Source organism: Neovison vison, chromosome 7, assembly GCF_020171115.1.
Source record: "Neovison vison isolate M4711 chromosome 7, ASM_NN_V1, whole genome shotgun sequence".
NCBI classification, from domain to species: domain Eukaryota; kingdom Metazoa; phylum Chordata; class Mammalia; order Carnivora; family Mustelidae; genus Neogale; species Neogale vison.
This window is the reverse complement of record NC_058097.1, coordinates 46,777,090-46,836,202: the sequence shown is the minus strand read 5'-3', so window position 1 is coordinate 46,836,202 and position 59,113 is coordinate 46,777,090. Positions and strand designations below refer to the sequence as shown.

Here is a 59,113-nt window from a genome sequence, read left to right as displayed (position 1 = left end):
ACAAAACTCATGCTCATCACAGTAGTACTCCTTAATGCCTGTACATAATTTAATACATCTGCTTACCCACCCAGACTCTGGCTTCCATCAGCTTGCTCTCTACAAGAGTCAGCTTCTTTTATTGCCTCTCCTTTTCTTTTTTTCTTTCTCACTGAACACTTTTTTGTTGGTTGAAATCTACCAATGAGTGATGTCATACAGCATTTGTGTTTCTTTGGCTTATTTCACATAGCAATATACTCTCTAGTTCCATTCACGTTGTTGCAAGTGGCAGGATTTCATTCATTTCCATGCTAATATACCATTGTACATACATACCAAATGTTATTTATTCATTCAGTAGTCAGTGACCAAATGGGTTGGATTGTTTGAAGCAGAAATGCTCATTGTGTCTCACTGCTGAACTACTTCTCTAGCAAAACACCACCATGGACAGAGCCAGAACCTGAGCCCATACTTATCATGGTACTGACTAGAAAGGAAGGCCCCACACAGCAGTGCAGCTGCTTCCCTGAAAGGTCACTGATGTATAATAGATCAAATCTTGACTGGGGTTTTATTCCTGAGAGAGTAGTGTTTGTGTTCATCCACAGGACGTGCCTTGCTGATGCTGCCTATCCCACTGTCCAGAAGGAAACTCCACCTCCAACAGCTACTCTACCATCTGACATTGTAAAGCTATGCCCAATTGACTGCACCATCCAATATGCCTCCCTTTCCATTCATTGCCACTGAGGCAAACCTGGGTGATCACAGTCATCATTGTCATCTAAGGCCATCTGGTCTCAGTTACACATAGGAATGTAATGAAATCATGAGAATAAAGCAGGACTTCCCTACTCCTCAGAAACCCATGTATTTGGCAATTCCTTTTTCTATAACATGTACTCATCACATGAGAAAAGCAACAGCTGCCTGTGCCTTTGCAGTGACTAAAGGGAGCCGACTCCAGTTCCCTCCTCACACGGGAAGGAGTTCTTCATGTTTAATAGGTCTTACCTCTCTCTCACCAAATTTTACTTAGATTCACATCCCATCTCCTAGGGCTAAATATCTGAATTAATATCCAGTGGCCATCCATCTCTCTAATCTCAATTAACTCTTTGGAGGACACTCTAACCACAACTCAGGAAAAAAAGAATGGTTCTGATGCCTATGCAGCTGGAAAGTAAAGTGAAGAAAAATACAAATGCAAATCAGGAGGTAACTAGGAAATAAAGCAAGCAGAAATTATTTTTCTAAATCCACAGCCAGGACTGTCATATGAGCATGTGAACTTCACAGACACATCAAAGGAACACCCCCACAAAGGAAGCGGGGAACATAGCTTTTTAGAGCCCACTATTCAGTACTTTAGAGTCCAAGGATTAACTTCAGATTAGGCCACTGAAGCTAAAACAGGTCCAGGTCAGCTCTGTGGGAGTCTTCTCTAAGGGACACAGGAAGGGAAAGCATTGGGAAAAAAGGAGAGAGCGTTGCTCACAAGGGTAGATTGGGGTTGTTGTATCAGAAGTTACATTACCGGGATTCTGTAGAGCGTTGTCTGGGAAACATGCTGGTGGAAGGACAGGTGTCTGTTCATGGACCCTACCATACTACTGGCTACACAAAGTGAATGCTAAGTAGCAGTATCATGGAGTGCATGATCTAAAATATCAAAAATACCTCTACAAAATCTGTAATATACCCATAATAATATCACAGTCAGCACAAAGAGGAGAAAAGGGGACAATAGATAAAATAGGGGGGAAATCACTCATTTTAAAAAAATATTTTCTTTATTTGACAGACAGAAATCACAGGTAGGCAGAGAGGCACAAGAGGGAGCCTGATGTGGGGCTTTATCCCAGGACTCTGGGATCACGACCTGGGCGAAAGGCAGAGGCTTTAACCCACTAAGTCACCCAGGCACCCGTAGAAGACAGTTTTCGCACTTAAATTGAAACCTTGCCTTGGCCTCTTGGGCCAACTTAATAGTCCTTAAATTTCTGCGTGCACCTTTCCATGAATGATGGACTAAATCCTTCTTTGTACATCACGCATTGTTTCCAAGGACTGGTAATCCCCCCTTCTGGCACAAACACCACTGGGGACCCATACGCAACCTCCAATTACCTCTGTAATGTCCGTAGGAGGCACAGTAAGTCCACAGGCGATCATGAACTGTGTCAGACTGCCCTGCTTCCCTCCTATTGATTCACTGTCCTCAAGCTCCTTTAAAACTCTGAAGGCCCCAGCAACCCACCAGGGTTATGGACATTGGGGAGGGTATGTGCTTTTGGGTAAATTGGAAGGGGAGATGAACCATGAGAGACTATGGACTCTGAAAAACAATCTGAGGGGTTTGAAGTGGCGGGGGGGTGGGAGGTTGGGGTACCAGGTGGTGGGTATTATAGAGGGCACAGCTTGCATGGAGCACTGGGTGTGGTGAAAAAATAACGAATACTGTTTTTCTGAAAATAAATAAATTGGAAAAAAAAATAAAATTTATTCCAAAAAAAAAATAAATAAATAAAACCTTTAAAAAAAAAAAAAAAAAAAACTCTGAAGGCCTGGCAAAATCTTTAAAGCTGATTTTTGAACATGAGACTTTCTTCTTTCCAAATGGCTCATCTCCTGAATAATGCAGATATTCCATTTTCAAAGGAATGGCAAACAGCGTGGGTTTCTGTATAACAAAATTGCTGGATCCTACAGCACAGTGATCAGGAAGAACTTCTATGATGATTTATGGTGCAATATAGTAAGTTTACTCATGTAGCACATGGTTGGGACTTTTGCTCAGAAAGAGCTACACTTTTTTTTTTCCTTTTTTATTTTATTTTTTTAAAGATTTTATTTATTTGACAGAGAGAGATCACAAGTAGGCAGAGAGACAGGCAGAGAGAGAGGAGGAAGCAGGCTCCCTGCTGAGCAGAGAGCCCAATGCGGGACTCGATCCCAGGACCCTGAGATCATGACCTGAGCTGAAGGCAGTGGCTTAACCCACTGAGCCACCCAGGCGCCCTTTTTCCCTTTTTTAAATATTTGATTTGAGAGAGAGAGAGAGGCACTCGTGGTGGGGTGTACTGATGGGCAGAGGAAGAGAGAGAAACTAAGTCACCACTGGGTAGGGAGCCCACTGCAGGGCTGTGCTGGGAACCTGATATTATGACCCGATCCAAAGTGAGACCCTTAACTGACTGATCTCCCAGACCCCCTAAAAGCTACACTGTTCATGTTTGAAGGAGGTTGTTGTATGCTTAGCACTCCTATTGGGATAGATTTCTCTCTCTCCTATGGGGTATCTATGACACACACAGCATGGTCATATATGTATGTGTACTTTATAGACACATCAAAACAATATTCAGTGTAGGATGCAGGGCATGTGCTTTCATTTGGGGCCATGGTGCAGTGCTATAGAGCCCCAAGTCTAAATCCAGAATATGCCATTCTGGCTAAAACAGATTTAGGGATGGCCTGGTTGAGGCAGAATCTTCTCTAGGAGACATGGGAGGGAAAGCATTGGAAGAAAGGAGAGATGGTGGCTCACAAGGTTGGACTGCAGATGTCATATCACACATCCAACCTAATCCAGGAGGACCTGCAGCATGCCGAATGGGGAATACACTAGTGAGAAAGGCTCCTGTCAGTGCAAGACCCATGCAAAACTACTGGCTACACAAAATCAATGCCCAATAGCAGCATCATGGAGTACGTGAGCTAAAACATCAGCAACATCTCTATGTTACATACCTCGGTAATATACCCACAGTAATATCATTGTATTCACAATGAGGAGAAAATCACAGCACAGACTAGGGGAAAATATAATCACATACCCCTTAAACCTTCAAACCACTGGGAAAATGGATTCCTAGGTATATAGTTCTACTCCAGTATCAAACAAGTGATTGACTCGATCATCTCCCTACAATCCTCAATAAGATAGATGAACACTAGATGTAAAATAACACATAATTAATGACAAACCCATATCCATAGGTTTAAAAAGTGTCTTATTAATGAAAATATAGTATGTTCTACACTCATACTCTCTAGCGATTGCACTTAGGAAGATACATTGGTAGTTTACTGGACAGTAACCTCTTTTTCCTTAAAAAACAATCAGGAAAACCTTGTATTTCTAATATTGAGGAAGTTCTTTAGTTTCAATACATGCAGAAGTGTGTGCTCTGAACACCTCTTCCATGGAATCTTACATCAGTGTTATAACCATAAGCACCATCTCCACTGAGATATACTTCATATATTGTATATCATATGGTCCTCTTCCATGGAAAATTAGGTATGCATGCATTCCACTTAATGGAGCAGGACATCTAATATCTTTGGTGTAGCAACAATCAACCACATGGCCTTTCACACCCACGAGGAACAGCGGAATTTTCGGGAGTGATTTCAGAGGAAAACAGATTAATATTGTTAGTCACAAATCTCAAATGTGGTCAATATAAGAATGAAAAAATACTGAAATCCCTTATATGTATGTAAATGTCCACCCTCTAAATCTGTTCAACAGAATACCACATACATTTTCTAAGTGTTTAAGTTTCATTTTTCCTTATAATCACTATGTTCATACAGAGTAATGTCTGAGTAGAGTGAATAATATATTCCACTGGCTTGATTTCTCTTACATATATTGGCATTTCATGTTCAAATAATTAGTTTTCTAAACGATGCTAACTTTCAATTAACTTTCCTAAATGCTCTCTCTGGTGTTTGCTCCAATGTATACTGAAATGAAGGTCTTCCCACATTCACTATGTTGTAAGGTTTTGAATTTAGTATGCATTTTGAAATACTGAGGAAGGACTGAATTCCAGTTAAGTGCTTGGCCACATCCTTTACATTTTGCACTTTACTCCTATATGATCAGTATGATTTTAATAAGTTCGGAGTTCCAGTGAGATGTCAGACACATTTTTTTTAATTTTATTTATTCATTGGAGAGAGAGACAGTGAGAAAGAGCAAGAGGGGGAGAAAGTCAGCGGGAGAAGCAGACTCCCCGTGGAGCTGGGGGCCCAATGCAGGACTCAATCCCAGAATTCCAAGATCATGACCTGAGCCAAAGGTAGCTGCTCAACCATCTGAGCCACGCAGGTGCCCCACAGACACATTCTTAGTATTTGTACACTAACTCTCCTATATATAATCCCAATATGGAGTGAGGAGGGAACAGTCCTTAGGCATTTTCTCACATACATCCTAATTTTCTCCCCAGTATGAATTCTGTGATGCCCAGTAACAGTCATTTGCAGCTAGAGGGTGTGCCACATTATTCATCGGCTGTCATTCCAGTATGAATTCTCTATTTAGTAAACGTGTTCATGCTGGACAAAGGCCTTGTCACATTTGTCATATCTGTAAGGTTATTGTCCAAAATGAATTCTCTGATGTGCATGGATGGGTAAGCACTCCTTAACTGATTTTTCTCACATTCTTTTTTCTTTTTTAAAGATTGTATTTATTTATTTGACAGAGATGGAGGGAGAGCACAAATATGGAGGAGGGGCAGGCAGAGGTAAAGGGAGAAGCAGGCTTCCTGCGGTGCTCAAACCTGGGAACCTGGGATCAAGAACAAAGTCTAAAGCAGCCACCTATCCAACTGAGCTACCCAGATGCCCCCTTTCTCACATTCTGTACACTGGTAAGCTATCTATCTGGTATGAATTTTCTAATGTTTAGTGAGTATTGAGTGCCTGTGAAGGCCTTGCCACATTCTTAGTATTTGTACAGTTTCTCTCCAGCATGAATTCTGTGATAGCAAGGAAGATCTGAGGGCCACATTCTTGACTTTGGTAAGGTTTCTCTCCAGTATGAATTCTGCGATGTTGAGTAAGGGTTGAGCTATGGTTAAAGGCCTTGCCACATTTTTGACATTGATAAGGTTTCTCCCAGGTATGAATTCTTTGATGTTCAGTAAGGCTTGACCTCTGATTAAAGGCCTTCCCACATTCTGTACATTGGTAAGGTTTCTCTCCAGTATGAATTCTGTAATGTTGACTAAGGTCTGAGCTGTTGTTAAAGCCCTCACCACATTCTTGACATTGGTAAGGTTTCTCTCCAGTATGAATCCTGTGATGTTGAGTAAGTACTGAGCTCACTTTAAACCTCTTGCCACATTCTTGACACTGGAAAGGTTTCTCTCCAGTATGAATTCTGTGATGTTCACTAAGACTTGAGCTCTGGGAAAAGGCCTTGCCATATTCTTGACATTGGTAGGGTTTCTCTCCAGTATGAATTCTGTGATGTTGAGAAAGGCTTGAGATGTGGTTAAAGGCCTTGCCACATTCATAACATTGGTAAGGTTTCTCTCCAGTATGAATTCTTTAATGTTGACTAAGGTCTGAGCTGTTGTTAAAGCCCTCACCACATTCTTGACATTGGTAAGGTTTCTCTCCAGTATGAATCCTGTGATGTTTGTTAAGATGTGAGCTCTGGTAAAAGGCCTTGCCACAGTCTTGATATTGGTATGTTTTCTTTCCAGTATGAATTCTGTTATGTTGCATAAGCCTTGAGCTGTAAATAAAGGCCTTGCCACATTCTTGACATTGGTAAGGCTTCTCTCCAGTATGAATTTTGTGATGTTGAATAAGCTGTGAAGTGCAGTTAAAGGTCTTGCCACATTCCTGACATTGATAACATTCCTCTCCGGTATAGGTTTATGTCCATTTATTGATGGACAGTCCTTAAAGGTTTTACCACCTTCTTCACATTTGTGTATTTTTTCTCCAGTATGCATTCACTGATGTTGAGATAGTGTTGAGTGGCAGTCTAAGGATTTCCACATTCCTTCAAAGTGTAAGCTTCCTTTCCCCTAGGAATTATCTTACTTATATTTAGGCTTGATGACTGGCAAAAATGGTCCCTGCTTTATTAGATCTGAATAGGTTTTTTCCCTCATGAATTCTCTGATGACCACCAACACTGGTGGACTGGTTACAAGCCTTCTCACATTCATTATATTTATGAGGGCTGTCTCCCAAATGGTGACCATTATGTATACTGAGGTTAGAGCTTGGATTAAAGCCTTCCCACATTTACCACATTCATAATGGTTCTCTGCAAACCTAGCCCTGACACATCTGTGAACACTGGAGCCCTGGTTCAATGTTTTCTCAGATTCAGTGCATTGAGCAATTTTGTCTCCAATGAAAAGCCTCTGGTCATTCTGGAGGGTTGACTCCTGAGTGAAGCCCTTCTCGTATGGATCCCACTGAGCACTTTGTTCTTCAGGCAAATCCTATCTTTCAAATGGCTCAAATAATTAATCTCAGCATGGATTAGGTTACTTTCCTGACATTCCAAATGGTCTGTCCACAAATAGCTATGTTTGAATAGTTGATTGGAGCTTGTGCTGACAGAAACACACTGCTCTGCAGAAGCAGTTGACTTAAAGGGAGGTTTTCCACAGCGTTTTATATCCTTCACCATTTGGGGCACAGAGATTCTCATTAAGGACCATGGCTTTAGTTTGGGTGTATCGTCCAGGATTTCTTTGATGCTCATCACTATCCCCATCACTGTCCCAGTCTGTATGTAAGTGTAAAATCTCAACAGCACTATGTTTGTATCTGTACACTGGTATTTTCTGGAAAGAATCTTCTGTGCTCTGCTTTAGCAGGAAACTCTGGGTGTCATGTGAAGATACAGCTGAAAAATACCAAATAAAGTAAAATCACTGTACTTACTGCATTCAGAAGAATATAATGAAGACTTCTTAAATAGAAGCATCAAGTGAATCAGACAATGTCAGAAAGATGGCTGAGAAGGAATCATCACGACTTCATTTCTCTATGGTCACACAACATTGACACAATGTACTGAGCACAGAGTCTAATAGGGAATTCTGCAGTATGGTCATGGTGTAGCAAAAATCACTTCCCTGTATTTCTAACAATCAGGAAAAGGGTCACATGAGCTCAAAATTAGCAGAATGACCAATATTGAAACAGAAAACTGAAATGAATCAACTAGAGTACAGTAAAAACAGGAACATATCAAGCACAGGAAGAGTTGTGTGTCAGAAAAGATCAACAATATTGACAGCCCATGAACTAAATTAAGAGTAATAGGGAAATGGCACCTAGGTGGCTCAGTGGGTTAAAGCCTTTGCCTTCCACTCAGGTCATAAGCCCATGGTCCTGGGATCGAGCCCCACATGGGGCTCTCAACCCAGCAGGGAGACTGCTTCCATTCCTCTCTCTCTGCCTGCCTCTCTGCCTACTTGTGATCTCTGTCAAATAAATAAATAAAATCTTTTAAAAAAAAGAATAATAGGGAAAAGTGAGAGGCGAACAAGTGAAAGCAGATACAGTATAACTGACCATAGAAATAAAAGTAATTATCAGAGGCAACAATGGATAATCAGTGCCCACAAATTGATAATAAAAAACAAGTATAAATTTTAAAAAGGGTATAACCAATTTAGACTCCATCACTCAGAAAAGTAGAAAAAAATCTCAACCAATCTACCAATATGAAGCTGAATGAAAGAGGAATAAAAGAAAAAAAAAAAAAAAACCAACAACAACAAAAAAAAATTGTGTGCCAGATGAGTTCACTGAATATTCAAACAGACACTGAAAGAGAAAGGACTGCAAATCTCCTCAAAAATTTCCAAGGAGTGACGATCAGAGAAACTAGCAGAACACTCTCTCTGTGGCACCAGTGTTATCAGCTCATCCAAGAGACAAAGACACTACAAATGACAAAGTTTACAAACCACTGCCTGTGAGGCATATTCACTCAAAGTCCACAATAAAATAGTGGAAACTGAATCAAAAGCACATTTTCCCTTTTTACAAGATGATCAAGTGGGAAACAGACCAGGAAATAAGGGCACCCCAACATACAGAAAACCATAAATTCAAGACTCCACATTAACAGAATGAAGGTCAAAAATGACATGGTCATATTAAGGGATACAGAATACAAATATGGGGGAATTGGACAACATGTCATGTTAAAACTCAAGGTAGAGAGAGAAAGAAAACTCCAACTAATGAATGCCAAGATGTATTAATACCTGAAAACTATTCAATAGGGATGGTCTGCATGCATCTCCTCTATGATCAGCAGGTAATGAAGTGACCCCATCACTGCCTTGAATATACTTCTGGATACTCTAGTCAGAAGAATTATGCAACCAAAAATAGAGTAAAGGAATCTAAACTGAGAAAGAAACACTGAAACTATCTCTGTTCACACATTACACGATTTTCTTAGAAATCCCTAAATATCATCATTTTAATTTTTTTACTGTTTTTGGTCCTTGTTTGTATTGTTCATTTCTACCAGTTTTTCCCTACTAGGCTTTCTATTTCCCAATTTTTTCATCTTATATAATACAGAGTTAAGAAAATGTTGGAATAAACAACTGAATTTCCACCAGGAGAATTAAAAAAAGGAAGAGATTTTGATGAAACTTAGTAGAGGAACAAAATAAAGAAAAATCCAAAATAAAATAGGAAGCAGATTAACACTAATGGAACACTGAGTGTAATGTCTATGTCAATCAATAAAATAAAACTGGCAATGCTTTAACTCCATAAACCATTACATAATAACAAAAGGGAAATTTAGGAAAACAACAACAAAAACAGTATGTCTAAAAATAGACAAGTTATTAAGAATGAATTACTAGGGGTGCCTGGGTGGGTCAGTGGGTTAAAGCCTCTGCCTTTGGCTCAGGTCATGATTCTAGGGTCCTGGGATTGAGCCCGCATCAGGTTCTCTGCTCAGTGGGGAGTCTGCTTCCCTCCACTCTCTGCCTGCCTCTCTGCCTGCTTCTGACCTCTCCCTCTTTCAAATAAATAAATAAATCTTTAAAATATGTGACTTTTACTAACCTTGAACCAGAAAAATGGGAAACCTTAGATCATTAAGAAACATGAGGGTTGAATTTGGAAGCAATACTCTCCCAGCACAGAAAAGCCCAAGACCTAGGAATCTTACTAGTTTTGATGGAGGCTATGAGTTCACTAAATAAATCCCATGTTGCATGATTCTTCTCCCTCCCTTTGTTCAGATTCAGTATTTTCCTTTATTTTTCCTTCTACATGACAAAGTCATTCTTCTGCTTCTTCCAGCCTCCTCTTAATTAACTTCAAACCTGTTTCTAATCTCGCTTATTGCATTGTTCACGTATGTTTGATTTTTAGAAAGGCATATATTTGAGGGGGGAGTCATAAAAGTTCAGGTGGGAACTTCAGGGAGAGGGAATCACATGCAGGCATCACACTACCTGAGCCTGAATCCCAGAACCCTGAGATCAAGGTCTGATCAGAAATCAGGAGTCAGTGGCTTCCCTGAGTGATCCACCAAACACCCAAATATTTTTTAATTTAATTTTTTAAAATTTAATTTTTTAATTTTACAGTGATTGCAAGTAGGCAGAGAGGCAGACAGAGGGAGAGGGAGAAACAGCCCCCCTACTGAGCAGAGAGCCCAATGCTGTACTCAATCCCAGGACCCTGAGATCATAATCTGAGCTGAAGGGAGAGGCTTAACCCATGAGCCACAGAGGTGCCCCGCACACAATTATTTTTTAACTCTTATCTCTGTGGTAAAGTTCACACTATTTTTTTCTCAACACTTTCTGTATCCTTTGTGATTTATAGGTACAGTTGTCCATCAAGCTCCTTACTACGATCTGTTTCCATTGCATCTCTGGCCCTTGTCTCATCCGCTGGTTTTGTTTGGATAAATTCTTTCATCTTGGCATTTTGTCTAAGTCTTTACCTTACTCTGTGTGATAGAAAAGCCAATGATGTTTCCTGCTGTATCCTTCAGGCCAGGGGTCTGCAGGGTTCTCCTTGCCTGTTTGGTCCCTGGCCTGAATGTGGCCAGTTTGAACTAGGTGAGCACTAGTCTGCTCATGAAAGGAGACCTGACATCAACTCCCCCAGGACTGCAGGCCTGCAAAATCTCTGCTCAGGAGACAAGATGTAGGCAGAGGCTCACCTTGCTAAGCCTGAGACAAGCCTCACTGAGAAGGGCAGTCCCCTCAGGTCACAGGGCGTGGGGCCTGGTGCAAGCAAGGCAGACAGCCAGTGTCCTCACTGAGTGGGGCCCTGTCTTTGTGCTACAGGATGGGAGAGGGAAATGGAAACATCCAACTCCCGTGTTCTTGGAGCCACATGTCACTGAATATTTCCTCTCAGGAATGTGCTCCTAGACTACTGAATACTGTCCTGACTGCATGCCCCAGGTGTTCTTCAGATGGCTGTTTCCATGCTGTGAGCCCCCAGGTTCTTTGTCAGCATTCTCTCCAAGAGCACCCCAGTGTACTCCTGGTTCTATCCCATCCAAACCTGTTGACCATTAAAACTCCAGGCTTTAGGATGTGCTGGTTCCAAGAACTCAGAAAATTCAGCCCTTCTCCCTTTCCAAGCCAATGGCACTGGGGAAACCTCTCTAGGCATCCCCTGAGTGCTCCTCTGTCATGACACCTACTGCACATCCGGGTCTCCCTGCCCTCCACAATGCTATACTCCCCTTTTCCCTAAACCATGTCTCCACACTATCTGCCATCTTCCATGTGGCTTCTTCTCTCCTTTTATTTATTTTTTTAAAAGATTTTTATTTATTTATTTGACAGAGACAGATCACAAGTAGGCAGAGAGGCAGGCAGAGAGAGAGAGGAGGAAGCAGGCTCCCTGCTGAGCAGAGAGCCCAATGCGGGACTCGATCCCAGGACCCTGAGATCATGACCTGAGCCAAAGGCAGCGGCTTAACCCATTGAGCCATCCAGGCACCCTTCTCTCCTTTTACTTAGGAAATTTGTCTAGTCACTCTTCAGTGACTAGACAGTCATTTAGGATGACCTGACAGTTGCCTAGTAGTGCTCATGACAGGACACATGAGTCTAGGATCCTCCTACTCCACTGCCCTTGCTTCTACTGGGAATCCTTACTGTTTTTTGTTTGTTTGTTTTTTAAAGATTTTATTTATTTGACAGACAGCGATCACAAGTAGGCAGAGAGACAGGCAGAGAGAGAGGAAGAAGCAGGCTCCCCACTGAGCAGAGAGCCTGATGCAGGGCTCGATCCCAGGACCCTGAGATCATGACCTGAGCTGAAGGCAGAGGCCTTAAACAACTGAGCCACTCAGGTGCCCCAAGCCTTATTGTTTCAATCCTATTAAAACTCATATGGATTTTATAAAGCTGGTATACAAATCAACATATAAAAATTCGTTTTGTTTCTACACAACAAAGAACAATTCCCCAAACTGAAACATCACACTTTTAGAACAAACACCACCCCCAATAAAAATGCTTCCAATTAAACATAATGGTAGAGGTCAAACCAGAAATTATAGAAAATGTAATGTACTGTGTAGGAATCAAGAAATAAATAAACTGGAAACACATCTATGTTCCTTCACTGGAATACTTGAAACAGAATAAATCTTGAAGTGATCTACAGAAAATGCAATCTCTACGAAAATTCCAATGCCATTTTTGTATAAAGATCAAAATCCACCCTAACTTTATATGGATGTCATGGGATAACCCATACCCAAAATAATCTGTGAAATGAAGAGCACATATATTGATTTAAGGCATACAAGACACAGTTATCAAATAGAGTAGAACAGCAGAATAATGGAAGAATGTAGGTGAACTACATGTGTACTTCTCCAGTGTTAATGGATATGACAATGAACTGAAGATCTTAAAAGTCATATTCTGATTTAGATGTTTGGATGGGGTCTGAGAGTGTACTTTTCATAAATGTACCACTGATGTCCTACATCGACAATGTATGCTTTGCTCACAATTCCAGGACTAAATTATGATGAAGCGTTTCAAAGGGGGAGCACCTGGGTGGCTCAGTGGGTTAAAGCTTCTGCCTTCAGCTCAGGTCATGATCCCAGGGTCCTGGGATTGAGCCCCCACATAGGGCTTTCTTCTCAGCAGGGAGCCTGCTTTCCCCTCTCAATGCCTGCCTCTCTGTGGTCTTGTGATTCCTCTCTGTGTCAAATAAATAATAAATTCTGTCTCTCTCTCTCTTTTTTTAAAGGAGTTTCAAAGAATCCTAAAAAGGGGGAAGAGCATAGAGGTGAGCATGGAGTCCTTCCCTTCCCATCACTCTTCCTTCAAGCCAACTGTATCCCTGTATAACCATATTGACCAGTTACTCTTCTCTGTACCTCTTTTTATTTTTCCTTCTTCAATTCACTGCACCACCATATTCATGGAAATGTCTCCCTCTTTCACAAGAAATGCATGTTCAATCTGCTTCTGGCTGTAAGGCTGGACTTTGTACCAGAAACCACTGATTCCGTGGTGTTCATAAATTTCAAGTTTTCCCTGCATTTTTGCTAATACCTGTGGCTTCAGGTTATGGAATTACTTGTTTCAACTTAGGCTTCCTCCTGGAAACTGACTTTGCCTAAAATCAGCACAGTTATAAAACTTGAAAAATCCTCTGTTCACTCAGATCAGGAGGAGTGTAGGGACAGCATGGGCTCTGATACAACATAGGGATAGCTTTCTCAACTATTGGGAAGGGTTTTTGAAGCAGAAATGATCATTGCTGGTTAATTAGTGATTTACTTCTCAAAGAATCAGTGCCTGAAACATAGATCATAGCACAGGAGTAGATTCATCATGGGGCTGAGTGAAAGTGAGGGAGGGCCCTGCCAATCACAGGTTATTATGCTTACAAGGTCACCCATCTATCCTGGATCAGACCTATGTTGGGTTATATTCCTGGGATATCAAAGATTCGTGCAACCACAGCACACACCTGGCTGGTTCTCACTAGCAGTATCCAGCAGCCTTCCTCTTCTTCAACATCTATTGTCATGTGACATCTTTAAGCTATGCCCACCATGTTTAAATCAACCAGTACCCCCTCTCCATGCACTCCACGCATCTGGGCCGCAGAGAGTACAATTATATCTGTCATCTGATAGCAACTGGTCCTCAGGACCAGCAGGGAATACATTACATCATGAGAAAAGCACTAGACATCCCAGACAACCACATTTCCCAGGAACGCATTTCTCATCATAAGTAGCTCCCTAAGACTTTGCAGTGACCAAAGGGACCTCTCTAACAGATCTCTGTTTGCATTTCAAGAGTTCACCATATTTCATTTCCATAGCACTTACCCTCCTCTCAAACTGTTGCAACATCATGCTTTATCTGTCCTCACAACTTCCAGTGCCAAAGATCTAAACTAATCCTGTGACCCGGTGATGGCTTTTTGCTTTTCTTCCAGTGCAGTGGTGACAACATTGTATTTTAAAATGTACATATGGTCTCACATGATCCTGTTATCAACCATTTACAGTGGAATTAGAAAACTCCAAGCTACTCCTAAGGCTAGGCAAGGCCCTGCCTGGCTTAGGTGGGAGGGGGAGTACAGTGTCAATGAGGTTTCCAGAATACCGGATGGAAAGTCAGCTGTGAAGCCTCCATCACTGGAATGGAGATGAGATAGAAGAACTGGACAGGATTTGGGAAGAAAGGAAGTACAATTTTTCCTTCTAGATTCAGAGTCAGTAGTATAGGCTTGGACAGGGGTCCTCTCCCCAGATGAAGAATCCAGGCCAATGTTTCACCCTGGACTGGTTTCATCTCTTCGCTGGGCTGCTCCATCACTCCTAACCAAAGACTGTGTTCTTTTTAAGTTAGAACATCTACTCAGCTCCCAGCCCTGTCCCATCTTTCTTTTCTTCAAATAAACGCCAAAACAAAACATCTGTGACTCAAGAAATCTCCACACTTTTACCTAATAAAATGTTTACGTTAAAGTGACCAACTTGGATGATGTCACTTCCCAGAAGGGAAAAGAAGAATAACTTAAAGAACTCTTACTTCTCCAATCACAAAGGAAGGAGTGATATATTTCTATTTAACTACTGGAATTTATAATGCCCCCTGAAGAATTACTCTCCCATTTAAATTAAACTTAGAATACCATGTCATTCCATGGAAACTCTTGTTAAAATCTCTATCAAGGTAGCTAAGCAACAGGTCGACACAGGAATAAGGAAAACAGAGTAGATCCTACAGGAGTAAAACCCAGTTATGTAAGAGACGATTCACATGGGGAGAGTCTCAAACTAAGATACACGAGATATAGGAAGCATAAATTCAATACAATACAGAGAAAACTATTTTTATTATGAATCTAAAATCTCTTTGCTTGCTAGGAAATCATCAGTTCTCAAACTTGGAAATGACCTGGTTTGAACCAAGACTCCCTTTCCTTCTGAAGATATAGGTACACACACATATGTATGTACACGTGCTTCTTCCTACTTAGTTTTGGGACTTCAAAATCTCTCTTTAGCTTAATATGACACATTGCATTCTGTGCAGATCAAAACCCTAAAACTCTGCTTGTACAAGTTTACCTTGTACATACAGGGTAAAATTTTATCAATAGTCCTTGAGAACTGTGTAGCTATGGCTTATCATTATATTTGTAGTGATTTTGTTCAATTAACAATTGTCAGGTAGAACCCCTATGCATTAGATGGTGAGCCATGGTTCAGGACAAGAAATAGAATCTAAAATTTAGGGGCGCCTGGGTGGCTCAGTGGGTTAAAGCCTCTGCCTTTGGCTCAGGTCATGATCCCAGGGTCCTGGGATGGAGAACACATTGGGCTCTCTGCTCAGCAGGGAGCCTGCTTCCTCCTCTCCCTCTGCTGACCTCTCTGCCTACTTGTGATCCTGGTCTCTCTGTCAAATAAGTAAATAAAATCTTTAAAAAAAGAAAAAAGAAACTAACATTTACAAAAATCATTCAAGACAATATCAAAATCTTAGCAATAAAAAATCTTATACTTTTAAAATAGAGAAATACACTCAAAACCATTCTGTGAGGTCAGCAGTACCCTGATATCAAAGCAGTATAAACAAAAGATAAAAGGCTAGTTTATCTGATGAAACTTCTGCTACTTGGGCTTTCTTTGGACACCCATCTACATGTACAAAATAGAGTCAAAAGAAAAAAAAGAAGCACACTGAAAATAATGATCCCTCTCTAGAGATCCATCTGCCCCTTAATCCTTTCAGGTCTACTAACAAACAGAGTCAACCACTGAATAACAAGCTTTTCATCAGAAATGGTCCACTTACACAGACAAGTTTATTTATTTTTAAGATTTTTTTTAAAGGTTTTATTTATTTATTTGACAGGCAGAGATCACAAGTAGTCAGAGAGGCAAGCAGAGAGAGAGGAGGAAGCAGGCTCCCTGCTGAGAGCCCGATGTGGGGCTTAATCCCAGAACCCTGGGATCATGACCTGAGCCAAAGGCAGAAGCTTTAACCCTTGAGCCACCCAGGCGCCCCTTTTTAAAGATTTTATTTATTTATTTGAGAGAGAGAGAGAGAGAGAGTAAGCATGAGAGGAGAGAGGTCAGCAGGAGAAGCAGACTCCCTGCCAAGCATGGAGCTCGATGTGGGACTTGATCCCTGGACTCTAGGATTATAACCTGAGCCAAAGACAGTCCAGTCCCTCAACCAACTGAGCCACATAGGTGCCCCCAGACAAGTTTATCTTGATAAACCCAGTGCACTACAGTGAATGTCTTTTCCCTATGATTGCCTTAATGTTTTATTTCCTCAAATCACTTCCTTATAAAACTATGGTATATACAGCAGACCACATACAAAGAATGGGAGGATGGATGACATGTTGTAATTAACACATCAAACACCACAAATGAAAATGGACTTCTGAAACAGCATGGCAAATGCACTTCACCTTGTGCAAGAGCTCCTAGAAGAGCAGTAGTGGGATCTCAGTAGTCCCAACAAGAATGCGGCCAGCATAATGTACTCAGCTACTGAAAGATCAAAAAATACCACCAAGAATACTTTAAAGGACAAAATTCTTTTCCACAGATGTAGAAATGAAGACATTCCCAAGTAAAGACCCCTCTATATTTACCAGTAGATCTGTCCTAAAAGAACCATTAAAGGAGCCCTCTCTAGATGAAATAAAAGGATTCTACCCAGGAATTGCAACCACATGAGGACACAAAGCTCTCTGCTGAACATAAATATGTAGACAACTACACCAACCTGCGGTGTTGTAATGACATACCAGTCACGTTTATTTCTGCTACAGAACTTTGTTTTCAAAAAAGTATAAAAATCAGGGGCACATGTGTGGCTCAGATAAGCCTCTGCCTTGGGCTCAGGTCATGATCTCAGGGTCCTGGGATTGAGTGCCATATCAGGCTCTCTGCTCAGCAGGGAGCCTGATTTCCTCCCCTCTCTCTGCCTACTTGTGATGTCTGTCTCTCAAATAAATAAATAAAGTCTTAAAAAAAGTATAAAAATCATTAATGTAGGTCATAAAATATGCAACATAAAAAAAGAATGTGTGATACTGGTAACAAAGTGGGTGCTGGGGTAGAGACAGGACAAAGAATCTTCTATGTACCTGACACAGAGGTTGAAATTGTTTTACAACAATGCTGTTTTAAGGAATCTCTAAGGTAACAGCCAGGAAAATACTACCAGAAGAAACAAAAGGCAATAAGAAAGGTACCAAGGCATATCATGGGTATTCATCTTACAATTACAGATAAAATACATCTTTCATATTTCATACCAAAACATGATACAGAAGTATAAAATGCTTGAAAATTACTTTGAATTCAAAACAGACTTTCTCTCATGCAGAGAGAATAAAAATTCACCCACAAATACATGGGGAAATAAATTCTATGTTGACGACAACTCACCTAGACATGGTACAACATTCACTGACTACTCACCAAGAAGACAAAAAGTAGGGTTAACACAGTATTTATGTGTGATACAGAAACACAAGACAAAGACACACAAAATTTACCAGCAAAAAGAATAAAGGTCATGGGGCACCTGGGTGGCTCAGTGGGTTAAGCCTCTGCCTTCGGCTCAGGTCATGATCTCAGGGTCCTGGGATAGAGCCCCACATGGGGCTCTCTGCTCAGTGGGAGGCCTGCTTCTCCCTCTCTCTCTGCCTGCCTTTCTGCCTACTTGTGATCTGTCAAAGAAATAAATAAATCTTCAGAAAAAAAAAAAAAGAATGAAGGTCATTCTTTTTTGAGGCATAGTTTGATGGTCTTAAAATATACTGAGCTGAAAATTCTCTTCCTATTATAACAACATACACAGATAAAACCGAATCTATACCTAGCTAATATTGTGTAATGAGGCAGACACAAGCAGCACATTATTAGGATATTACCAAACCAGAATAAGACAAAACTCAATCCACAAAATTCTAAATAAAATATTGATGTATGACAGAAAAGGAAAACTTCCATATAACCATAATTTAAAACTGTGTCCATGTACCCATAAAAAACAAGCATTTGATTGGCATGTCTTCATGGACTATAACATTGTAAAAAATTCTCATTAAAATCAATCATAAAGGGGCGCCTGGGTGGCTCAGTGGGTCAAGCTGCTGCCTTCGGCTCGGGTCATGATCTCAGGGTCCTGGGATCGAGCCCCACATGGGGCTCTCTGCTCAGCAGGGAGCCTGCTTCCCTCTCTCTCTCTGCCTGCCTCTCCATCTACTTGTGATTTCTCTGTCAAATAAATAAATAAAATCTTAAAAAAAAAATCAATCATAAAAAGCTACAAATAAAAAATTTTTGAAAACTTAAGCTTGAAAGAAATGTATTATGTTATAAATATATTCTTCCTTCTGCACTGAATGTAAACTTGTAATTCAATGCTGTGAGACAGAAGAAACAAATATCTTCATTTCTCAGTAAATAAACACTGTGGAAGTTGAAAAATATGCTGAGAGACATTGTATATGAAATTAATATTTGGGGTTAAATTCTGATACGTTCTGAGGAAAGTAGAAGAAAAAGCACATGATTAATTTCCCAGAAATGACATCGCATTACTGAAAAGAAAATTTTCCAATTATGGGCATTCGGGGTACCTGTGGGGCTCAATTAGTTAAGCAGCTTGGTTCAGTTCAGGTCATGAACTCAGGGTCCTGGATCCAGGGCTCCCTGCTCAGCAGAGACTTTGTTTATCCCTCTTCTTTTGCCCTTTCCCCACTCATTTTTTTCTCTCTCTGTCTCTAAAACAAATAAAATTTTTCTTGTCTAACTCACTACGTAAAAAGCACATGCACGGGGTGCCTGGGTGGCTCAGTGGGTTGAGCCGCTGCCTTTGGCTCAGGTCATGATCTCAGGGTCCTGGGATGGAGTCCCGCATTGGGCTCTCTGCTTGGCAGGGAGCCTGCTTCCTCCTCTCTCTCTGCCTGCCTCTCTGCCTACTTGTGACCTCTCTCTGTCAAATAAATAAAATCTTAAAAAAAAAAAAAAAAAGCACATGCACATGTTATAACAGGACATTTGACGTACAAAATATAGAACTAAATCACATAATCAGAAAGTGAAAACAGGGACGCCTGGGTGGCTCAGTTGGTTAAGCAGCTGCCTTCAGCTCATGTCATGATCCCAGTGTCCTGGGATCGAGTCCCACATCAGGCTCCTTGCTTGGCAGGGAGCCTGCTTCTCCCTCTGCCTCTGCCTGCCATTCTGTCTGCCTGTGCTCGCTCTTTCTCCCTCTCTGACAAATAAATAAATAAAATCTTTAAAAAAAAGAAAAAAGAAAAAAAAGAAAGTGAAAACACACATGACAAAGTCACAAGAAGTTCACAGAAGACAGAATCATGATGCAATTATTAAATGAGGCAATAAATGAGACCTTATTAAAGGCTACAAGTTCAAATTCTAAATGTGCTAGCTCCCCAACAGCATTTGTTATGTAGAAATTTTAGGAAACAAAGAGAGACATTACACTATTTCACCGCTGAGGAACCAAACTCAAAGAGTGGAAATATCTATATGTTAAAAAAAAAAAAAAAGAAAGAAGAAAGAAAGAAAGAAAAAGAAAAGAAAAGAAAGAAAGAGTTAAGAAAAAATAACATCTGAAGGGAAATAAAGCTGTACATTTTCCCAATAGGGCAGTGCTTTGTTAACTGATGAAGTTACTGAATCTCAGTTTTGTAGTCCTACGATTAAAGCCTCTGTAGAGTCTTAGAAAGTATTAAGTATATTAAATATTAAGTATTAGAAAGTATAAGCCAGAGAACATGAGAAATCTGTCTCCAGTGTTCTGGAATTTCTGCACCAAATCTTCTGACTACTTGTCTCATGATGAAAACCAGAATTTACAAAGAATTTAGCGCAGAGGTCCTCAGAAATACGATGACTTCCCCAGGGTCCCCATAGCAATGGAGGGAGATTAAGGAGGCCTCCGCCTCCAATTATATGATGATTATATGCTGGATCATCACTGGAGCTGAAGGAGAATCCCTAGAGAATGCAAGAGCTTGATAATGTTGGAGAGCAGATGTCCCTCTGGGAGAGAAAGAGACAATAACCTGGGCATGTTTCCAACTGACATTCATTCAAGGAGAGCTACTCGAACCACAACTTAAGGTCGATGTTCCTCCTTCAGACTTGGACCTCCCCTCTGTCATCTGCCTCATTCATTCCCACCTACCTGGATGGAAGCCTCCAGTCTCCTTTCTCTTCACATTCCAGAGCTGTTTCTCTTGCTCCAAAACCATGATCAGGTGTGGCATTGACAGAAGGAGACCTGTTTATGAGGAAGAAGGAAAATGACTATTGTTGCTGATTCTAACTTCCCATGAGTCTTGGGTTCAGTAGAGAAGATATTGGACAATTCTAGAAAGTGGTTTTCCAAAAGCTGTTGCCCAACAGTCCCCTTAACACACTGTAGGTATTTCCAATGTTCACATCCTGACCTCCACTTTTAAGTAGCAGACATGAAAATCAGAAGGGGAAGTTTCAGTCTCAGGTGTAAGCAGCACCATTCTATGTCACTTAATGTTGAGAACTGCCACTCATCTTCACAAGCCATGATGTTACCTTGAGGAAGGAGAAACTGACGCTGAAAAGGAAACATCATGAAGATTTGTCTCTCCATCCACAAACCCCTACTATTTTCCCTTTCTGCCTGTATCTGAAATCCAGTCATTCCAAGAGAAATCTCCCAAGAGGCAGTCTTCACAGGAAGCAACAAAACTCTGTGTGGCATTTTGAAAACCTGGAAGGAGTCTTCCTCACCCAAGAAATGGAGGAGTTTATGTTCTCTAACATCACGTCCCTGTACAGTTGCCGCTGAGTGTGGGTCAGGTGTCGCCACTCCTCCTCAGAGAATTCTATGGCCACATAACTGAAGGTCAGCAGTCCCTGTGATAAATGCCACAGTTACCAAGTGGCCACTGACAAAGTGTGCCCCTAAAATGGTCCCTAAGATGAAGAGGAAGTTAGTGTCACCACCTAGAACCAGATTGGACCTTTTCATCTCTGTGATAAGAGTGTGGGAAAAAAGAAAAACCTATGGGGCAGGGGGCTGCCTGGTTGAGAACTTTCACTCCTTTCACTCCCAGAAGTCAACTCTATCAACTACACAGAGGTGACAGCCCTCCTTGTGCAGTATAAAATGTTGGGATGTGGGAGAGGAGCCAATGGTCAAGCAATTCTAGACATGTTTTGATGTGAAATATTGGGGTTCTGGAGTGAATGATGAAAAAAGGATTGTTGAGATACCCGTGGTACAAACACTGTGGTCCTAACACAAGGAGAGAGGAATGTGAGCGGTGACGGGTTCTATGCTTTCAGGTTGGGGGGGGGTGAGGGACAGCAGGAGGCTCTAAGGAATTTGGAAGCAAGTTTCCAGGACCCTCAGGGCCTCCCAGCTGGTGTTTTGATGAGACCACTCACTGTTTAGTTAACACTTTAGTCAGGAGACCCTCCAGGTGTCTATCAGTGGGCCACAAGCTTGAAGGATGGTTCCCAAGCTACATTTGCGGAATAAAGTTCAAGAAAGTTTCCAAAGTGATTTTCATATGTTAAAGAGGAATTATAAGGTCCTGGAGGTGTGGCTAGTTTCAAGCTAAGGCTGCTTTTTGCATCCAACACAATATTAACCTTGAGGCAGTTGTGAGTTTCCTGAGGAATGCCTTTCAGGTATTTATGCCTCAGGTATTTATCAACAGACTGGAAGTTGAAGGAAATTTAATTTTATCCACACCACTTTTAACTTTCCTCTCCTCCTCAGAAAGTACAAGCAAGGAGGACCCAGACCGTTCAGTTGGTTAAGGGTCTGCCTTCAGCTTAGGTCATGATGCCAGACTCCTGGGATGGAGCCCTGAGTTGGGCTCCCCACTCAGTGGGGAATCTGCTTCTCCCTCTTTCCCTTTCCTCACTCATGTGCTCCCTCTGTCTCTTAGCTGAGATAATGTGTAAAGGAAAGAAAAAAAAAGAAGGAAGGAAGGAAACTAAGAAAGAAAGAAACGACAAGCAAGAGAAAGGCAGAAGAAAGAAGTGGACACCTGAAATGCGGTAGTTCCTGCATATTCCTCAGTATGCTGTGTTCCTTACAAGTGATAGGAGGGAAAATAGGAACATGACGGGGGAGGATCTGGCAGACAGCACCAAGCCAATAAAAGAAGTTCACATCAGCTGAATGGAAACAAATGTTATAAATGCCTAATGCAAATCAAGGTGTGGAGGTTGAGAAAATTAAGGCCATCCCACCTCAAATTTAGCTGATGTGGGAAACAGGGGCAGAAGAAAATCATTAAAATTCCTTACTTACTGACAAGTCCTTGAAACAGACCAAGTGGTTCTCTCCTAGTGACTTAACTGCCCTCACCTTGAGATTTTGCTAAGGACAATCCTAGCCTGACCAACCTCCTACCCCAATAGGTCCCACCAGGATTCTGTAAGTCTACTTTAACAATTCCTTTATCTCTAAACCTCCAAGATAGGGTCAAGAATCATTCCCAAGTATATGGCCCACGGATACACATCTAAAGGCTCTCACGAGAATATTTTTATTATTGGTAATAAATAACCTTTCTCCCAACAATAGCTAGCCCCTCAAGGTCCTGGAGACCTTACTTCCAAAAATCCTTGGAGACTTACATCATCCATAATCCCCTTTGTCCTCACCCACCGCTGAGTCCACCCCTACTCTGCCTTTAAAAACGCTGACTGTAATCTGGTTCAGGGTCCAAGTTCCCACTCCGTTGTGCCGGGTATACTTGGGCCCAAGCTTAAGCTAGTCAAATAAACCCTTGTGTGATTGCATCCATGCTTGGCTCCTTGGCGGGCTCTCAGATGCAAAAACTAGGGCATAACAAAAGGACACATCATCACTGGTATTTCCAATGGACTGAAAACAGGATTTCAGAATATAACTCTAATTTTGGAAATACAGTAGATACACATAAACAATTCAATCACTATATGATCTGTAGAGGCTGCTTTTAGGCAAGGAAGCTTGAGCAAAGGAGTGGAGGAAGAGCCCCAGTGTCCCCTTGGCTGAGTCCAGACAGGCCCAGCAGGGGACCCACCACAAAATTTCCAAGACAACCAGGTACAGTGAGCAGAAAGGAGCAAGTTTCAGGTTCCCCAGAACTCCTCACCTTCCTTCCCCCAATAAGAAACCCCCACACACTGCACATTGCAGACAAGCTCTCCTGTGTCCTCCTGCCTGCTGATCTCTTAGATATTCAGGAAACTTGTCCTGCCTCAGGGAATTCCATCAGTGCTGCTGGACTGGCTTCCAGCTAATTATGGACCCATGTCTGGGACCCCAAGTAACTGACAGAGACACTGCATTGAGATGGCAGAGCATCCCTGTGCTAGTAATAGCTAGTTTACACCTTTCTTTTCTTTGAATTTTTAAGATTTACTTTTATTTTCATCTTCTTTTAAGATTCTATTTATAGGGGCACCTGGGTGGCTCAGTCAGTGGGCATCAGCCTTCTGCTTAGGCCAAGATACAAGGTCCTGGGACCACCTCCTACATGGGGGGGAGGGGATGGAGGAGTATGATGTGGGGGTGAGGTGGGTGGGGGTGTGTCTTTGCTCAGCGGGTAGCCTTCTCTCTCTGACCATAGCACACCCTACTTGTGCTCTCACTCTTCTTCTTATAAATAAAGAAAATCCTTTTTTTTTTTTTAAAGATTTCATTCATTTATTCGACAGACATCACAAGTAGGCAGAGAGGTAGGCAGAGAGAGAGGAGGAAGCAGGCTCCTCACCAAGGGGAGAGCCCGATATGGGGCTCGATCCCAGGACCCCGGGATCCTGACCTGAGCTGAAGGCAGAGGCTTTAACCCTCTGAGCCACCCAGGCACCCCAATAAAGAAAATTTTTTACAAAGATTGTATTTATTTCAACAAGAGCCAAGTGAGAGAGCACAAGTAGGCAGAACAGGAGAGGAAGAGGGAGAAGCAGGATCCCTGCCCACCTGGGAGCCCGATGTGAGGCTGGACCCCAGGACCCTGAGATCATGGCCTAAGCTGGAGGCAGAGACTTAACCCACTGAGCCACCCAGGTGCCACAATAAAGAAAATTTTGAAAAAATTATTGTATTTATTTCAGAGAGAGCGAGAGAGAGAGATCACAAACAGGCAGAAAAGCAGAGGAGAGGAAGCAGCAGGATCCCTGCCCACCTGGAAGCAGGATGCGGGGCTGGATCTCAGGTCCCCGGAATCGCGACCTGAGTTGGAGGCAGAAAGCAGACTCTTAACCAATGGAACCACCCTCAGTCCCCAAGCTTGATTTATATTTTAGAGAAGATGGAGACCGGTAGGAGAGAAAGAAAGAGAATGTCAAGCGGACTCCCCTCTGGGCACAGGGCCAGCAGCGGAGATACTAGTCCAGGACATTGAGAACCTGACCTGAGCTCAACCAACAGTCCAAGCTTAGTCAACAAAGACCCCCAGGCACCCTCCTCTAGTGGATTTAAAGTAGAATATCTCCTTCACGTGCTAAAGATGAAGACACACACACACACCCTTTCTTAGAATGAGAAGTTTCCAAGTTTTCCAGGACTCATACCCACCGAGCTTATATCTGCATTTCCTTACTCCCCAGCTGCACACAGCTGATCGAGAATCTAGACGAACCTGAATCAGAAATGATTTCCCTCCCAGATATCCCAGGACCACACCTCATCAGCCACAGGAATCTTGGACTCGACACCTTTCCCTCCAGATCCGCCACCAACGGAATTTGTCACTCCACGCGGGACTTTATTTTTTATTTTTTAAAAGATATTGTTTACTGATTTGACAGACAGAGATACAAGCAGGCAAAGAGGCAGGCAGAGGGAGAGGAGGAAGCAGGCTCCCTGCTGAGCAGAGAGCCTGATGTGGGGCTCAATCCCAAAACAATGAGATCAGGAACTGAGCTGAAGGCAGAGGCTTTAACTCACTGAGCAATCCAGGCGCCCCCTCGAGGGACTTTAAGTCAAAGTGACAACGAATGATGCCCTATCGAAGCCAAGTTGGGGACACAGGACAGAAGGCTCTAAGACATAGAGAAGCATTCTCTATGCTAAGACTTAACCGTGATTATCACTTCTGAACAGATTAAAAAAAAAAAAAAAAGAACAGGTGAATGCAGAAGCGAGAAGCACCCAGATTCAAGGCATCCACATCTGCAGCTTCTAAACACGACGGTCTGCGGAGAAACAGAGGACACGGCTCTTGGGGGACACCAGACTCACCTGAGAACAGGCCATTTCTGTCTTAACCTCCACCTCCAGATTTCGTCCTCATGAGGGATCTGTGGAAAATCACAGCTGCATCAGGAAAAATGCCCTGAAATCCAACAACAGAGTTCCTTCTCCTCACACTGCTCGCCCACACGCAGGCAGGACTCGGAGATGCAGAAAAGGCCCAAATTCCCAGTCCTTTGTGTCCAGAGCAGCCCAGAAACCATGAGCTCCTGTGAGAACACCCATCCCTGCATTTTCCTTACCTGCTCTGTGGGGAAGGAGGGGTCCCTTCCCACCACCACTCACAACTTCAGCATCAGCATCGGAACTGTGCGCTGCATGGACCCGACCTTCCCAGACTCATGGAGCAGAGACCCTGTCACCTCTCCTGGACCAAAGCCTCAAATCCATTTTCAGAAAACCACGGAAAGCCCTCGGGCTCCCCCACCCCTCCTCACTGAGAATCTCTGGAGCCCTTAATTAAACAACAGTGTTGTTTTCGCCCAAACCAACTGACAGAATCTGAGGAGGAGGCCCGCAGAGGATATCCTTCTTGAAACTCCACAGGTGACCCTGTTGGGAAGGAACTGGGGAGGTGATCGGGACAAGCAGGGGAACCAAGGCTGGGGCTGGGAACAGAGTTTGAGCCCTGCCTTCTCCACCATCAGAGTTTCGGGAGACTGCCTCCTCCCCACTCTTTCTGCTACACAAAGGAAGACCCCTGACAGACAACTTTCCCATATAAAAGCAAATGTCTCTTGCAAAATAAAGGCTTTCAGAGCTTTTCCTTTATCTACCTTTGATTCAAAATAAGCCTTCAAAAATAATGCTCAGGCCAAGAGACATTTTACCTTCAGTAAGAAGGGAGACATATATTCCCCTTCAGTAGGTAAGTGTTTCTGTTCTGTTCATAAGGACCTGCCACACCGTTTTCCACACTGCATACCCTTTTTACCCTCCCATCGGGGATATATGAGAATTCTAATTCTCAGCATTCTTAAGAAAATTAGATGTTGGGGCGCCCGGGTGGCTCAGTAGGTTAAGCCGCTGCCTTCGGCTCAGGTCATGATCTCGGCGTCCTAGAATCACATTCTGCATTGGGCTCTCTGCTCAGCGGGGAGCCTGCCTCTCCATCTACTTGTGATTTCTCTCTGTCACATAAATAAATAAAATCTTAAAAAAAAAAATTGGATGTTATCCTTTTTTATTTTTTTATTTTAGCCATTCCAGAAAACCCTGAGTGGTTTCTCAGTATCAAGTATGAAGTCCTCTTACAATAGCTGTCGTGGTGACTGAAATGAAAACCACTTGAAACGCATCAAGTTGAACAAAGAAAAAAGTAATAATGCTTCAGTGAGACTCCCATTTCCAACAAGTAACCTTTCTCTTCTCCACAGACCTTCTCAACTCACTTCTCAGCCCTTTCTTTCAGGAACCTGGTTCCCCCCTGAGAACATGATGAACAGGCAGCACAGACACAACTCCTCTGGAAATCGGCCATTATCCAGCATTTTCCAACAAACCCTTGGCTCCTTCTCCCATTGGGCTGCAGGTTTCACGGCCCCGACCTTCTGAAGCCTCCTTGGCTGGCAAAGCAATGAAGCTACCGCTGCCCTTGATCCCAGCTCTGTCTGAACGTTCTATTCTGGGGCTGAAGTGTGGAGGTTCAGTTCACACAACAGAATGAATGTGAGGAGAGGAAAATTTGTTTATCCTGCACTGTTCTCAATGACGTCAGGCAGTTTCACAACAATTAAGTTATTAAGTATGGGAACAAAAAGTATGGGAACAAGACAGACATGAGGCTCTAAGAGAAGGTGAGGCTTCTGTGTCACAGTGATTTAAGGAGGAGGAGGTAGGATTTAGAATTTCCAAAGAGGAGATTATATTCACAGGAGAAAGGAAAGATGAAATATTTTTTTTAAAGATTTTATTTATTTGACAGAAAGATCACAAGTAGGCAGAGATGCAGGCAGAGAGAGAGAGAGGAGGAAGCAGGCTTTCTGATCTGAGCTGAAGGCAGAGGCTTCAACCCACTGAGCCACCCAGGTACCCCAGAAAGATGAAATATTTATCAAAGAATGGTCTGTCCCTCCAGGTAGTCAACTTTTTTTTTCTTTTTATAATTTATTTTTGCAGTGTTCCATGATTCATTGTTAATGCATCACACCCAGTGCTCCATGCAATCCATGCCCTCCTTAATACCCTCCACCAGGCTCACCCAACCCTCCACCCCCTCCCCTCCAAAACCCTCAGTTTCTCAGAGTCCACAGTCTCTCATGTTTCATCTCCCCATCCGATTTCCCCCAACTCACTTCTCCTCTACATCAACCAATGCCCTCCGTGTTATTCCTTATGCTCCACAAATAAGTGAAATCATATAATTTACTCTCTCTGATTGAATCAGTTCACTCAGCATAATCTCCTCCAGTCCTGACCATGCTGAGACAAAACTTGGGTATTCATCCTTTCTGATGGAGGCATACTAATCCATTGTATAAATGGACCACATCTTTTTTAAACATTCGTGTGTTGGCTCTTTGCGCACTTTGGGGACTGTAGCCATGGCGGCTATGAACATGGGTGTACAGATGGCCCATATTTTCACTACATCTGTATCTTTGATGTAAATACCCAAGAGTGCAATTGCAGGCAGGGGCATAGGGAAGCTCTATTTTTAATTTCTCAAGGAATTACCACACTGTTTTCCAACGTGGCTGCACCAACTTGCATTCCCTCCAACAGTGTAAAAGGAATCTCCTTTCTCCACATCCTCTCCAACACTTGGTGTTTCCTGTCTTGCAAATTTTGGCCATTCTAACTGGTGTAAGGTGGTAACCCAATGTGGTTTTGATTTGAATCTCCCTGATGGTTAATGATGATGAACATTTTTTCATGTGTCTGTTCCAGGTAGGAAAGTCTTTTTTTTTTTTTTTTTTGTACGATTTTGTTTATTTATTTGACAGAAAGAGAAAGATCACAAGTATGCAGAGCTGCAGGCACAGCAGGCAGTGAGAGAGGGGGAAGCAGACTCCCTGCTGAGCAGAGAGCCTGATGCTGGGCTTGATCTCAGGACCCTGGGATCATGACCTAAGCAGAAGCCAGAGGCTGTAACCCACTGAGCCATCCAGGCACCCCTAGGCAATCTTTCTGATACCAACAGCTGTGGTGCCTGGGAGGCTCAGAGGGTTGGGCTTCTGCCTTTGGTTCATGATCCAGGGTCCTGGGATCAAGCCCCATGTCAGGCTCTCTGCTCAACAGGGAGCTTGCCTTCCCTTCTAACTCTGCCTACTAGTGATCTCTCTCTTTGTCAAATATATAGACAAATATATGTCAAATATATAGACAAAATCTCTAAGAAATATATATATCTGCATATATATATATATATATATATATATATATATGATTTTATTTACATGACAGACAGAGATCACAAGTAGGCAGAGAGGCAGGCAGAGAGAGAGGGGAAAGCAAGCTCCATGCTGAGCAGAGAGCCCAATGTGTGCTCAATCCCAGGACCCTGGGATCATGACCTGAGCCGAAGGCAGAGGCTTTAACCCACTGAGCCACCCAGATACCCCATCTAAGAAATATATTTCATTTGAGAGAATGAGAGAGACACTTGTGGTGCTGGGTGGTGATGGGAAGTGGAGAGAGAAAAATCACCACTGAGCAGGGAGCCCAATGTAGGGCTCATGACCTGAGCCTAAAGCAGACAATGACTGAGCCAACCAGACATCCAAACTACATTCGGATTCTACTATTACATTCATGATGGCACTGAAGAAAGGGAGCAAGGTGCGGCACAGCAGTGAAGCAGTTTCCCTGAAGGATCTCCCAACCACACTGGATCTGACCTTGACTGGGGTTACCTACCTGGGAAATGAGGGAGCAACCACAGCACATGCCCAGCTAATCCAGCCTATTCCACTGTCCAGAAGGCTTCTTCATGTCAAACATTTATTCTACCACATGGCTTTTATTTTTTTTTTTAAAGATTTATTTATTTATTTATCAGGGATAGAGGGAGAGAGGGCAAGCGAGCACAGGCAGACAGAGAGGCAGGCAGAGGCAGAGGGAGAAGCAGGCTCCCTGCCGAGCAAGGAGCCCGATGTGGGACTCCATCCCAGGACGCTGGGATCATGACATGAGCTGAAGGCAGCTTCTTAACCAACTGAGCCACCCAGTACCACATGACATCTTAAAGCTGCCCACATGACTGCATCATCAAACACCCTCCTCCATACCTTGTCAGGGATCTAGGCAGGGATAGTACAGTCATCACTGATACCCAACAACATTATTCCTCAGGAAGACACAGCAGGTCAATCATATCATCAGGAAAAAGCAGACCTTCCCTACTCCTGAAAAACCCACATTAGCCATTTCTTCTCCCCATGAAATGTATTCATCAGATGACATCAGCAAGAGCTGCCTGTGCCTTTGCAGTGACTAAAGGGAGCCACCTCCAGGTTCCTCCCCACACGGGAAAGAGTTCCTCACATTTAGTTTAGTTTAGTTTTGTTTTAGATTATTTATTTATTTATTTGAGAGAGAGACCGTGAGAGAGAGCATGATCGAGGAGAAGGTCAGAGGGAGAAGCAGACTCCCCAGGGAGGGAGCCCGATGTGGGACTTGATCCTGGGACTCCAGGATCATGACCTGAGCTGAAGGCAGTCGGCTAGCCAACTGAGCCACCCATGCATCCCCCTCACATTTAGTTTTAATAGGTCTTGTCTTTCTCTTGAAGAATGGTAACTTCCTCATATTAAAATTAGATTCAATTCACACAACCCTGTGCTTTATGTCTTAATACCCACCAGCTTTCCATCTGTCTAATCTCAATTAAGCATCTTCTGAAGACACTGTCTCCACAACACAGGCAAAAAAGAGAATAGCTGTGGTTCCTATGTAGCGAAGAAAAAAAATGAGGGTGAATACTACTGGAGATCTGGAGATAAGTAGGTCATAAAACAAGTACAAGTTATTTTTCTACATCTAAGAAGTCACTTGGGAAGCTCAGCACAGTTGTCCTACCCTACATGCTAAGTCCTCATCTTAAATATTTTTTTGTCTCTTCCCTAGGCTACTACATCACTCTAGTTGGGAAAGATTTCTCTTTGTTATAGGGTATCTATACACACATAGGATGGTCATATGTGCATGTGTACCTCAGGTCACATGAAAACCACCCTCAATGCAGGATGTGGGGCACATACTTTCATTTGGGGCCATGGGACAATACTATGACAATACTATGAGTCCCAAGTCTATGTCCAGAATATGCCATTCTGACTAAAACAGATTTAGGGGGAGTCTTCTCTATGGGACATGGGAAGGAAGGCATTGGAAGAAAGGAGTGATGGCGGCTCACCAAGAGAGAGTACAGATGTCGTATAAGACGTTCCATTAACTTGTCCCCCTACAGCATGCTGACTGGGAAATGCACTAGTGGAAGAGCTCCTGTCAGTACAAGGCCCCGACAACACTACTAGCTAGACAAAATCAATGCCAAATAGCAGTCTCATGGAGTACATGAGCTAAAACAGCAACACAATACCTCTATGTCACAAAGCTTGGTAATACACATACAGTAATATCATCCTATTCACAAAGAGGAGAAAATCATAGCATAGACTGGGGAAAAATAATCACATATCCCTTAGACCTTCAGAGCACTGGGAAAATGGTGTCCTAGGTATATTGTTTTACTCCAGTACCAAACAGGTGATGGATTCCATCAGCTCCTACAACCCACAATGAAATAGATGAACACTAGACGTAGAATAACACATCATTCATGGCATACCCATATCCGTATGTTAGAAAACAGTGTTTTACTCGGGCACCTCGGTGGCTTAGTGGGTTAAAGCCTCTGCCTTCGGCTCAGGTCATTATCCCAGGGTCTTGGGATCCAGCCCCCATTGAGCTCTGTTGCACTGGGAGCCTGCTCCTCCTCTCTCAATCTGCCTGGCTCTCTGCCTACTTGTGATCACTTTCTGTCAACAAAATAAATAAAATCTTTTAAAGGAAAAACACCACTGTTTTATTAATGAAAATACATTAGTATCATATGTACACTGAGTAATGCATATCAAATCCACTCTATTATCTCCATTTGAAATAGAGAACACACATGTGCAAAAGCATTCAAGTACCTATTTCCAAAAATTTCAGGATTGAGGTACATTGCTCAGAAATGTGTATGTTCAATTGTATGGCATTGTAGGGAAGAGTTAGCTACCCTCCTGCAGTCATCTGTCAGCATTTTCTCATTTAACCACATCAAGTCATACTCTCTAACGATTGCACTTAAGAAGATACATTCAGGGGCGCCTGGGTGGCTCAGTGGGTTAAGCCGCTGTCTTCAGCTCAGGTCATGATCTCAGGGTCCTGGGATCGAGTCCTGCATCGGGCTTTCTGCTCAGCAGGGAGCCTGCTTCCCTCTCTCTCTCTCTGCCTGCCTCTCCGTCTACTTGTGATTTCTCTGTCAAATAAATAAAATCTTGAAAAGAAAAAAAAAAAAAAGAAGATACATTCAGAGTTCACTGCACGGCTACCTCTTCTTTCTTAAAGAACAATAAGGAAAACCTCCTACATCTATTACTGAAGAAGTTCCTTAGTTTCAATACATGCAGAAGTGTGTGCTCCGAACAGCTATCCCATTGAGCCTTACATCAGTGTTATAACCGTAAGCACCACCTCCACTGAGATGTACTTCATATGTTGTATATCATACAGTCCTCTTCCATGGAAAATCACGTACACATGAGTCCCACTTAATGGAGCAGGACATCTAATATCTTTGACATAGCAACAATCAGCCCTGTGTTCTTATACACCCGTGAGGAACAGAAAAATTTTCCAGAGTGATTTCAGAGGAAACACATTAATACTGTTAGTCACAAGTCTCGAATAAGGTTAATGTAAAAATTTTAAAAGACTGAAATCCTTATATATATGAAAAAGTCCATCCCCTAAATCTGTTCAACAGACTACTATATACATTTTCTAAGTGTTCAAGTCTTATTTCTCCTTATAATCATTATTTTCATGCAGGGTAATGTCTGAGTAGGGTGAATAATGTATTCCATTGGCTTGATTTCATGTGGGGTAATATCTGAGTAGAGTGAATAATATATTCCATTGGCTTGATTTCTGTAACATTCATTGGCATCTGATGTTCAATTCAATAGTTTTCTAATCATTGCTAATTTTCAATTGACTTTCCTTAATGCACTCTCTGGTGCATGCTCCAATGTATACTAAAATGAAGGCCTCTTCACATTCACGATGTTCCAAGGGTTTGAATCTAGTGAGCATTTTGACATACTGAGTGAGCGCTGAATTCCAGTTACAGGCTTGGCCACATTCTTTACATTTCACACTTTCACTCCTATATGAAAACAATGTTATTAATTTAAGGAAGGTGGGAGTCCCACTGAGAGGTCAGACACATTCTTAGTATTTGTATACTTACTCTCCTATTTAAAATTTCTCATATGGAGTGAGGAGGGAGCAGTCCTTAGGCACTCTCTCACATTCATTACATCCGTAATTTTCTATGCAGTATGAATTCTGTAATATGCAGGAAGGGTTGTGTGCCTGCTAGTTGTTTGGCCACCTTTTTCATCTGTTGTCTTTCCAGTACGAATTCTCAGTTTAGAAGGTGTGCATGCTGGACAAAGGCCTTGCCACACTGGTTGCATTTGTGAGGTTACTGTCTAATATGAATTCTCCCATAGGCATGAATCGGTGAGCACTCTTTAACCAATTTTTCTCACACTCTTTTTTTTTCTTTCCTTCTTAAGGATTTTATTTATGTATTTGACAGAGAGATGGAGAGAGAGCACAAGTAGAGAGGAGGGTCAGGCAGTGGGAGAGGAAGAAGCAGGCTGCCTGCTGAGCAGGGAGCTCAGTGCAGAGCTCAATCCTGGGACCCTGGGATCATGACCTGAGCCACAAAACCACCTGAGCCGCCCAGGTGCCCCATTCAAACATCCTGTACACTGGTAAGCCATCTATCCCATATGAATATTATGATGTTTAGTGAGGACCGAGTGCCTGTAAAGGCCTAACAACATTCTTGACGTCGGTCAAGTTTCTTTCCAGTATGAATTCTGAGATGTCGAGTAAGGTTTGAGCTGTGTATAAAGGCCTTTCTACATTCTTGACATTGGTAAGGTTTCTCTCCAGTATGAATTCTGTAATGTTTAGCAATGACTGAGCTGTGGTTAAAGGCCTTGCCACATTCCTGACACTGGTAAGGTTTCTCTCCAGTATGAATTCTGTGATGTTGAGTAAGGGATGACCTGGCACAAAAGGCCTTGCCACATTCTTGACATTGGTAAGGTTTCTCTCCAGTATGAGTTCTGTAATGTTTAGTAAGGACTGAGCTGTGGTTAAAGGCCTTGCCACATTCCTGACATTGGTAAGGTTTTTCTCCAGTATGAGTTCTGTGATGTTCAGTAAGGGCTGACCTGTCACAAAAGGCTTTGCCACATTCTTGACATTGGTAAGGTTTCTCTCCACTATGAGTTTTGTGGTGCCGAGAACGATTTGACTTCCAGGTAAAGGCCTTGCCACATTCTTGACATCGGTAAGGTTTCTCTCCAGTATGAGTTCTGTGATGTTGAGTAAGGGTTGACCTGTCACAAAAGGCTTTTCCACATTCTTGACATTGGTAAGGTTTCTCCCCACTATGAATTCTGCGATGTTGAATAAGGGCTGGGTGCTTGTTAAAGCTCTTGCCACATTCATGACATTGGTAAGGTTTCTCACTATTATGAATTCTGTGATGTCTATTAAGACCTGAGTGATTGTTAAAAGCCTTGCCACATTCTTGACATTTGTAGGGTATTTCTCCAGAATAGATCTGCGAATGTTCATTTTTTGATAAACAGTCATTAAAGGTTTGACCACCTTCTTCACAAATGTGTTTTTCTCCAGTATGCATTTGCTGATGTTGAGATAGTGTTGAGTGGCAGTCAAAGCATTTACCACATTCCTTAGAGAAGTAAGTTTCCTCTCCCTGAGGGATTATCTCATTGATGTTTATGCTTGATGACTGACAAAACATGGTCCCTGGTTTATTAGAACTGAATGCATTCTTTCCCTTGTGAATTCTCTGATGATCACCAACACTGGAGGACTGGTTACGAGCTTTCCCACATTCACTATATTTATGAGAACTGTCTCCCAAGCGGTGACCATTATGTATACTGAGGTTAGAGCTTGGATGAAAGCCTTGCCCACATTTATCACATTCATAATGGTTCTCTGCAAACCAAGCCTTGACACATCGGTGAACACTGGAGCCCTGGTTCAATGTTCTCTGAGATGCAGTGCATTGAATAATTCTGTCTCCAGTGAAAAGCCTCTGGTTATTCTGGAGGGTTGACTCCTCAGTGAAGCGCCTCTCATATGGATCCCACTGAGCACATTGTTCTTCATTTCTAAATCTCTGATTTAAGGTCAGGCCAGTCCTATTTTCCAAATGGCTCAAATCATTATCTTCAACATGGATTAGGTTACCTTCCAGATCTGCCAAATGGTCTGTCGACGAATAGCTATGTTTCAATATCTGACTGGAGCTTTTGCTGACAGAAGCACACTGCTCTGCAGAAACAGTTGACTTAAAAAGGGAGGTTTTCTGCAGTGGTTTATATACTTCACCATTTGGGGCAGTGAGATTCTCATTAAGTGCAATTGCCATCATTTGGGTGTATCGTCCAGGATTTTTTTGATGCCCTTCACTCTCCCCATCTCTGTCCCAGTCTCTGCATAAGTATAAAATCTCAACAGCACTGTGTTTGTATCTGGGCATTGATTCATTCTGGAAAAAACCTTCTTCTATGCTCTGCTTTAGCGGGAAACTCTGGGTGTCATGTGAAGATACAGCTGAAAGATACCAAATAAAAGTAAAACCATTGCACTTACTACTGAAAGACTCCGCATATAGACACCCCCCCCAGCCATTGATTAACTAACTGCTTCTTGGCTTTTCTGTCATCGCTCGCCCTTCCCCTGTTAGACCCTTCCCCCAGTTAATTGTTTAACCACTCCCTTGCCTTTCTGTAACCACTTGGCTTTTAGGGGGTGATACTGGTCTCCTGTTTAAACAGGATACCTTATGCGCATAGTCACGTAGGCAAGGGGGTCGCCTAGGTACGTGGGCCTAGTCACGTAGGCAGGATGTTTCTCTGCTGAGTAATAAGGTCCAACTCCCCCTCCTCACTCCCCCTCCCCGCCTTTTTCTTCACGCGCGGGGGTCCTCCAAAGCCAATCCGCAAACACCAAGTATGCCTTTTCTAAATGTTCAGATTGTAAGCCAATCAGCTCTGCCCCATCCAAAACTTGTTTGAATCTGTCCATAAAAATCCTGCACCACCCCAGCCTGGGGTGTGCTCAGCTAGCAGGAGCTGCTGACCACCCACAGGCGCCTGCGCTACAATAAAGAACCTCTTGCTGATTGCATCCTGTGGCAGTGTTGAATTCTTGGGTAACGGGATCCGCGGGTCTTACAACTACAATCAGAAGAATATACTGAAGACTACTAATGCAGAAACATCAAGTGAAACAGAAAATGTCAGAAAGATGGCTGACAAGGAGTCATCAGGACCTCATTTCTCCACAGATACATAACTTGGCACACAACGTATTGACCATATATCCTAATAGATAATTCTGTGATATGGTCATGGTGTAGCAGAAATCACTCTCATGTATCTCTTAACAATCAGAAAAAGGATCATATGACCTCAAAATTAGCAGAAGAACGGAGGATATGGAAACAGATAAATGAACTGACTCAAATGGAGTAAAAATAGGAACATATCAAGCACAGGAAGAGTTGTTTGGTGGAAAAGATCAACAACACTGGAAGCTGATTAACTAAATGAAGAATAACCAAAAAAAAAAAAAAAAAGACTGACTATAAGGATAAGTGAAGAAGGGAAAGTAGACACAGTATAACTGACTGCAGGAATAAAAGTAATTATAAGAGGCAACAGTGGATAATCAGTGCCCACAAATTCATACTAAAAGACAAGTACAAATTTCAGAAAAGGTATAACAAATTTAGACTGGATCACTCAGGAAAATAGAAAACATCTCAACAGATCTACAATTGGGAAGCCAAATGAAAGAGGAATAGATGAAAAAAATCCAACAAACAAAAATTGTGTCCCAGATGAGTTCACTGGATATTCAAACAGACACTGAAGGAGAAAGGACTGCAAATCTCCTCAAACATTTCCAAGGCATGAATATCAGAGAAACTAGCAGAACACTCTCTCTGGGGCACCAGCATTCCCAGCTCATGCAAGCCAAAGACACTACAAATAATGAAGTTTGCAAAAATCTACCTGTGAGGCAAATTCACTCAAAGTTCCCAATAAAAGAGAGTAAACTGAATCAAACACACATTTTCCCTTTTTACAAAATGATGAAGTGGGAAATGAACCTGAAATTAAGGGCTCTCCAACATACATAAAACCATAAATTCAAGACTCTACATTAACAGAACGAAGGGCAAAAATGACATGATCACATTAAGGGAGACAGAATACAAATATGGGCATACTGGACAATGTGTCATGTTAAAAGCACTCAAAGTAGAGAGAGAAGGAAACCCCAACCTAATGAATGCCACAGATGTATGAAAAGATGAAACCTATTCAGTAGGAACTGTCTGCAACATTCTCTTCTATCATCAGCAGGTAATGAACGGACCCCACCACTGCCTTTGAGTAGAGTACTAAACACTCTAGTCAGAACAATTATGCAACCAAAAATAGAGTAAAGGAATCTAAACTGAAAAAGAAACAGTAAACCTCCTGTTCACACCTGACATGATTACAGAAATGCCTTAAAATCATCATTTTAATTTTTTTACTGCTTTTGGTCATTCTTTGTATTGTTTATTTCTGCCAGTATTTCCCTACTAGACTTCCCATTTCCCAAGTTGTTCATGTTATACAATACGGAGCTAAGAAAAATCTTGGAATAAACAACTTAATTTCCACCAAGGAACTAAAAAAGGAAGAGACTAGGATGAAATTTAGTAGAGGAATGAAATAAAGAAAAGTCTTAAGTAAATAAAGTAAAAGGTTAACATTAATGGAACACAGAAAGTAATGCCCCTTTCAATCAATAAAACAAAACTGGCAATGCTTTAACTCCACAAACCATTACATAATAATAAATAGGGAAATTTGTTTTTTTATGATTTAACTTATTTACTTGACAGACAGAGATCACAAGTAGGCAGAGAGGCAGGCAGAGAGAAAGGGAGAAGCAGGCTCCCCAGTGAGCACAGAGCCCAGTGCCGGGCTCGATCCCAGGACCCTGGCATTGTGACCTGAGCTAAAGGCAGAGGCTTTAACCCACTGAGCTACCCAGCGCCCCTAAATAAGGAAATTTATAAAAACAAACAAACAAGCATAAACAAAACAAAGCAGGGAATTCCTAAAATTGGACAAGTTATTAAGACTGATTTCCTAACCCTGAACCAAAGAATCAGACTAAATCACGATAGTTTCAAAGGTTCCTAAAAAGGGGGCAGAGCACCCAGGTGAGTATGGAGTCCTTCGCTTCCTTTCACTCTTCATTCAAGCCAACACTACTCCTGCATAACAAACTTAACCCAATCACTTTTCTCTGGACCTCCTCTTAGTTTTCCTTCTTCAATTTTCCATGCCACCATACTCATGGAAATAACTCCCTCCTTCACAACAAATGCAGGTGAAATCTGCTTCTGGCTGCAATGCTGGATTTTGTAGCTTGGAGCCCACTGCATCCATGGCCTTTATCAATTTCAAGTTTCCCCTGCATTTTTTAAAAATATTTTATTTATTTATTTGATAGAGGTTACAAGTAGGCAGAGAGGCAGGCAGAGAGAGGGGAAGAGAAGCAGGATCCCTGCCAAGCAGAGAACCCGATGCGGGGCTCGATCCCAGGACCCTAGGATCATGATCTGAGCTGAAGACAGAGGTTTAGGTGGCTCTCCCCTGCATTTTTGCTAATACCCATGGATTCAGGCTACAGGATCACTTCTTTGAACATAGGCTTAGTTCTGAAAACTGACTTTGCCTAAAATGAGCACAGTTATACAACATGGTTGCACTTTCTGGTCTTCCCCGAAGAATCCACTTCCAAAGAAAAGACTTCCTAACAGGCCTCAGTGTTGAGAGAAGAGACCAAGTTAAAGGAAATGGAGTTAAGACGCTCTCAAAGAAATGACTGTTCTTCCATGGATGGCCTGGGCTGCTCCTCCTGGGCTGCCTGTGAGCACCACAGGATCTTCTTGGTTTTCCAGTTCCCTTCTTTGCTCTGCTGGGAACATGCTTCTCTTTCCCTGTCCCTTCCCTTCTACATAAAGGAACGTTTATCTCCACTGTGATACAGATCAGTTTGCTTTCCTAGGACTTTATCCTAGTATGAGTACTTAGGATTAGCTTCTTTTGAAGAGTAGGTTTAGTTTTCTTTACCTGCAACTTTGTAAGACACTAATCTATGTATGTATATGCTTCTTGGTATCCACTTTGATTTCATTTCTATTAATATATACTCTACAATGTCCCATTACATTAGGTGTACAACATGTGGACTCAAAAACTCTATAGGTGCTACTATACTCACCAAAAGTAGCTAATATCTGGTACCATAAAATGCTATGGGAAAACCATTGGAGGAATTCCCTGTATTCTTTTCACCCGACAGAAGCCTGTACTTTCCATTCCCACTTCCTCATGTTGCCCATCATCCTTCTCCATTCCACACTGGTAACATTCAGGCTATAGATTGTATTTGTGTCTCTTTCAGCTTTTTTCTTTGTATCTTGTCATTTGTGATATGTGGTTTGGCCCAGAAGGTGTTATACGATGTGAATTAAGTGACATACAAATACTGTACATATTCACTTATGTGAATTCACTTATGTGAAACAACCTAAATGAACAAACAAGAAACAGACCTATGAATGTCTATGTTGTTTTGAATGAAGTCCACCAATAATCTCAATAAATGTAAAAATTCCAAGGTGACACACATCCTATACTATAACCTGTTGGTCTGTAGCAGTGTTCCAATACTGGCAGAAGAGAAGAGGTTCCCAGGTCAAAGTCCAAGTGTCTTATGGCTCATGACACAGCAAACATCATAAACATATTCATCACACTAATTTCACTGGCCAGACGCCCACCCCCAACTCATAAAGAGACGCACTGCACATAGGGTGGGTTTGTGTTGGAGACTCTGAGCATAGGAAACCCCAGTATCTTCAAGGAACATCTAGCATATATACCTGATCCTTGACCATGAAAACAGACCATCTGTTTTCCTGTACAATAAACTCATCTGTCCTCGACCCAAGATCAAGATGCTATCACTATACCACCAAGCTTTTTTATATGCAAATATGAGTGGAATAATCATTATAACTAAAACATCAACCAAGGAAATGCTCACAGAGATCACAAGGTCACCACAAGACTTCACGGAAGAGTGACAATACTGTATAAGGCATATGTATGATTTGGCTCAGATATCCACCACAGTACAGGTACATTTTCCATCATGATTTCTTGATGCTCACCTGGAGCTGCTGTACAGCCACATGCAGGGTAGATCCCAAAGTCAATGTACCTGGAAGGTTTGACTTTAAGATCTGCCAGCCATAGGCCATAGGGCCAACTGCAAAGGTCTGGAAGATACCCACGATGCACACTGTAGCACCAAAGACACATTCCTGGCTACTTTGTGAACCTAACAAAGTAGCATTCATCCAACATCATGGTATAAATCTTTCACCCAAAAGCTGTCAGTGTGGGTGGGACTCCATTACAGACAATGTCCAATGATTGCCTATTCTCCTGTGTAGATGAACCTACCTGGCTAAGGAGACCTGTCAGCATCTGTGACTGACTTGGGTGTCCAGCCAATGCTTTGAACTAGAACATTCTCTGTTCTCTGTCTGGGTAGCTATGCATGTTCTAAGTCACTTCCCATGGCTGACCCTAGCCTCCATTCCTGCGCCATTAGAAGCCTGAACAGGGACCCTAGACAACCTCAGAGCTTCTCTTACAGGCTTCTGGGGAGAAAACCAAGCCATCAGCACTGACTAATGTCAGTTCTGGGGTGGCTCAGTTGGTTAAGTAGCGACTCTTCATTACAGCTCAGTTCATGATGTCAGGGTCCTGGGTTTGATCATGTCATCAGCTCTCCACTCAGCAGCGAGTCTGCTTCAGGATTCTCTCTCTCTCGGTCTTCACTCTACTCAGTAGTGTGCTTTAAAATAAATGATTTAAACAAACAAACAAACCAACAAACTGGGGCTCCTGGGTGCTTAGTGGGTTAAACTTCCAACTTTTCATGATCTCAGTCTCAGGGTCCTGAGATCGAGCCCTGTGTCATGCCTCAAGCTCACTAGGGAGTCACTTTGAGATTCTCTCTCCCTCTTCCTCTGCCCCTCCCCTGACTCTCACCTGAGCTTTCTGTAATATAAATGAATATATGTTTTCTTTTTTAAGATTTTATTTATTTATCTGACAGAGATCACAAGTAGGCAGAGAAGCAGGCAGAGAGAGAGGAGGAAGCAGGCTTACTGCTGAGCAGAGAACCTAATGGGGGGCTCGATCCCAGGACCCTGGGATCATGACCTGACTGGAAGGCAGAGCCTTTAACCCAGTGAGCCACCCAGGCGCCCCTGTTTTCTTTATTTTAAACTGATCTGGAACTTATGTATATACTTTTTTTAAGTTAAGAAATGCATGAAAGACATTAATATATATATGTTATGGATTATATAGTACTGAATATAGCATTCTCACGATAAAACTGTATTTGACTATTTTTATTGGAAGATCATAAACAATTGCAGGCTTAAGCAGTTCTTCATCAGCACACCAATGCAGGCAGCAGAAAATCGGCATGCACTAACTTTAAGGACACTCTCAATTTTAGGGCTTCCTTGAAACAGCTAGTTAGTTTCAGGACAAAGTGTCATTGCCTTTGTGCCGCACACTGTGAAAGAATTCAAAGAAGAGACATTCAAAAACATCTTCCACATCCACCTCTGCTACAGTTACTGTGTTTCAGCATAGACTGGCCCCTGTGACAGTTCTGGTCAGTGGCGTAGACAGAGTGCTGCCTTGGGGAGGAAGGCTTTCCCTGAATGAGAACAGAAACAGTTCAAATCAAATCCACTATGTCCCATGAGATTTACACTGTCTCCTTGCTGCAAGAAACATGGATTGCTCTCTGGTGCTGGGCAGTTATCCTGGGGCCAGGATAAGTCAGGTATAAGCACATGGCTGGGGGCGGACAATCCCAAAAAGAAGACATGTAAAAATCAGATTATACTTGAGGTCATCTGGGCTATTTCAGAAGATCTGAGCATCTACCAACTCACTGGATATGTAAATATCCAAATATCCACCTTCTTTTCTGCATGTATGCAACAGGCTTTCATGGTATTGCTGACCACAGCAGAACAGCTACTGAAAAATCTATTATCCTTCAACTGATCCCATGTTCAATATGAGTGTACCATGCTACCCAACTTGAATGTTACCTGTCTCTACAACTCATACAAATCCTCTTTTCATGCAGGTCAAGAGGGGTGTAGGGACAACATGAGCTCTGAACAACAAAGGGACAGCTACCCCAAATGTTGGGAAGGCTGTTTGAAGCAGAAATTGTCACAGCTGATAATTGGTGACTTCTCAATGATTCAGTGCCTTGCACATGGATCAGAGCACAGGACAGATTCACCGCAGGGCTGAGTAGAAGTGAGGGAGGGCACTGCCAACCACAGGTCATCATGCTTGCAAGGTCACCCATGCATCCTGGATGATGATCCTATGTTGGGTTATATTCCTGGGATACCAATGCTGCTCCATCACTCCTTACAGAACACTGTGTTCTGTTTAAGTTAGAACAACTACAAGGGAAAAGAATAACAACTAAGGAACTCTTACTTCTCCAATCGCAAAGGAAAGAGTGATGTCTCAACTTAACTAAAGGAATTTATAATGCTCCCCGCAGAATTACACTCACATTTATTTATTTTTTTAAATATTTTATTTATTTATTTGACAGACAGAGACCACAAGTAGGCAGAGAGGCAGGCAGAGAGAGCGAGAGGAGGAAGCAGGCTCCCAGCAGAGGAGAGAGTCAGATGTGGGGCTCGATCCCAGGACCCTGGGATCATCACCTGAGCTGAAGGCAGAGGCTTTAACCCACTGAGCCACCCAGGCGCCCTTACTCTCACATTTAAATTAAATTTTGAATACCATGTCATTCCATGGAAGCTCTTGTTAAAATCTCTATCAAGGTAGGTAAGCAACAGGACAACACAGGAATAAAGAAAACAGAGTCGATCCTACAGGAGTAAAACCCAGTTATGTAAGAGATGATTCACATGGAGAGATTTTCAAACTAAGATGCATGAGATGTAGGAAGCATAAATTCAATACAATACAGAGAAAACTATTTCTATTATGAATCTAGAATCTCTTTATTTGCTAGGAAATCATCGTTTTCAAACTTGGAAATGACCTGGTTTGAACCAAGGTTCCTTTTCCTTCTAAAGATATGTACACATATGTATGTACACATGCTTCTTCCTACTTAGTTCTGGGACTTCAAAATCTATCTTTAGCTTAATATGACACATCGCATTATGTGTAGATCAAAACCCTAAAACTCTCCTTGTGTTTTCTATGCTCACAAAACAACAGGAGAAACATACAGTGTAAAATTTGATCAACAGTCCTTGAGAATTGTGTAGCAGTGGCTTCTCATTTTATCTGTAGTGACTTGGTTCAATCAGCAATCAGTAGGTAGAACCCCTGGGTGTTAGATGGTGAGCCATGGCTCAGGACAAGAAAAAGAAACTAACATTTACAAAAACCATTCATGACAGTCCTTATCAAAATCATAGCAATAAAGAATATCTTGTAATTCTGAAATAGAGAAATACACTCAAAACCATTCTGTGAGGTCAGCAGTACCCTGATGCCAAAGCAGTATAAACAAAAAATAAAAGGCTAGTTTATCTGATGAAACTTCTGCTACTCTGGCTTTCTTTGGAAACCCATCTACATATACAAAATAAAGTCAAAAGAAAAACTGAATCACACTAAAAATAATTGTCCCTCTTTAGAGATCCATCTGCCCCTGAATCCTTTAAAGTCTACTAACAAATACAGTCAATCACTGAATAACGTGCTTTTCATCAATAACGGTCCACTTATGCACAGAGAAGTTTGCTTGATATAAATCCAGTGCACTACAGTAAATGTCTTTTCATTATGATTGCCTTCATATTTAATTTCTTCAAATTAGTTCCTTATAAAACTATGGTATATGCAGCAGACCTCATACAAAGAATGGGACAACTCGTGACATGTAATTTACCCATCAAACATCACAGATCTCCGGAGAGAGTTTTGAAACACAATGACAGGGACCGCTGGGTGGTTCAGTGGGTTAAGCCCCTGCCTTTGGCTCAGGTCATGATCTCAGGCTCCTGGGATGGAGCCCCAAATCCAGCTCTCTGCTCAGCAGGGCACCTGCTTCTCCCTCTCTACCTGCCTCTTTACCTAATCATGACCTCTGTCAAATAAATAAATAAACAAACAAACAAATAAATAAATATATATATCTAAAAACAAACACAATGGCAAATCCACTTCATCGTGTGCAAGAGCTCCTAGAAAATCACTAGGAGGATTCTCAGCAGTCCAAACAGGAATGGGCCCAGCATAACGTACTCAGGTACTCAAAGTTGAAAAATAGCCACCAACAATACTTTACATAGCAAAATTCTTTTCCACAGAGGCAGAAATGAAGACATTGCCAAGTAAAAACCCCTCTAAGCTTATCAGTAGATCTGTCCTACAAGAACCATTAAAGGAAGTCTTTATAGATGACATAGAAGGATTCTACCCAGAATCCCCAACCACCTGAGAACAAAGAGCTCTCCACTGAACATAAATATATAGACAATTACACAAAACGGCTGTGTTGCAATGAGATACCAGTCACATTTATTTCTGCTACAGAGCTTTGTTTTGGAAAAATAAAAAAATAAAAAATAAAAAAAGAAGAAAAATCACAAACGTAGGTCATAGAGTATACAACATAGAAGAATTTGTGATGTCAGTAACAAAGTTGGGAGGGGATGCAGGGGTTGAGACAGGAAGAGTTTTCTATATAACTGACACTGAGTTTTAAAAAAGGTTTGTTTGAGGGCACCTGGGTGGCTCAGTCAGTTGAGCCTCTGCCTTCGGTTCAGTTCAGGATCTCAGGGAACTGGAATATAGACCCACCCTGGGCTCTGTGCTCAGCAGGGAGCCTGCTTCCCCCTCTCTCCCTGCCTACCTTTCTGCACTTGTGATCTCACTCTGTGTCAAATAAATAAATAAAATCTTTAAAAAAATAAAAATAAAATGTTCATTTTACAGCTAAGTTGTTTTAATGAATCCCTAAGGTAACCACAATGAAAATACTCATAGAAGACACATAGCTCAATGACAAAGGTACCAAGACATATCATGGGTATTAATCCTACAATTAATTAGATAAAGTATACTTTTGTATTTCATACCAAAATATGATACAGAAGTATAAAATGTTTTAAAATCCCTCTGAATTCAAAAAAGTCTTTCTCTCATACAGAGAATAAAAATTCACCCACAAATACATGAAGAAATTAATTCTATGTGGCTGACAACTCACATAGACATGGTACAACATTCACTGACCACTCACCAAGGAGAAAAAATGTAAGGGTGACATAGTATATGTGCAACATACAAACCAAAGACAAAAATACACATAATTTACCAGCAAAAAGCATAAAGCTCATTCTTTTTTGTTATACTCACATGGTATTGAAATATGCCAAAATATACTGAACTGAAAATTCTCTTCCTCTGACAACCTGCACAGATAAAACCCAACCCACACCTAGCTAATGTCGTAGAATGAGCCAGACAAGGAAGCACATTCTTAGGAAATTACCAAACCAGAATAAGAGAAAACTCAACCCACAAAATTCTAAATAAAACACTGATGTATGACAGAAAAGGAAAACTTCTGTATTACCATAATTTTGAACTTTGTCCAATTACCCATGAAAAACAAGCAACTGATTGGCATGTCTTCATGGACTATAATATCATAAAGAATTCTCATTAAAATCAATCATAAACAGCTGTAAGTGAAAACTTTATGAACACTTAAAAAGCTTGAAAGGCATGTATTATGGTATTAATATATTTGTTCTCCTCCACAGAATGTAACCCTATAGTCCATTCGGTTAAGACAGAGGAAACAAACAACATCTTCATTTCTGAATAAATAAACATCACAGATGTTGAAAATATGTGGAGAGACACTGTATGCGAAATTAATATTTGGGATTAAATTCTGATACATTCTGAGGAAAGTAGAAGAAAAAGCTCATGATTAATTTTCCATGAAGCAACACTGCATTACTGAACACAAGGATTTTTCAAACATGGAAGTTTAGGGTACCTGGGGGGCTCAGTCAGTTAAGCATCTTCCTTCCGTTCAGGTCATGATCTCAGGGTTCTGGGATCCAGCCCCACACTGGGCTCCCTGCTCAGCAGGGACTGGGCATCTCCCTCTCCTTTTGCCCTTCCCCTCCGTACTCATTTTCTCTCTCGCTCTCTTGCTCTCTTTCTCAAACAAATAAAATTTTTAAACAAACTATATGGGAATATTACTAATTGTCTAACTCACTTCTTATAAAGCACATGCCCATGTCCTATCAGGACATTTGATGTAAAAAACTCAAAGATAAATCTCATATAAAACTAATTAGAAAGTGAATACACACATGACAAAGTCACAAGAAGTTCACAGAACAATCATACAATGATGCAATTATTAAAAAATAAGGTAATTAATGATAATTTCTTAAAGGCTACAAGTTCAAGGTCTAAATGTGCTAGTTCCCCAATATGATTTTTTATGTTGGAATTCTTGTAAACAAATAGACATTACAGTATTTCACCACTTTAAAATGGAACTCATAGAGCAGAAATTTTGATATGGGAAAAAAAAGAAAAAAAAAGAAAGAAAGAAAAAGAAAAAAGACCATTTGAAGGGAAATAAAGCAGTACATTTTCTCATTTTAGGGCGGTGCTTTGCTACCTGATGAATTTATTGAAACTGTATTTTGTAAGACTAAGATTAAAGCCTCCATACCTTAGAAATTATAAGCCAGAAAACATTAAAAATCTGTCTCCAGTGTTCTGGGAATTTCCCCACCACACTCCAGTGCGCATACAACTATACTGACCTACTTGTCCCATAATGAAAACCAGAATTGACAAAGGCCATGGTGTATAGGTCCTCAGAAATAGGATGATTTCCCCAGGGCTCTCACAACAATAGAAAGCTCTCAGATTAGGGGGGTCCTCCCCCTCAAAGGAGAGTCTCCTGACTCTTCCTATGGACATGATGGACCATCACTACGGCAGAAGGAGAATCCCTAGAGAATACAAGAACTTGATAATGTTGGAGAGCAGACCGTTCCTCTTGGAAAGAGAGACATTAAACTAGGCAAGTCTCCAACTGACACTCAAGGAGAGCTACTCGAACCACTGCTTAAGATCCACCCTCCTCCTTCAGACTTGGACCTCCCCTCTGTCATCTGCCTCACTTGTTCCCACCTACCTGAATGGAAGCCTCTGGTCTCCTTTCCCTTCACATCCCAGATCTGCTTCTCTTGCTCCAAAAACATGATCAGGTCTGGTTTTGACAGAAGGAGACCTGTTTATGAGGAAAAAGGAAAATGACTATTGCTGTCAATTCTAACTGACCATCAGTCTTGTGTTCAGAAGAGAAGAGACGATATTGTACAATCCTAGAAAATGGTTTCCCAAAAGCTGTTCCCCAACAGTCCCTTTAGAAAACACAGGAGGCAGAGCACCTGGGTGGCTCAGGGTGATAAGCCTCCATTGACTTACGTCATGATCTCAGGGTACTGGGATCAAGCCCCACATCAGGATCTCTGCTTGGTGGGGAGCCTGCTTCCCACCCCCCTGCCTGCTTCTCTGCCTACCTGTCATCCTTCTCTGTCAGATAAGTAAAGAATGTCTTCAAAAAAAAAAAAAATACACAAGAGAAATTTCCATTGTTCACCTCTTGACCTACACTTCCAAGTAGTAGACATGATAATAAGAAGGGGAAATGTCGGTTTAAGATGTGAGCAGCACCACTTATGTCACTAAAGGTTGAGAACTGCCACTCATTTACACAAGCAATGATGTTTCCTTGAGGAAGGAGAAGCTAAGGCTGAGAAGGAAACACCATGAAGATTTTTCTCTCCATCTACAAACCCCTACTTATTTCCCTTTCTGCCTGGATCTGAATTCTAGTCATTCCAAGAGAAATCTCCAAAAACACAGTCTTCATGGGAAGGAATAAAACCCTGAGTAGGGTTTGGGAAATCTGGAAGGAGTCTTCCTCACCCAAGAAGAGGAGGTGTCTGTAGCTCTCCAACATCACATCCCGGTACAGTTGCCGCTGAGTGTGGGTCAGGCATTCCCACTCATCCTGGGAGAATTCTATGGCCACATCCCTGAAGGTCAGCAGTCCCTGTAATAAATACCACAGTCTCCAAGTGGCCATTGACACAGTTCACAATGTATCCTAAGATTAAACCTGGAGTTAATGTCACCAACTAGAACCAGATCCGACCATTCCTTCTCCCTGAGATGGGTGTGGAGTTAAAAAACAAAAACAAAAACAAAAACAAAAACAAAAAACCTATGGGGCAGAGGGCTGCCTCGTTGAGAACTTTCACTCCCAGAAGTCAACTCTATTCACTACACAGAGGTGACAGCCTTCCTTGTCCAGTGCAAAGTGTTGGGATGTGGGAGAGGAGCCAATGGTCAAGAAATTCTAGATATGTTTTGATGTGAAATATTGGGGCTCTGGAGTGAGTGATGAAGAAAGGATTGTTGAGATAGCCATGGTACAAACACTGTGGTCCTAACGCAAGTGGAGAGGAATGTGAGCAGGACTGGTTCTATGCTTTCAGGTGGGGAGGGGGTGAGGGATAGCAGGAGGCTCTAAGGAATTTGGAAGCAAGTTTCCAGGAGCCTCAGGGTCTCCCAGCTGGTGTTTTGATGACGCCACTCACTATATATTAACACTTTAGTCAAGAGACCCTCCAGATATTTATCAGTGGGTCCCAAGCTTGAAGGATGGTGCCTGAGCTACATTTAAGGAATGGAGTTCAAGTTTTCAAAGCAATTTTCGTATGTTAAAGAGGAATTACAGGATCCTGGAGGTCTACTGTTAGGCTAAGGCTGCTTTTTGCATCCAAAAAACATTAACCTTGAGGCAGTTGTGAGTTCCCTGAGGAATGTCCTACTCTGCCCTTCTCAGGTATTTATCAACAGACTGGAAGTTGAAGGACAATTCATTTTATCCAGACCTCTTCTGACTTTGTTCTCCTCAGAAACTACAAGCAAGGGGGACCCAGATAGTTCAGCTGGTTAAGGGTCTGCCTTCAGCTCAGGTCATGATCTCAAACTTTTGGGATAGAGCCCTGAGTTAAACTCCCCACTCAGTGGGAATCTGCTTCTCCCTTTTTCCCTTTCATCACTCTCAAGCACTCTCTCTCAGCTGAGAAAACATTTAAAAGAAGGAAGGAAGAAAAAAAAATGAACCTACAACAAGAGAAATACAGAAGAAATAGTTTACCCTGGAATGCAACAGTTCCTGCATATTCTTCAGTACTCCATGTTCCTTACAAATGACAGGAAGGAAAATAGAAACATTTCAGGGGAGGATCTGGCAGACAGCACCAAGCCAATAAAAGTTCACATCAGCTCAATGGAAACAAACGTTATCAGCACCTAATGCACATCAAAGGACACATCATCACTGGTGTTTCCAATGGACTGAAAACAGGATTTCAGAATATAAATCTGATTTTGGAAATACAGTAGATATACCTAAACAATTGAATCACTATATGATCTGGAGAGGCTGCTTTTAGGCAAGCAGGCTTGAGCAAAGAAGTGGAGGAAGGGCCCCAGTGTCCCCTTGGCTGAATCCAGACAGGCCCAGCAGGGGACCCATCTCAAAACTACCAAGACCCTAAGGAACCAATGGGCTTCTGACAACCAGGTACAGTGAGCAGAAAGGAGCAAGTCCCACAGGTTCCACAGAACTCCTCACCTTCCTTCTCCAGAAAAGCAACCCCCACACACTGCCCCTTGCAGACAAGTTCTCCTGTGCCCCACTGCCTGCTCATCTCTTAGGTCTTCAGGAAACTTCCACCACAGGGGAATTCCTGCATTGCTTCTGGACGGACTTCCAGCTAATCGTGGACACTCGTCTGGGGCCCCAAGAGACTGAGACACACACTACACTGAGACAACACAGCATCCCTGTGCTAGAAACAGCTAGTTTACTCCTTTCTTTTCTTTGAATTTTTAAGATTTATTTTTATTTTCATCTTCTTTAAAGATTATGTTTATAGGGGCACCTGGGTGGCTCAGTGGGTTAAAACCTCTGCCTTCTGCTCAGGTCATGATCCCAGAGTCCTGGAATCCAGTCCTGCAAGGGGCTCTCTGCTCAGCAAGGAGTCTTCTTCCTCCATTCTCTCTGCTTGCTTCTCTGCCTACTGCGATCTCTGTCTCTCAAATAAATAAAATCTTTATTAAAAAAAAGATTATATTTATAGGAGCACCTGGGTGGCTCAGTCAGTGGGCATCAGCCTTCTGCTCAGGCCAAGACACAAGGTCCTGGGAATCCCTCCTACATTGGGATGGTGGGGGAATGTCTTTGCTCAGTGGGGAGCCTTCTGCCTCTGCCCATAACACACCCTACTTGTGCTCTTTTTCTTACAAATAAAGAAAGTTTTTTGTTTTTTGTTTTTTTAACAAAGACTGTATTTATTTCAAAGAAAGCAAGTGAGATAGCACAAGCAGGCAGAACAGGAGAAGGAGAGGGAGAAGCAGGATCCCTGCCCACCTGGGAGCCTGATGTGGGGTTGGACCCCAGGACCCTGAGATCATGACCTAAGCTGGAGGCAGAGGCTTAATCACTGAGCCACCCAGGTGCCACAGTAAGTAAAATTTTGAAAAAAAATATTGTATTTATTTCAGAGAGCAAGAAAGAACACAAACAGGCAGAAAATCAGGGGGAGAGAAAGCAGCAGGATCCCTGCCCATCCGGGAGCCCGATGTGGGGCTGGATCTCAGGTCCCCAAGATCACGACCTGAGCTGAAGTCAGAAAGCAGACTCTTAACTGACTGAACCACCTTCGATCCCCAAGATTGATTTATATTTTAGAGGATATGGGGAAAGGCAGGAGAAGAAGAGAATCTTAAAGCGGACTCCCCTCTGGGCAAAGAGCAAGAAACGGGGATACCAGTTCAGGACCCTGGGATCCTGACCTGAGCTGCAATCAACAGTCCAACCTTAGTTGACTGAGCCCCCAGGCACCCTCCTCTAGTGGACTTTAAGTAGATTATCTCTTTCAAAGGCATCTGGGTTGCTGAGTGGGTTAAAGCCTCTGTCTTCAGCTGGGGTCATGATCCCAGGGTCCTGAGATCAATCCCTGCATCAGGCTCTCTGCTCAGCGGGAAGCCTGCTTCCTCCTCTCTCTCTGTGCCAGTCTCTTTACCTACTTGTGATCTCTGTATGTCAAATAAATAAACAAAATCTTTTAAAAAAATAAAAGAATATTTCTTTCACGTGCTAAAGATGAAGACACTCACACCCCCTTTCTTACAGTGAGAAGTTTTCAAGTTTTTCTGGACTCCTACTCATCGAGTTTATGTCTGCATTTCCTTACTCCCCAGCTGCACACAGCTGATCAAGAATACAGAGGAACCCGAATGAGAAATTATTTCCCTCCCTGACATCCCAGAATCGACCTCATCAGCCACAGGAATCTCCTTTCCCTCCGGATCGGCTACCAACAGAATACTGACACTCCTCGCGTGGCTTTAAGTCAAAGTGACAACAGCTGATGCACTATGGAAGCCAGTTTGGGGACACAGGACAGAAGGCTCTGGGACATAGAGAAGCATTCAAAAAACCTAACCATGAGTATCAATTCTGACCACACCTTAAAAACAGGTGAACGCAGAATCGAGAAGCACCCATATTCGAGGCATCCACATCTGCAGCTTCTAAACACGACGGTCTGTGGAGAAACGGAGGACACAGCTCCACGGGGACACCAGGCTCACCTGAGAACCGGCCATTTCTGCCTTCGCCTCCACCTCTAGATTTCGTCCTCACGAGGGATCTGTGGGAAATCACAGCTGCATCAGGAGAAAATGCCCTGAAATCCAGCAACAGAGCTCCTTCTCTTCACACCGCTCGCCCGCAGGCAGGACTCGGAGATGCAGAAAAGGCCCAACTTCCCAGTCCTTTGTGTCCGGAGCAGCTCAGAAACTGTGAGCTCCCACAAGGACACCCATCCCTGCATTTTCCTCACCTGCTTTGTGGGGAGGGAGGGATTCCCTGCCACCGCCACTCACAACGTCAGCATCAGCATCGGAACCGCGGGCTGCATGGACGCATAGACCCGACTTTCCCAGACTCACGGAGCAGAGACCCTGTCATTTCCTCAGGACCAAAGCAGCAAATACACTCTCAGAAAACCACCGAAAGCCCTCGGGCTCCCCCCTGGCCTCACTGAGAATCTCCTGGAGCCCTTAATTAACACAACAGTGTTGCTTTCGCCCAAACCAACTGACAGAATCTGAGGGGGAGGCCCGCAGAGGATATTCTTCCTGAAACTCCACAGGTGACCCTGCTGGGAAGAATTGGGGAGGTGACTAGGCCAAGCAGGGGAACCAAGGCTGGGGCTGGGAACAGAGTTCGAGCCCTGCCTTCTCCACCATCAGAGTTTTGGGAGACTGCAGGTTTTGCGGCCCTGACCTGCTGAGGCCTCCTTGGCTGGCAAAGCAATGAAGCTCTGGCTGCCCTTGATCCCCAGCTCTGTGTGCACGTCCTGTTCCGGTCTGAAGCATGGAGGTCAGTTCACACAACAGAATGAATGTGAGGAGAGGAAAGTTTGTTTTTCCTGCGCTGTTCTCAATTCTTCAGCTGGTCTAAGGCTTAAAATGATGTAAGACATTTTCAGTAGAGAAAACAATGAAGTTCTTAATTATGGGAACAAGAAAGACATGAGGCACAAAGACAGGTGATTGAAGCTCCTGTGTCACTGACTTAAGAAGAAGGAGGTGGATTTAGAATTTCCAAATGATAAGGGAGCAGTAGGCTGGCTGAAGACAAAGCAAAAGCTGGCACCTTGCACCCCCCTCTCTACCTGCTCCCCTCCGTAATATGTGTAGCATTCCTCAGGCACTCCTGACTACCCTAGAAGGAAAACAAATAGTTAACTTGCAGAGATCACAGTCCTGCAGGGCAGGAGTCTCCCTTGGTTTACAAATGTCCTTGAGAGGGCACCTGGGTGGCTCAGTGGGTTAAGCTGCTGCCTTTGGCTCAGGTCATGATCTCAGGGTCCTGGGATTGAGTCCTGCATCGGGCTCTCTGCTCAGCAGGGAGCCTGCTTCCTCTTCTCTCTCTGCCTGCCTCTCTGCCTACTTGTAATCTCTGTCAAATAAATAAATAAAATCTTTTAAAAAAAAAAGTCCTTGAGATTCACAGCAAAGAAGTTACCTTATCAATAGCCCAGTTTCCAAAGGCAGATAACTCAATTCCTCAAGCCCTAATGTCACCCTCCCCTCCATAAAAACTGAAGGGGGCTGAGGTATAAGGAAAAGTAAATAAAGTTAAATTTCTTCTAAACCCAAATCTCACTAACAAGGATGCTTGATAGCAGGAATGTAACATTCCACCAGGAGACTCCCAATTGTCTTTATATTAATGCCTCATTCGAGGGAAAGTGGCCTTGGCTTGATAGTAACCAGGCCTTCAATATCCTGATAGTATTCTTTACCCCAACAGCCCTTCTGAACACCCCTTTGTCCTCACCTACCCAACTCCTGTGTATATAACCAGCCACTCCTCGCATGCCTGGCGCAGCAGCATCTCCGTCTGCCCATGGGTCCTGTCCCCGTGCTCTAATAAACCACCTTTTTGCACCAAAGACGTCTAAAGAGTTCTTTCTTAGCCATCGGCTCTGAGCCCCACCTAGGTTCAAGAACTTCATCACAAAGAGGGGACTATATTCAGAGGAGAAAGGAAAGATGAAATATTTATCAAACAATGTTTGCCCTCAAGGTAGTCAACTCTTCTTTTTCTTTTCTTTTTTTTTTTTTTTTTGCAGTTTTATTTTTTTTTCCAGTATTCCAAGATTCACTTTTTATGCACCAAACCCAGTACTCCATGCAATACATGCCCTCCTTAATACCCAACACCAGGCTCACCCAACCCCCCACCGCCCTCCCCTCCATAACCCTCAGTTTGTTTCTCAGAAACTACAGTCTCTCATGCTTCATCTCCCTGTCCAATTTCCTCTAACTCACTTCTCTTCTCCTTCTCCTAATGTTCTCCTCCTAATGTCTTTCCTTATGCTCCACAATTAAACGAAACCACATAATTGGTGCTCTCTGATTGACTTAGTTCATTCAGCATAATTTCCAGTCTTGTCCATGTTGATACAAAAATTGGGTATTCATCCTTTCGGATGGAGGCATAATACTCCATTGTACCTATGGACCATACCTTCTTTATGCATTCATGTGTTGAAGGTCATCTTGGCTCTGCACATTTGGTGACTGTGGCCATAGCTACTATGAACATTGTGGTACAGTTGGCCCTTTTTTTTTTCACTGCATCTTATCTTTGGGGTAAATACCCAGGAGGGCAATTGCAGGGTCCTAGGGTAGCTCTATTTTTAATTTCTCAAGGAATCTCCACACTCTTTTCCAACAGGGCTACAGCAACTTGCATTCCCACCAACAGTGTAAGAGGGCTCCCATTTCTCCACATCCTCTCCAATACATGTTGTTTCCTGTCTTGCTAATTTTGGCCATTCTAACTGGTGTAAGGTGGTATCCCAATGTGGTTCTGACTTGAATCTCCCTGATGGCTAATGATGATGAACACTTTTTCATGTTTCTGTTACAGGTGGGCAACTCTCTGTGATATAAACTGTGAATCTCTGGTATCCATATAGGAAAGAACATTAGGGTTTGAAGCCGATGGCAAGGAAAGATTTCTTGAGATGTCTCTGGTGCAAAAGGTGATTTTATGAAAGCATGGGGACAGGACTTGGGAGCAGAAAGAGCTGCACTGTGTCACGAGACTTGGCCCATTATATACTTTCAAGTTGGAGGGAGTTTGAGGTAGCCAAAGTCTATAAGGGATTTTGGAAGCAAACCTATCAAGGTTTGTAGGAACTTGAGGGGCTAGTGGTAATTGGGAAAAGGTCATTTATTACCATCTAAAAAACCTTAGTCATCGGACCCTTCTCGGTGGGCCATCTGCTTTGGGGATGATTGCCAATAGGGAGTTGGGGGGTTGAGAAGGAAGTTCCAAAAGAAATGTTATATGTTAAAATAGACACAGAATCCTGCTGGGGCTTGGGGGGTTGAGATCAGGATTGTCTTTTCCTGTTAGCAACATATTAACATCAAGGCAATTGAGTCCTTGGAGGAATGCCACTCTGCCTGTTTCAAGCACATGTCAATGACCTGTAGATATAAGGATATTAGTAAGTTTTCCTGTGCTTTTGTTTCCCACATGATCAGCTCTCTTCCTAATAAAGGCCTCAATCTAATTGATTCTAAATGACATTATTTCCTTCTGCTGTGATGATGAGTATATACACACATATACATATATATGTATATATTTGTATATATCATATATACATATACACACATATACACATATATGATATATATGTATATATGTATATATTATATATACGTATGTATAAGCATACATATACATATGCATATGTATACATATGTATGTGTGTATATACATATATGTGTATGTGTGTATGTATATATATGTATATATGTGTGTATGTGTATATATATAATTTTTATATATATGCATTATTTCCTTCCACTATGATGCTGAGTATATATATATATATATATACTCAAATGGCATTTGTGTATATACAAATGGCATTTTATATATATAATATGTATATATGTATATACATATATACATAACTCAGCATCACAGCGGAAGGAATAATGCCATTTGTTTCACAAACCTAGAAGACAGGTTTTTTCTTTTTTTAAGATTTTATTTATGTATTTGACAGAGAGAGATAGCACAAGTAGGCAGAGAGGCAGAGAGAGAGAAGCAGGCTCCCTGCTGAGCAGCGAGCCTGATGTGGGGCTCGATTCCAGGACCCTGAGATCATGACCCGAGCCGAAGACAGAGGTTTAACCCACTGAGCCACACAGGTGCCCCTAGAAGACAGGTTTCTAACTTAAATTGAAACCCTGCCTTGGCCTGTTGGGCCAACTTAATAGTCTAAATTTCTGCATGCACCTTTCCATGAAGGATGGATGAAACCCTTCTTTGTACATGTGTACATCACAAATTGTTTCCAAGAAGGACTGGTAATCCCACCTTCTGGCACAACCACGCATGGAGACACATACACAACATCCAGGCACCTCTATGAGGTCCTTAGGAGGGACAGTGAGTGCACAGGCCATCAAGAACTGTGTCAGACTTCCCTTGTCCCTTTTTACTGATTCACTGTCCTCAAGTTCTTTTAAAACTCTGAAGACCTGGCAAAATCCTTGGAATTGATTTTGAACATAAGTCCTTCTTCTTTCCAAGTGGCTCATCTTCTGAATAATGCTGATATTCCATTCCAATCAAAACTCGTGCCCTATGCATTGGCTTTTCAAAGGAATGGCAACCAGCTTGGGTTTTTGGATAACAAAATTGTAGGATCCTTCAGCACAGTGATCAGGAAGAACTGTGATGATTTATGGTGCAACTTAGTAAGCTTATTGAAGTGGCATATGGTTGGGACTTGTGCTCAAAAAGAGCTACACTTTTTTCTTATTTTTATATATTTTATTTGAGAGGATGCCTGGGTGGCTCAGTGTGTTAAGCCTCTGCCTTCAGCTCAGGTTATGGTCTCAGGGTCCTGGGATCGGGCCCCATGTTTGGCTCTCTGCTCAGCAGCTACCCTGCTTCCCCTACTCACTGTGCCTGCTAGTCATCTCTCTCTCTCTGTCAAATAAATAAATAAGATCTTTTTAAAAATATATTTTATTTGAGAGAATGAGAGAGGCACTCGTGTTGTGGGTGGTGATGGGCAGAGAAGAGAGAGAAATCAACTCACCACTGAGTTGAGCCCAAGGCAGGGCTCATGACTTTAGCCTAAGGCAGATACTTAATAACTGTGTCACCCAGGCGCCCCTGAACTACAGTCATGATGGCGCTGAAGAAAGGGAGGAAGGTCCCGTACATCACTGAAGCAGCTACTCTGAAGGATAACCCAACCACACTGGATCTGACCTTGACTGGGGTCATCTACCTGGGAAACAAGGGAGCAACCACACCACATGCCCAGCTGATCCAGCCTATTCCACTGTCCAGAAGGCTTCTTCATCTCAAACATCTATTCTACCATGTGACGTCTTAAAGCTGCCCACATGACTGCATCATCAAACACCTTCCTCCATTCCTTGTCATAGATCTAGGCAGGGAAGTACAGTAATCACTGACATCCAACAGCATTAGTCCTCAGGAAGACACAGGAGGTCTATCAAATCATCAGGATGAAGCAGGACCTCCCCACTCCTGAGAAACCCACATTTGCCGTTTTGTTTCCCCCATTACAGGTATTCATCAGATGACACCAGCAAGACCTCCTTGTGCCTTTGCAGTGACTAAAGGGAGCCACCTCTGGGTCCCTCCCTACAGAGGAAAAATTTCCTCATATTTCCTATTAACAGGTCTTGTCTTTCTCTCTAGGGATGGTGCCTTCCTCATTTTACTTAGATTCACATCCCACATCATTGAGCTAAATGTCTTAATACCAATCAGCTTTCCATCTGTCTAATTTCAATTAAGCATTTTCTGAGGACACTGTCTCTGTAGCACAGGCAAAAAATGGTTGTGATGCCTACATAGCTGGAAAGAAAAATGAGGGCGAATATAACTGGAGATCTGGAGATAACTAGGTTATAAAACAAACAGAAGTGGGGCGCCTGGGTGGCTCAGTGGGTAAAGCCACTGTCTTCGGCTCGGGTCGTGATCTCAGGGTCCTGGGATCGAGTCCCACATCGGGCTCTCTGCTCAGCAGGGAGCCTGCTTCCCTTCCTCTCTCTCTGCATGCCTCTCTGCCTACTTGTGATCTCTCTCTCTCTGTCAAATAAATAAATAAATAATTTTAACAACAACAACAAAAAAAACAAAACAAACAAACAGAAGTTATGTTTCTATATCTAGGGAGTCATTTGGGCAACTTGGGACAGTTCTCCTCCTGTACATGCTAATTCTTCATCTTAAATATTTTCTGTCTCTTCCCTGGGCTACAACATCACTCCTATTAGGGTAGGTTTCTCTTTCTTATGGGGTATCTATGACACACATAGCATTGTCATATGTGCATGTGTGCCTCAAAGACACATCAAAACAACACTAAGTGTAGGATGTAGGGCACATACTTTCATTTGGGGCCATGGTCCAGTGCTAGAGAGTCCCATGTCTAAGTCCAGAATATGCCATTCTGACTAAAACAGATTTAGGGAAGGCCTACGGGAGGGGGAGTCTTCTCTAAGGGACAGGGAAGGGAAGCACTGGAAGAAAGGACAGATGGTGGCTCACAAGGACAGTGTCAGATGTTCCTACTAACTTGAGATCCTGCAGCGTGCTGACTGAGAAATACACTAGTGAGAAGGGCTCCTGTCAGGGCAAGGCCCCAACTAAACTACTAGCTACACAAAATTGATGCCAAGTAGCAACATCATGGAGTACGTGAACTACAACACCAACAGTATCTTTATGTTACATTCCTCAGTAATACACCCACTGTAATATCATCATATTCACAAAGAGGAGACTAGGGGAAAAATAATCACGTATCCCTTAAACGTTCAGACTACTGGGAAAATGGATTACTAGGTTTATTGTTTTACTCCAGTACCAAACAGGTGGTTGACTTGATTGGCTCCTTACAACCTTCAATGGGATAGATGAACATTAGATGTAGAATAACACATCATTCATGACACACCTATATCCATATGTTAAAACACACTAGGTTTGGGTGCCTGGGTGGCTCAGTGGGTTAAAGCCTATGCCTTCGGTTTGGGTTGTGATTTCAGGGTCCTGGGATGGAGCCCTACATTGGGCTCCCTCCTCAGCAGGGAGCCTGCTTCCCCCTCTCTTTCTGCCTGCCTCTCTGTTTACTTTTAATCTCCGTCAAATAAATAAACAAAATCTTAAAAAAAAAAACACTAGCTTTTATTAATGAAAATATATTAAGTTCACACACACACGGAGTTATGCATCTCAAATCCACTCTATTGTCACCGTTCAAAATACAGAACACACATATACAAAAGCATTCAGGTGTTGTCAGAAGGATGTGGGAG

At 42.4% G+C, this 59,113-nt stretch overlaps 1 protein-coding gene across 1 annotated transcript; it reads right to left on the bottom strand.

Annotated features, from left to right (window-relative positions):
• Window positions 1–5,580: 5,580 nt before the first annotated feature.
• On the bottom strand, window positions 5,581–52,205 carry LOC122911689 (zinc finger protein 665-like). Its single transcript, XM_044256655.1, is given in 6 exon segments — window positions 5,581–6,653; window positions 33,648–35,447; window positions 47,259–47,354; window positions 48,056–48,182; window positions 51,800–51,858; window positions 52,051–52,205. Coding segments are annotated over 5 exon segments (3,000 nt in total). The 5' UTR covers window positions 51,815–51,858; window positions 52,051–52,205; the 3' UTR covers window positions 5,581–5,691.
• Window positions 52,206–59,113: the final 6,908 nt, after the last annotated feature.